This window comes from Belonocnema kinseyi, chromosome 7 (genome assembly GCF_010883055.1).
Source record: "Belonocnema kinseyi isolate 2016_QV_RU_SX_M_011 chromosome 7, B_treatae_v1, whole genome shotgun sequence".
In the NCBI taxonomy this organism is placed as follows: Eukaryota; Metazoa; Arthropoda; class Insecta; order Hymenoptera; family Cynipidae; genus Belonocnema; species Belonocnema kinseyi.
In genome coordinates this window covers 91,646,777-91,714,046 of record NC_046663.1, presented here as the reverse complement: position 1 = coordinate 91,714,046, position 67,270 = coordinate 91,646,777, and the positions used below count along the sequence as shown (strand labels likewise).

At 27.5% G+C, this 67,270-nt stretch overlaps 4 protein-coding genes across 8 annotated transcripts in view; 2 read left to right on the top strand and 2 right to left on the bottom strand.

Annotated features, from left to right (window-relative positions):
* Positions 1 to 6,726: 6,726 nt before the first annotated feature.
* LOC117177537 (epidermal growth factor receptor substrate 15-like 1) lies at positions 6,727 to 44,416 on the bottom strand. 5 transcript variants are annotated; one of them, XM_033368318.1, is made up of 14 exons: positions 44,126 to 44,416; positions 43,609 to 43,653; positions 40,031 to 40,264; positions 37,318 to 37,593; positions 35,027 to 35,224; positions 33,479 to 33,642; positions 31,143 to 31,302; positions 18,660 to 18,905; positions 18,327 to 18,389; positions 14,343 to 14,689; positions 14,082 to 14,262; positions 11,001 to 11,108; positions 10,546 to 10,866; positions 6,727 to 8,215 (listed from the first exon to the last, which is right to left on the bottom strand). In XM_033368318.1, exons 1-14 carry the CDS (start codon positions 44,150 to 44,152, stop codon positions 7,502 to 7,504), a joined length of 3,084 nt encoding a protein of 1,027 aa, XP_033224209.1. In that variant the 5' UTR covers positions 44,153 to 44,416; the 3' UTR covers positions 6,727 to 7,501. The 5 variants fall into 5 exon arrangements, with proteins under 5 accessions (XP_033224209.1, XP_033224210.1, XP_033224211.1 ...); XM_033368322.1 differs by having other exon boundaries at positions 8,111 to 8,253; XM_033368321.1 differs by lacking the exon at positions 6,727 to 8,215 and adding an exon at positions 9,574 to 10,109.
* On the top strand, positions 22,390 to 31,047 carry LOC117177538. Its single transcript, XM_033368323.1, has 8 exons — positions 22,390 to 22,557; positions 22,632 to 22,815; positions 23,177 to 23,342; positions 25,664 to 26,003; positions 28,084 to 28,274; positions 28,384 to 28,565; positions 28,635 to 28,790; positions 30,790 to 31,047. The coding sequence occupies exons 1-8, from the start codon at positions 22,416 to 22,418 to the stop codon at positions 30,959 to 30,961; spliced, it is 1,533 nt and encodes a 510-aa protein (XP_033224214.1). The 5' UTR covers positions 22,390 to 22,415; the 3' UTR covers positions 30,962 to 31,047.
* A 3,922-nt stretch (positions 44,417 to 48,338) lies between the features above and the next one.
* On the bottom strand, positions 48,339 to 63,561 carry LOC117176884 (PCI domain-containing protein 2). Its single transcript, XM_033367243.1, has 5 exons — positions 63,141 to 63,561; positions 62,788 to 62,829; positions 60,435 to 60,556; positions 54,541 to 55,022; positions 48,339 to 49,148 (listed from the first exon to the last, which is right to left on the bottom strand). Exons 1-5 carry the CDS (start codon positions 63,159 to 63,161, stop codon positions 48,634 to 48,636), a joined length of 1,182 nt encoding a protein of 393 aa, XP_033223134.1. The 5' UTR covers positions 63,162 to 63,561; the 3' UTR covers positions 48,339 to 48,633.
* Positions 63,375 to 67,270, top strand: part of LOC117176883 (transmembrane and coiled-coil domain-containing protein 4-like) — a 16,627-nt gene continuing 12,731 nt past the window's right edge. The window contains exons 1-2 of the mRNA XM_033367242.1: positions 63,375 to 63,695; positions 66,145 to 66,444. Coding sequence (XP_033223133.1) covers positions 63,671 to 63,695; positions 66,145 to 66,444 — 325 coding nt within the window. The 5' untranslated portion in view covers positions 63,375 to 63,670. The remainder of the gene's footprint in view (positions 63,696 to 66,144; positions 66,445 to 67,270) is intronic.

Sequence of the window (67,270 nt, the reverse complement as noted above, 5' to 3'; positions counted from 1 at the left end):
ATATATAAATAATTTAATTTACCCGAATTCAATTCATTTCGTTTCATTTATAACATTGAATAGTAAAAACAAAGTGAAGTACAATATAAAATTAGAGCTTATAGCAAAACTTTAGCAGGGTGGCCACTATTTATTAAATTGATGTCTCCCGATTCTCCCGATAGACATTCGTGATTTTTTCCAGCTTAGACAAAAATTAACTTAGGTTTTAAATATTTTTCAAATAATAATTAATAGTTTAGAATTGAAAGCCTCTGAAATTAAAATATATATACTGAAGCGAATATATACTGGAAGTCGAAGCGCCAAAAATTAAACCATTTTTTGTTTAATTGAAAAATCACGAAATCGAATGACTTCAGATTTTCAGATTGAAATTTCGAAAGTATTTAATGTTCAAAATGTTAAAAATTGAATATTTTAAGATTCGAATTTTGGAAATTGGGTCATTTAGAATTCAGAGGAATTGAAGTTGTATAATTTCTAATTAAAAGCGTTCAAAATTACGTAATTAAAAATTGAAAGCTTTTGCATATAAGTAATTTTTAATTCTAAGTGATTAAAATTTTTAAATTTAATATTCCATTTCATAATGGAATTATTTTTTAAAAAACTTCATTAAAACTGAAAAAAATTTATTCGTCAAAAGTTGTGACATTAAAACTTTTTTATACTCATACTAAGATTGCTAATTATACTTCCAAAATTCAACCAATTCTATTTTAATTACAAATTGAAAACATGAAAGGGGAAAATTAAAAATTTAGCGGTCAACACGAACATGAAGAACACTAAAATTGTAACTACTTAAAATAACAGAAATTATTAATTTTCTGATATATCAATTTCGGGAAGTTTAATTTTTATCTTATTTCACTTTAAACTCAATTTTTCAATTTCAAACTTTTCCATTAGAATTATTCATTCTTGAAATTTTCTAATAAATATTTTTCAAGTTGAAATTATTGATTTATTTAAATCTTCAACTAACAATCTGACAATTGTAAGATACATTGAAAATTAAAATAAAGAATACAAAATAATATTGCTGTAATATGATTCCATTTTTTTTAAATTTTACAATTTTAAGCTTGTCAATTAGAAATTGCTTTATATTTGCAACTAAAATGATTAAATGCAAAATTTCATATCAAGGCTTCTAATATAAAATTGTGGAATCTAACAGAGCAATGGTCAGCATATTGTAAATTTTAGTTGAAGCGGATAAAAATATTTTGTTCCAAATCCATATATAGATTTGGAAATTTTAAAAAAATCCTACGAGCCAAAAATGTGTCTTGAATTTTTTTTAGACACCGTTTTTGGTCTTGAATGTTAGTATCAAATTTTATCAGATTTTTATTGTTAAAGAACAAGTTTCTACGGGCTTAATTAATGTTTAATTTAGAAAGCGTTCACAAATTATGTTACAGGATATTCTTGAATATACTATTTATTCTAATAATTAACAAAAAACTTTATTTTAACTTAATATAAGTAAGCTTCAGTGGATATTTAATATTTTAATGTTTTGAATGAAAACACTTTTCCAGGTTAGTCGATACCCTAAAAACAGGGAAAATATGGAGACTTTTCATCAAAGTAAGGAAATGAAAACATATTCTTCTAAGTAAACTGAATGTTGAAATGCATTTTAAAACACTTGAAATTCCTGACTTCACGTAAGAGTATTGAATTTTCAACCAAAAAGATTTACTTTATACTAAAAAAAAGACGAATTTAAACAAATATACCTGAATTATGACATGATTTTTCAACCAAACTAAAATAGTTCAATTTTTAATTGAAATAAAATTAATTTTTTTCCAAAATACGAAATTTTCAACCAAAAATGGATTACATAAATTTTCAATTTGAAAAATTAATTTTTAGCAACAAAAAAAATAATTTTTAAACAACATAGTTAAATGTTCAGTCAAAATAATAAATTTTTTACTGAAATAGTTGCATTTTTGAACAAAAAAAAAGAATTGCCAAATAGGATTATGAATTTTTAACCGAGAAGATTCATTTTCTACCAGAAAAGACGAATTTTCAAACAACTAGTTGAATATTCAACCAAAAAATAAATTTTAAAAGATTAATTTTATATTAAAATTGTGAATCTTTAATTTCAATAGTTGGATTTGCAACCAAAAATTGAATAATTAAGTTTTCAGTTTAAAAAAATTCATTTATTTAAAAAAACGAATTTTCAACAAATTAGTTAAGGTTTGAACTGGACTAGTTCAATTTTCCGTTGAAAAATTAATTTTTACCTCAAAAAGAACGAGTCTTCAACAAAATAGTTACATTTTCAATCAAAGAGATGAATTTGGAACAACAATTTTTACATACGAATTTAATTTTTAACCAAGTAGTTTTCCATCCTAAATAGTTGACTTCTGATAAAAAAATGCAGTAGTTGATATTTGATACAAGAATATTTAACAACAATTCCCCACAAGAGTTGTATTTTCAAAAAAATAGTTCAATCCCTTAATATAAAACTACTTTTAAAAAATAAAAAACATTGTTACTTAATTTGATATTATAATTGAAAAAAAATTAAGCGGGTTTTCGAAAAAAATGCCCTAAATTTATCTTAAAAATTCCTGAATTTAAATAAAAATTGCCTGACTTTATAAAAAAAAATCCTGACTGTAAATAAGAATTCTCTGTCATTTCCATGTTTTTCCAGATAAGTACACACCTTGTTCAAGACATTGGTGCTTAAACTACTTTAAAATCGAGTAAAAACAATATATGCTGATAAATTGTATTTTTTTATTGATTGGCGAATACATACATCTATTAATCGCAACTTGAAACCCATTGATTATCGACTCGACTGAAACAATAATAATTTAGAGAATATTCAACATTTTTCACTTAACATGATACTGCCTATTCTTACATCATCTCGTTGCTCCTAAAAAGTACAGCTTTTTGCTTTCAAGGCCAGTGAGAAGTTACCAAAACAGTTAAAAACAAGTTAATAATGTATAATGACTTCAAAACTCTCAACAAGTGGAAGATAGAATATGATGAGAAATTATTCACTATCTCTACATCATGATTCAGGAGTGAAAAATTCTCTATCATACTGAACAGATATTTATATTTATACTTATATACAAAGTGAATCATCTCTTAAAATCTTTTAGACAAAAATTCAATACCTCATTATGCATTATTTATACTATGAGAAGAATCTGCAACATCCGTACAATTTCTACTAATGTTGTCTTTATACCTCGAAAAAATAAACAACTAAGTTTGATTTATCCTGAAAAATTCTCTGCAGAAATGCTCTAGTGGAAAAGCCTTCAATGTGACAATTTCACAATCAAAAGCCATCCAAAATTGTTAGTTTTCGACTACAAAATTATCGCAAATCCAAATGTCTTGAAGTTCAAAATCGAAATTTCAAAGAATTTCCAAAGAAAAACTTTCTAGATGAAAGCTTCGCTTGGAAATCCCTTTAAATTCAAAAATCTTCCAACCACACTCTTGGAGAATTTTTCCTTAAACAAGAATATAAATGATTTTTGGAGTGTAGCATTGATTTAACGGATATCGACTATTTGCTATCGTAACGAATAATAATGAGCGCAACCAAGAAAGCATTGTCCTTTGGTAATTTCACAATAGTTAAACATACTGTACGGCACATATTACGTTGATTATAAAATCTATAGGTCGCGTATGCGTGCTTCTAACTACGCATGCAACATTTAAAATTCGGGTGTTTGATATACATCGATATAGTCCCTAGTTTATTTGTCTTTTTAGGCAATCTTGAAGGCTTCTGGTTATCAAATCTCGAGCTTCCTCCGTTACGAAAAAAACTGCATTGCACGAATGTCTAAGACTCCGATGAGGAATGATCTAATCAATAACGAACAATTTTACACTTTTACATTGGTAACAACACACTTCTGCTCTACTCTCTGCCTTTTCCCTCTATCTACGTACATATATTTTATCTTCTCTAAAAAGAAATCATACAGTCTTCCAAGTACTTGCGATTCGAAAACAAAAATCTATCGGTCATTCTTGATTGTTCGCTAATAACAGGGAAACTTTGTCGAACTTAATCGAGGAAACTTTAAATTATTAAATTAAATATAAAATATAAAGACGAAAATAAAAGACACGAGCACTTTCATTTAAAACAAAACGTTAACCACTTCACAGACATGCAAACTGCAGGTAAACGACAAAACAAGAAGAGAAGGCTCAAAAGATAATTAAATACATAAAATAGAAATGACAGCTCTTTTTCTAGTTTGTCTGAGTATTTTTTCCCCCCGAAAACCAGTGTAGTTTTACTAAACAATAAAGAACGTAATGATTTTTTTTTCGTGGGCCAAATTTCGTTCATTCTAACTGAATTTTGTTTAACTCAAAACGGCCTAAGTCCTTAATATGTACAAGTCTCTTACAATACACAGTGGACTGTACTACGGAAACACATAGATTATGAAAATTTACAATGCTTCTTTAACACTTAACGATACAGGTAGCATTTGTTTTTGTCGTGTAGTTCTACACGATTTGTGATATCGTTTCAATAATAGTTGTTAATGTCTAATAACAATCATAATATTTTTTTTAATAATATATACATCCGAAGTTATATGTGGTCTAGGGTGCCCATTAGGAATCAAATTTTTTTTTATTTTTGAAACGCCAGCCCTCAATTTTCTTCCATTACAAAGCTTACGATAAAAAATTCTTTCATTTCTCGAATCTACTTTAGTTGAAGAAAATACCAGAAATTCGACAAAAGAAAAATCCTTTTGAGGCCTTTATTGTATACGTTTTTCAAATGTTCTAATTGGGATTATTATTATTTATATTAACACGAAAAAAAGGTTTAGGGGTCATTTCATTCATTGTAATGAAACTACACACTTTTTTGTTTCAAGTTCACTAAAGACCTCAAAATTATTGTTTTTTTTATTTTTATAATGTTTGTCTTGAAATGAAAGAATTTTTATTTTTAAATTCGTATATTATAAAAATCAAAAGCCCAACGGGAACTCAGAATATTAAAAAAAAATAATCTAGTAAAAAGTACGAAATCATTTTTTCAACTAAAAGAAAGAAAATTGAGGGGCGTTTAAAAAAATTAAAAAAATGTCAGTTCCTAATGGGCACTCTTATGTTGCCATTTCTAAATAAACACGTTTCACGCAAATTGTAATAATAAAGGCTTTCCAAGTTCTAGCCGTCCGCCGAATTCGCCAAAAGCCACTCAAAATTAGGTTAAGTCTCAACACTAATCTTTGGAACGTAATTCAGGAATCTAAACGAAAAATAAACAAAATAAAAATAGGAAGTACTAGCGAACACAACTAATCTGCCGCAAAAACTCCAGTTCATTAGGATTGTGAAAAAGTCTCTGAAGAGCAAACAGTATGTCTTTTAGACTTTTATCATTCTAAGACTGAGAGAAAATTTATATTCACTGCCAGATAAAATTTCAGCATGTCGACATTTGGGATTCCTTATTTATAAGACGAGACCAGGCAATTGTAAATTTTAGCCTCGGTTCATAATTTTTGTAATGAAAGCATTAATATGATAATACATGCTAATATGATAACTTAGACTGTAGTGCCTAGGCTTCATGCCCGAAAGGTTGCGCGCTCCATTCTCGCTGCCTGCATTTTTTTTATTTAAAAAATTTTTACAAACGTAATATCCGTATTTTGTCGCCAGAATTTTTACTCCTTTCAATACGTTAATTGAAAAGAACTACCATTTAGGTCAAGACGGTATTCATATTTTGTGCCTAACAAAGCACCAAATTTCTAGAAAATAAATTTGTTTACGAAAAACAAGATAAACTTGGAAAATTAAGCTTTTCAATGAAAAAGGGTATTATAAAAATTATTATCACAATAATTTTTAAAGATTACTGGAGGAAATTATGTTTATAAACATTCAAATAAATAAAAAATAAACTAAAAAAAGTATAAGCAGCAAGAATCGAACACACAACCTTTCGGAGATGAAGCTGCCTTGTCGCGGATATTTCAAACTTGATTTTCTCAAAAGTGGCGAAAAATGGCATATTACTGCTTTAGCAAATTGAAACTCAAGTAACGATATTTTATAACAAAAATTATGAATCGAAACTAAAGTTGATAAATGCCGGTCTCCCCTCATTAATAAACAAAATGCTATCTTTAATCAAATCGAAGTTCCTCAATTTCGATTTGAATTTTCAAATGTTTAGTCAAAAGATATGTTTCACACAAAATGTTCCTGTTTCAAAAAATAAGAAATCGATGCATCATCAGAGAGTCCTTCACAAAAACTTGTGCGATATGAGCCAGACAGGATATCCACTGCCTGGATATGATCTTCAAGTTAATGACTCGCTATTTTTCTATTAATACACTTTTTATAATATAATAATATTTATATGTATATATTTATAACTTTTAGCGTTAGAAAGGCAAAAATGATAATTAGGTGGCTCCAGGGCGCGTCGAGATAAATACTGGTGTTGGCAAACAGGAACTTGCCATGCCAAAATATTAGACAACAGACACACGGTGATCCAAGTTCAACAGTTGCGACGTTATCAAGAACAAGCTGATCCGTCGATCACGTACGATTAATCGCTATACAATATGTATAGGTGGTCTTAATAATTACTTTAACTTTATCAATTTATATTTATCATCAATCTTACACATCTAACCATTATTTTAATCAATCATTTTTCACTTCTCAATGATACTGGGATTCGTCAGGTTGGCTCGCCCAACATTATTGTCCATCCACTGAACAACTGCCACCAAAACTTTCCGTTAATCTTTATAGACTCGCGAGTCGCTATGTCTTCTAGAAACACGAACTTTGTAATACTTTATCGTTCGTGGAAACCTTACTTTTTAAGTTGCGCTCGGTCTTTTAAAAACAAAAACAAACAAAAAAAAAAGAGAGAAAAGAAAACACTTGGATACTGTTCCATAAACTTGAGTGATTCCTTAAGAACTTGTGGAATTTCGAAGCTAAAATTTTCTGAAATTAAACTTAAAGCGTTGAAATATAAAAATTTTCTCCAATCTCGAAAGCGTCCCTTGTCAACGAATCTTCAAGCCTCCAAACTCCAAATTCCAGACACACACACATATCCCAATGATTAGCTTCATTCATCAAAACTTCAGATAAAGAATAGAAAACGAAAAAAGAAATACAAAATCTGTCAATTTGTTGCTTTAGTCCTAAACTAGAATCGTTGATCGATCATACTTTTACATGGCATGTGCACTCTATTGTGTAGAGTCGTATTGAGTATATTTCGTTACTCTTAAAACTAGATCAACTGAGCTTGCACTTTTCAACTCTTTAAAGCGACGAAATTAATAAGTGCAGTTCCCAAAACTTGCGTCCGTGTAAAAATACCTCTTGTATTTTCTCTTTGTTTTTGGGTGATAATGTACATAGAGTCTGCCGTTAAAGTTCAACTTCTCTGGACTTAACTTTTCTTCGATTTTACAGCTTCAATTTTGCTCCTCTCCAAAGCCATTTGCAGCTCAGCATCTTCCCGCGCTTTCATTCTGCGTCTCTCCTCTTCGGCAATAATGCTCTGCTGTTCAGCCCAGGCGATTTGCTCTTCTTCCGTCGGATTTAGAGCTCTACTGTTCCCATTCCAAGATTTATTATTAGCATTTTTATTCTTCTTCTCACTAGCGCCAAGGACTAATTTATCTCTGAATGAAAGATTCGACTTTTTCGCCGATTTTGTCTCGTTTTTGGTTGCGAATGTTTCATCAATGTTGCTCAGTTTCGTTGGTTTCGATCGTCCTGTCGTGAATGTAAAATCGTTCCGATTTGAGTCAGAAAAGGCCTTTCCAAAATCAGCCTCGAATTTCGATGTGTTTCTGTCGCTCTTCGTTTTTGGCGAGGGCAACGTTTTCGAGAAATCCGAATCAAAGGCCCTGACAAATGTGTCCTTGGAGGAGAATGAATTTTCATCGAAACCGAATGCATCGAGTTTACTGGTGTTGCTGATGGTGGTTTTGTTTGCATTTGAGTCGCTGGTGTCGTCGGCGAAGGGATCTATGTTGAAAGGATCTTCATAGCGGTAGTCCTTGAACGGGTCTTCCGTAAAATCTGGCAGTTTGGGAGTCGATGATGTCCGTGTCCTGCTCAGTCTCTGTGGCCCCAATCGGCTGGGAACTGGTTCCGGCTGAAGCAGTTTTTGTCACGAGTCAGTTTTTTGGTTTACTGAAAAGTTAAGAAAAACACGGCAAAGACCGCTCGTTATCATCTGGCCCTCAGGACTGCCTCTGAAATATGCTGCAATGCATACACACCTAATATTACTGCCAGGGTTGTTCCTCAGTTTTATTTTATTTTTTTTATTTTTTTTTATACAAGGTGTCTTTTCAAATCTTGGGAAAAAATTATCTGACAATTTCAGGTTTTTCCAGATAATCTCAGATTTTTCCAGGTATAGTTAACCGGAATAGTTAAATTTTCAGTAATAAAAATTGTCGGCAAAAAAAACGAATTTTCAACCAGAAAGATGAATTTTGAATTCAAATGATGAATCTTCAAACAAAAAATTAATTTTTAATGAAAGAATTTAACTTTCAACCAAGTAATCAAATTTGTATTCCAAAAAAGATGAATCCTCAACGGCAAATAGACATAAAAAATTGCGAACAAACTGTTGAATTTTTAAGCAAAAAGATGATTTTTCAAACAAGAAGATTAATTTTATACCATTAAAGAACGAATTTTGAACCAGAAACTTAAATATAATAATATACAGCTACTTTTACGAATGAAGAATCATTGTTATTCAAATTTAGATTGCAACTTAAACAAATTAAGTAAGTTTTCGAAAAAATTCCCCGACTTAAAAAAAATCCCTGATATTTCCCGGTTTTTCCAGACATATGAAAATTCCCTGACAATTCTAGGTTTTCTAGGTAGGGTAGACTCCCCGTTTTAGAGAATTTGTAATAAATGACGAAAGGAAATTCCTCGGTTTTTATACTGTTTTTTGTTTCTAGACATTTAACGAGTGTTTGTTTCCTAAAATAAAGACACGAGGCTTTAAAAACTATGAGATTCTAACAAATATCAATATGAAATTTTAACAAATTTATAATTTTAGAAACTTCTAATTCTAAGACTTCCAATTAAACAAATTTTGATAGCGTGCGATTTTTATAACGGAACGGTTTTATTATATTCTGAAAATTTAGAAACAATTTCAATTTTAAAGTATGCAAATTGTTATCTTTATATTTAAAAATACCGATATTTTAAAGCCGTTAAATTCAAAAGCAGCCAATTTACAACGTTTGAATTCACAAATAATAGAATTTTGAAAAGTCCCGACTTTAAATGCTTTCAATTTAAAAAAATCAAAATTGAAACTAGAAATTTTAGTTTTTCGAGTTTAACGTCTCTATTTTCTTTCTTTTTTTTTAATTGAAACTTTGGTAGTTGAAATCAATAAAAAAAAGTCTTCGAGTTTAAGTTGGCTAGTTCCAAGTTTTAGAATTTGAATGTAATAAAATTTAAAAGCCTCCGAATGTATAAGCTCGCCTTGAAACTTTTATTTTTTATTCTTATATCTTGTGAAATCCAGAAGCTTCTTATTTTCCAAGCATCTGACTTGAAGCTTTTGAAATTAAACGAGACTGCACTTTTGAAGCCTTTAAAATCTAAAAATTAAAATTGCTATTAAGTTAAGGATATGAATTTCAAAGCCTTCAAATTTGATAAAAAAATTAAAGGTCATGCCATTCAAAGCCAATAGATTTTAAAGCCTTTGAATTCAAAATCTTAGAACTAATTATGTTTATTTTACTGATTCTTCAATAAAATTAACACTTTGACTTGTATCTTTGGAACAACCCTTAACAATTCCCAGAATGCCATTAGACAATGAAGGTCCTTTTATAATTTTATCACTCTATTAAATCACAGCATTTTAGGAAATCACAACAGTGAACAACAACAAAAAACTGCACAAATATACCAAGTACACTAAAGAAATTAATCGTGTTGGCTGCATGCTCCAGGAGTCAAATCAGTGGAAAAACTGAAAATCGAACGGCTTCTACCTAAATGTAAAATAAAGGATGAGTAAGTTATCTAGAACAAAATATAATCTATAATCCCTCGAAACGTTGGAAAACTAATTTAAAAAAAAAAATAAATACAGGCGCCTGAACGCTCGAATAAAATGCAGTATATTTACATGCAGTGCACAAAATAAAATCAAAATAGTTTCCAACGTTTCAACAGAACGATGATGTAATAACAAATAATATAATAAATAAACACAAGGAAAATAATATTCTCAAGCATCATTAAATAAAAATTATTAGCTATTCATTTTGATGATTTTGGAATAAAGAATTTGGTTGTGAGAGGAAAAAGGACACGATTGGTGGGATTAATAGACACTTGACCAAATATACAAATAAAACATCTTGTGAATCACAAAATCATAAATTGTATGCGACATAGATTGTAAACTTATGTTAGTATCCTTACCTTGGGATCAAAGTTGGCGAAATCAGCGAATCCAGTTCCAAAGCTGTTTCCATTGTTATTATCCATTACTGGTTGTTGAGCAGCAAAGGGATCAGAGACTGGGTTTGCAAATAAATCGGGCGTTGGTGACGGAACTGGAGGAGCAGGAGCTGCTCGCAGAGGTCCGGTAGGTCCTGCAGGCCCTGAAGAAGGACGTGGAGGCGCTGGCCTTGGAGGCGGTTGCTTCGCTTTTTTAGGCGGAAGAGCTGGACTAGGGCTTTCAGGCCGCGTGGGCGCATGAAGATTTGCAAAGGGATCATCTCCAAAGGGATCCTTAGATATCTGAAAATCGAGACACTTATTGTTAAATATAAAATTGGAATGGCAATTAATCACTGCACCAACAACTATTTTGCCAGTCTAAAAAAGACTTGATTTTATAATTAAGATATAAATGCATTTTTAACACGACTTACGCCCACTGGTTTTCTGGCAGCTCCTTTGTCACCAAACGGATCGAAAGGATCTTGTTTTGTAGCACCGGGATGATCAAATGACGCGAAGGAATCATTTCCGAAACCACTCTGAGAAGAATACATGAACATAAATAAGTAAATAAAAGTAGAAAAAACACGTCAAAATCAGGGTTGCTACAAAATCAGGGTGGCCGTTTTAATCAAAGAAAAAAATTCCCGGGTTTTCCCGGTTTACAAACAATGTTCACGGTCAATATAATTGAAATGAGAATAAAAATGAAATTCTAAAGCCAACATTTTTTTCTATAAGAAGTATACAAAAACTGACCTGAAATTAAAAGGTTTCAAATTGAAACTCTTGAATTTTAAACTTTAAAATTTTCTTTACATTTTTTATTACAATTTTTTTATTCAAATGCTCAATAATTTACACGAATAAAATGGAAGCTACTAACTCCTTTCAACTCAAAATTTTAAAATTAAATACAGTTAAACTGTGAAATAAAAAGTTTTAAAATTTTATAAATAACAGAATTCAAAGATTCAGATTCAGTTCCAAAAATATAAATCCACGTTATGATTTTCACTACTCTAAATTAAAATATCAATCAATGAATTTTAAAATTGTCAAAATTATATCATCTTAAGAAATTTTAAGCTCGAAACATTAAAAATTGAACGATTACATTTTTTCTAAACTAAACACTTCGTACATTAAGGCTGAAGTAGGTGTAAAACTTCTCTGTAGCAACCAAGACTCAATAAATCTTAATCTAATCACTTCGTAAATTAAAAGTTAAATTATTTTTATTTTAAACAGTTTAGAAATCCTTCAAATGCTGCGAAATTTTATTTTAAAATATTAAAACATTAAATAGTTTTTTTTACATTTTTTCCAATTTAAAATTTTTTATTTTTTCAGGACTTCTAAACATTTTTTAAATATTTCAAATTTTTCCCAATACATATTTTTTTAAATCCTGCCAAATAAAATATTCGCTTAAAATTAATTTTTTAAAAATAAAAAATCAATCCCAATTTTCCTAGGAAGTGCTGTTTATTCTTCTGAATAATTCCAAATTCTTAAAAAACTTCTAAATTTTTTGTTTGAAATCTGGCAAAATCTAATCTAAATATCTCTTCAACTTACTAGAATTTTTGCTCAGAACAATCGATGTTCAATTGTTATTTATACACGAAAATTCAACAATTTGACTTACAAATTAAAATGTTCAAAATAGAACCATTTAAATTTGTAACGTTTAAACTTTAGTTCTTTTGTTTAGTTTTGAATATTTGATTTATAATCACTGATCTTAAATGAACAGTCACATATTTATAAAAATTAATAAAATTGTTCTTATTCTTAATTAAAAATTTTCAACTTGAATTGTTTAAAAATGAATTCTTATAGACTAAAATAATTTTTTTAATTTAATAAAAGCCTCTAATTATTATATATATATATATATATATATATATATTCACCTTTTAAATCTTAAAGTACAATTCAGTTTCAAAAAGCATTAATTAATTTATATACACAGTTGATCAATTAAGCATGTTTTTCAACAAAAATCTTTAATTTTCAAAGCTTCTATTTTTAATTTTATGTCTTTAAAACTGCATTTAAAAACTCTTTGAATTAAAATGTACGCTTAAAAATTTTAAATCTAAAGTGAAAATGGTGAAAGTAAAAGATTTTCGGATTATGCATTCCAAGCGTAACAATTACAATAATTATTTAAAAAATGGTTAAAATTAAAGTTGGAAAGATTTTTGTCTATAAAATTGTAAGATTCCCTTAACTTAAGGAATACACACGTATAATACGTACATTTTGAGTTTTCAAAATAAAAATAAATATTTTGAACAACAAAGAAATAATGATATTTTCAGATAAAAGATTTAGTTTTCAACTAAGAGTTGATATTTCCACCCAAAAATATTTTAATCTTCAATCAATAGCAGTTCAATTAAACTGAAAAAAAATTTCAACAAAAATAGACGAATTAAAAAAAATACGAATTTTCAACCAAGAAAGATTTTTAGTCAATGAAGAAAAAAATCTTATCTCAAATGTTCAATTTTTAAGCCAAAGAGATGAATTTTTTGAAAAATTTGAGTTTTTAACCCGAAAATATGAATGTTTAACACGAAAGTTGAATTTTAAACTCAAAAAATATAAAATGTCTACCAAAACAATTGACTTTTCAATTAAAGAAGATCTATTTCAAACTTTCCAGAAAATTGTTAAATTTTTAACCCAAAAGATGAAATTTCTAGTAAAAAAAGACAAATTTTAGACAAAATAGATGAATTTTCAATTAAAAATTATCAATATACCAGCAAAATTAGAATAGTTAAAATATTAGACAAATGATTTATCAATAAAAAAAACCCGATTTTTCAACAAAATAGTTACATTTATAATAAAAGAAATGAATTTTCAACAAAATAGTTGAATTTTCACCTAAACGAGATAAATGTTTAAATGGAAATAGAATGGGTAAATATTTAGTAAAAAAAATGGATTTTCAACAAAATAAAATAAATTTTTAACCAAATAGATTAAATTTAAATTAAAAAGATACATTTTTGACAAAAATGGAATATTTAAAATTTCAACAAAAAGTAATAATTTTGAACCAAACCAAATGCAATTTTTACCGAAACAGATATATTTTCTACTGAAGAAGCTACATTTGCGATCAAACATGGAATAGTTAAATTAAATTCAGTTAAATCCAGATTAATTAATTTCCAATAAAAAAATATACATTTCCAAAAAATAGTTAAATTAATAAAAAAAAAATTGTTTTTAACTGAATTCTCAAACGAAACGAATGCAATTTCTACTAAAATAGATGAATTTTCAACTGAAGAAGATAGGTTTGTAATCAAACATGAAAAATGTAACAGTTGATATTTCAATAAAAAAGCTTTAATTTTAAACCAAAAACAGTTGAATTCAACACATAAAAAATGACTTTTTCTGACTAGTTATAAATTCCCTGACCTGTAACAACCCTGTTCTATTGATGTGAATCACTGAAAAAAAAAAGTTAAAAACATTCTTACATTCGCTCCATCAGATGGAAAAGCACTTCCGGTGAATGGATCTGCAAATTCAAAGGAATCTTTAGCCTTGTTAGACGCGAAAGGATCTGCGCCAAAAGCTTCCGCATTGCCATTTGTATTTGAGAACGCATCCTCTTCATTATTTACGCCATTTATTTGTGCAGACTTTCGTCTTTCTTCTCTGTAGAGAAATTAAATAAAAATATTAGAAAGAGAGAATAAAGAAAGTAAAAAATTGCCATTAATAATAGAAATACTGACTCTATCAAGTCCTCAATTTCAGGTTTATAATGTAGACTAGTATCCGAAACTATATTCACATCCCCAGCTGCAAGGGCGGAATCATAAAGGGCGATTGCATCGCTCATTTGCCTTTGCTGTTCCTCCAGATGAGTAATTTTTAATTTAGCTTGGCTAATTTGGATTTGCTTCTCCTGCAATTTTTTTGTTAATTCATTTAAGTGGTCCCTGCTTTTCGTTTGCTGCGATTCCAATTGCTGCTCTTCCTGTTTTAAGCCCTCCAGTTCCTGTCGTTTTAGGTTTAATTCTTCTTCTTGAGAACGCAAGACAGTTTCCTGCTCTTCTGCCTGTTGTCGCAATTTATCCACCTATTTAATTATTAATTTATCTTTAAAAAAACACTTAACAAACCATTCGTGACTTGGATTATATTTATTTAAAATTAAGTACGCTGCTAAGTTATTTTTAGAAAAGAAAAATTAATTACACTGTTGATGAATAAAGTCTGCAATATTGAAATTCAAATGGTTAATTTTATTGTATTATTTGTCGTATTGTTTATTGTATTGCACTGTATAACTGTAACTCATTCATTGTGACGTTTCGGAAGGAAAGGGTCCAATTTATCGCAAGAGTTGCATTTAGGTTAAAAAAAGAGTCGCCGTAGCACTTTTAAAATTGGTACTTCGAAAACCTGGTTTTAGAAAAAAATATAAAACGCTACAGTTTTTAAGCTCAACAGGTGAATGTTATAGATAAAAGTTTACTTTTAACCCCGAAAAGATTAATTAATTAATTAATTAATTAATTAATAAAGGGTCCAATTTATCGCAAGAGTTGCATTTAGGTTAAGAAAGAGTCGCCGTAGAACTTTTAAAATTGGTACTTCGAAAACCTGGTTTTAGAAAAAAATATAAAACGCTACAGTTTTTAAACTCAACTGATGAATGTTATAGAAAAAAGTTTACTTTTAAACCCGAAAAAAATAATTTTCAACTAAGAAAGATGAAGTTTTAACCAAGAAAGATAATTATCAAATCAAGTAGTTTATTTTTTAACAAACAAACAAATTAATTAATTAATTAATTAGAGACCAAACATTTAGCTATACAAACGAATAGTTAAACTTTCGAGCAAAAGAAGCGTATTTTTGAAGCAAATACTTGAATCACGAAGGAATAATAAGGAGACCCAACTGCCAGTGGGAAGCCATCTGAAACTGGCAAATAGAAACATTACCGTAAGTGATTCGCACATTACAGGAAGATCTTAGATTTGAGTGCGCAGGTGCGCAGTTGTCATCTTCCTATACATGGAAAAGTGTGCGAGTGAGAAAGTTTGTCAAATTGACGTAAGTTAGAGAAAAATAAGATAAAAAAATAAAGGTTAATTTTCTAAATCATTTCTATTAAAATTAAATGACAGGTAAAACAATAAAATATATTAGAGGTTTATTGTACTTACAGTGAAGACTTTAAAAAAACGAAGTGTATTTGCCTTCTTCGGCGTGTAACTTCGTCCACAACCCGGAACTTGACACCTCATGGCTCAGAACACATTTTTCTGACACTTGTATCAAAACAAACAAACAGAACCTCTCAACTTACGTCAATTTGACAAACTTTCTCACTCGCAAACTTTTCCATGTTTAGGAAGAGGACAACTGCGCACCTGCGCACTCAAATCTAAGATCTTCCTGTAATGTGCGTATCACTTACGGTAATGTTTCTATTGCCAAGTGGGGGAACGGAGTTAGGTCTCCTTATTATTCCTTCGTGACTTGAATATTCAACCTTCAAAGACGAATTTGCAACCAGATAATCGAAGTTTTGAACAAAAAGAATTAATTTCAATCACAGACAACTCCATTTGAACCAAATAGTCGAATCTTCAAGCCAATAAAGATGATTCTTCAACTAATAAAATTAATTTTTTAACAAAGTAGTTCAAAGCTCAGCGAACTAGTTGAATTATCAATAAAAAAACATGAATTTTCAATAAGAAATTTAGAAATTGAATTGTAAAGGCGATCAATTTTTAATCAAAAGTAGAATAATTATACTTTCATAAAAAAAAAAGATATTCATTTTAAAAAAAAGAACAAAAACGAATTTTCAATTAAATAATTCAATCTTCAAAATTAATTTTCAGATAAAAAAAAAAATAAATAGAAATTCCAACATAATAGTTTAAACATCAACTAAATAGTGGAATTTTTAAGTAAAAGTGGTGAATTCCGAACGAAAAATAGTGGACTCTTCAATTAAAAAGAATTAACTTTGATCGAAAGATAGTTGGATTTTCTTATTGGGTTTTATTGATTCAACTCGCATTTAAGTGGAAAAACGAAAAAAGGGGTATTTTATTGAAAGCAGGGGAAAAAGAGGAATTATAAAAAAAAAACGAAAAAGATAAAAATAGAGGAAAGAGTGTAAAGTCTGTGCCTAAAATTTAGATGCTTGTAAAATAATATCACTGATTAAATTTTTTCAAGAATTTCAAGAAATTCTTATTCTCATTTATATTTTCCAGGTGTGACGTCATATCGAAAAAGTGGGCGGTTTCCATTGCGAAACGTCAACAAAATTCTGTATCTTGAAAAATCAGGGTGTCCAGCGATTCTTAAGAACGAAATTCAAGGTCTTTCAAGGTTTTCCAAGCCAAGAAGTATAAATAAACAAATTCTTAATTTTTTGCGAACATAAGTCATATTTTAAATCTCTGAAATCTTTGTGAAATCCTTGTGAATTCTTGAAATATTTTAGAATCTTTTTACTTTTGGCAAAATATCTGAAATCTTTAAAATTCTTGAAATCTGAAATCTGTGAAATTTTAAGAAATTTGGATATCTGTGAAATATTTGCGAAATGTTTCTTTAATATTTGTTCTTTAATTTTTGCTCATTTAAAATATTTTGAAATCTTCTCAAATTTGTTGAAAACTTTTAAAATAGTTTATTATTTTTGAAATATTTGTGAAATCTTTTGTATTCGTTTGATGTAATGTAACCTTTTTAAAATCTTTATGAAATTTTTATGAAATCTTGTAAATATTTGTGAAATATTTTGTATAATTTGCGACATTTAAAATATTTTTAATCTGCATACAATCTTTTGAAATCTTAGGAATCTTTAAAATCTTTGTAAGTGTTCAAAATCTTTGTCGAATCTTTGAAATCTGGTGCACATGTCTCTTTTAAATCCTTGAAATCCTTGCAATCTTTATGCAATACTCGAAATATTTGGGAGTTTTGTGAAATCTTTTGAAATATTTGTGCAATTTTTCTTCAATCTTTTTAATTTTTTAAATCACAAAATTATTTGGAATCTTTTCAATACTTCGAAATATTATAAAATCTTTAAAACAATTTTTCAAATCTTTGAAATCTTTGTGAAATGTTAAAAATCCTTTGAAATATTTTTAAATCTTTGAAATATTTTGAAAAATCCGTTATATGGCCATGGCTCATTCTAATTATGAAATTGAATTAACATCGACATTTTTTAATAATAATTTTTATAATTTGTATGTTAATATCACGAAAAAATGTTTACTTTAACATTCTAAATTAGCGGAGATAAAACTAAGTACTCATAGCATTATTCACAATATTAAAGTCATTTAATTTTAATTTATAAAATAATTGGCAATGTCTACAAAAATGCCTAGAAATCTCTTTATTTATTGTGTAATGATGAAAAGAAAAACAATATCTTGAAATAAGAAATTTAATTCAAGGTCCTCCTGAAAAATTCAAGGATATTTTTCCAGGATTTCAAGGTTAAACAAGAATTCAAGAAGAATTCCAGATTTTCAAGGTTTTCAAGATCGCCGGACATCCTGAAAATTCAAATCTAAAACGATGCCACATTCTGCATTCATGATTTATTTAATCTCTCATGCGCATGAAGCGGTAATTGCATTAGCATAGCCACTCCTAGAGTACGAATAACAGAGGAGAGAAACTTGTATTCAATTATTCAATAATCGTGAATTTTCATGTACCTTTTGTTGTTCCTCCCGTATCTCGATCTCGATATCACTCAACTCTCTATCTACCTCAGCCCTCTACAAACCAAACATAACAAACAAAACGAAGATAACAAAAAGAAGTAATAAAAAGAAAATGGGATAAAATAAAAATTGAACTAAATCAGGTTTAAATAAAAGAAAACCTGTAATCAAGGATAATCAACTAAAACAACCTTAAAATGGGCTATCCTTCTTGCAATCATGCAGAACATTGATAGCACATTATTTTATGTATCTGCTTTGCAAAAGCCTCGCTGCACGTGTGGCAAGCAAGCTGAAAAAATCAGTTAAATCTGTATACTTTACCTGAACCTTTAAATCGTTTAATCTTTTTTGCGCCTCGCCCTTTTGGTTTTCTAGTTGCCTTAAAGTGGCAGCTAATGTGTCAAGTTCACTTTGGAGACTTTTTATTTCTCCATTCTTTATCTTGATGTCCGCTTCTTTTTGTGCAATGTCTTGCTCCATTGTGTGTCTTTCACGCGCTAATTCAGCAATGTCTTTACTGATCATGTCCAATTCGGGATTTGAGTAACCGGAAATATTGTTGTTCTCCTGAAAAAAAATCAATAAAGTTAAGGTTTTCAATAATTTCATAAATCTAATATTTATATCATAAATAATTCTTTTGAAAATTGTCTCCTAATAGATTTCGCAATCACAATGCCATCGATCTTATTCTTTTCTCAACACTCATCTGCTTCAAGTTGCTCAATTTTTTTGCATTTTCTATCTCAGCCAAGTTCTTCTTCCGCAGTTTATCTGTGATTGAAATCAAATCTGATATTTAGATTATATTTATTCTCTCAAATTTACAGATTTCAGCCCCCACAGCCCCTATGGCAGGGGTCTCCAAAGATAGATCCTGTATCTACTAGCGATCCTAGACCAATAGGTCGGATCTACTCAGTTTTGACCCAGAACTGTCGAAACCCTTTACCTTACTTTTTGCCGCTGGGAACCCTTAAACTTGAGACCCTCATTTCTATTCAAAACTTCACGCTAAAATTGAGAATTATAAAATAAAATAATGAATGTTTAGTTTTTGCAACTTTAATATTGTTAAATAAAATATTCAATGCAATTGTAATTTTTTACTCACAATTTAAATTCCCTAAAAATTGCTTTGTTTATAAATAATGTGAAATTTAATTTTCAAATTAAATTAAAAAGTAGTAATAAATTCCCGTCTCCTTGAGTTTCTACTACCTGATATTAAAAACATAATTTTAAAATCCATGATCACAAATTTTTAACTATTAAAAGTTTACAAATTGTTAAATGGACTTAAATAATTGATGATATTATTACAATTAATAGATAACAAAAAATTTACAATTTTTTCTTTCTGTTAATACCAATGAAAAGAATTTTTTCCTTTCGGTTGCGATAGCGTTTTTCAAAACTTTTCTATTAAAAATTAAAAATTACTTTTTATTTAAAAATTGTTTTCGAAAAATTAAAATTTAAAGGTTTATAATTAAAAAAATTTTGTTCTGAAATAATTTTATTTATAGATTCTCGATTTGAAAAAAAACTTAAATTTTGAACGACTTGAATTTATTGTTGGCCACTTATTTTTATTATTATTAGTATTTTTTAAATTATTTAGTATTGTTAATCTCGGAAACATTTATTTGTGAACATTTATCGGCCGTTCTTAGTTTAAATACTTTAAATAAAATACTGTGTATTTCAAGCTCTGTCAAGTTATACCAGAAAAAGGGTTCTCCGAGCCCTTCCACCTGGGATTTTTATTCAAAAGGGTCATAAATATCCTCTTAGTTTCTCGTTGAAAAAAATTGGTAGATCTTGAAAAAGCCCGAGCGATCCTGGATCACGATACACCTGTGGATTGTGGAGACCCCTGCCCTATGTGATAAAATAAAGGGACCAAAGGGTACTTTTGGCATGCTCATAGGATATAAAACAATTCGAGTTATATTAAAGTGAACTGGAAAAAAATTTAATAAAAAAAATGCCGTTGATTTCCGTAAAATGGGAATGAATTTAAAGGAATTTAAGGTAAACGAGAAGAATTCGATGAATTTCATGAAAATTCAAGGTGAATTTAATCAAAATTCAAACAAATTAAAAAAAATTTAATGGAATTCAAAAGAATTTGATGAAATGTCTAAGAGTTCAAGGTGAGGTTAAAAAACTACCGTTTCAATTAAGTAAAAACTATTAAAACTTTTTTTTTAAACCACTGAATTGAGTAGAATTGAGTAAATTTAAAAGAATTCAAGGGAATTAAAAACATTCAAGAGAATTCCAAAGAATTTAACAAATTTAGGGTAAATTAATAAGAATTAGGGTGAATTATAAAAAAATAATTTCTTATACAAAAAAAAACGACTGATGACTAAAAAACAATTTAAGTTAAATTCAGATGAATTCGAAAAAATTGTTTAAATGAAAAAATCCATTTATTTCAGTGAAATTTGAGTGAATGTAGAGGAATTATAGAGAAAAGAGAAGAATTCTATCAAATTCTGAAGATATCAAATTATTTGGAAAACGATCAAGTTTATTAAAAAAAAACTGTTTAAAAATCCACTGCATTGATAGGAATGAGTGAATTTAAAAGAATTCAAAAGGATTTCAAAGAATTCATGATAAATTAATAAGAATTATAATCGGAATCTATCAAAATATTATAAAATTCCGAGAAATTACATGAAATCTGATGATCCTTCTTGGAATCCTGGTAAATGTATTAAAATGCCTGGAGTGCTTTTAAAATCCGTTAAAAACATCGAAATCTATGGAAATTCTAGGAAATTCTTCACAACCACATGCAAATTTGTCAAATTCCTTTAAATTATGAAAACTCTGAGAAATCCCTTGAAACTTTTTAAATCTCTTGAAAATGCCTTAGAATCTTTTAAAATATCCTAAAATATTTCCGGCTTATAAAATATTAAAAATTCTTTGACATCTTTTGATATTCTTTGAAATTTTTTAAAGGTCTTGAAAATGCCAAGGAATTTGAAAAAAATACTTTAAAATATTTCAAATACTTCGATCATTTCATCAATTGGCTCAAATCTCGTGAATATTATCTATCCTAAATCTTTATCCTAAATATTTCAAACGCTTGAAAATCACTTCAAATAAATAAAATTAATAAAAAATTCCTTGGAATCTTTTGAAATTCCCTAAAATATTCCAAATTAAAAGCTCTTGAAAACAGTAACTTTGCGGCAGCCCTGATCATTTTTTGCATTTACTTACAATAAATTCTCTGATTTGCTACTTTTTTCCAAATTCCTGACTCTTGGCCGCTTTGATCATTTCATAAATTTTTTAAAAGATCTATTAAGCGGAAAATAGGATACTATAGGTACCAAATCTTAAAAATAGGGAATTTAAGGGACCTTCAATGAATATAGGGTCAATAGGGGATATAAAGAGCGGTCTGTGAGGCCTGGGACTTAAATTTCAGGTCTAATTTGGCATTACCTAAATTCTTAGAACGAAAATTTGAAAAATCCTGAAAGCTGCATGGGCAATTTCGTCTTTGCGAATCGCAGTTTTTATTTACACTTTTTATCGAGGGCAAAGACAATTGTTTAGAAGGTTGAGAATTATTTTCATCTATGATGATAAAATTACTGTCATTGAGTTTGCGCTCTCTGAACTCTTCTTTATATTGTTCAATACTTTTCCGATACATTCTTCCACTGGAATCAATTTCGTATAAAGCAAACAATCTAGCTTTTTTTGCCTCTTCTTGCAGGCTTCTGATAAAATTACGAGTTCTCATTTTTTCTTTTTCTAGGGTCTCTGCTTTTGACTCCCGGATCAAAACTATCGGCTTTGAACTAATGTAATTATGTTTATTCATTATGAAACTATAAAAAATAGTTTCTTTTTTTATTATAAGACAATTTTTTATCGCCTTAAAAACACTTCAAAATACTTAAAACAGCATAATTCATGAAGTTGCTAAGAGATGAACTTAATAAACAAATGAATGAAATTATGTCCTAGAGTCACTAGAATTTTCTAATAAATTTATTGCACTTTCTTGGAAAGGGATTGTAAATAAAAAATTACAATATGAAGAATATAATAAAAAGGACATTGTTGATATTTTTAATGATCCTTCAATTGGGAATGGGCTTTGGTATTCAAAATAAGGTGAAGAATAGATTTGATCTTTTAAAGAAGAAAATCAACAAGGCACTGAAAGGAAGAGAAGGTATCAAATGTATTATTCAGGTTAATTGGAGAATAATTTCATCAAATTGAAAAATGGAAACTTTTTTTGAGAAGGATATGAACTCTTTTTTGATGTAAACGAGTTTGAATTTCCGGAAGCAAATTCTACTATAAGACAGATACATAGAGAACAATGGGAGGATTATTATAAGTGTTTAAAAGATCGATACGCAGAAACTGGACCAGAGAAAACTACGTTTCCGATTTCTCTGATGGCTCTGGAAGGAACATCAGTAATGTAAAACTTGACACTGGTTTAAGAATCGTTTTCAAATCCAGAAACAAAAATATCTTTCATTTCTATTTGGTTTTTAAAAATTAATTTTTCAACTATAAATATTTTCAAATAAATATATTAAGTTTTGAATGGAATTGGATTTGAAATTAAGAAAAAAGATTTTAAAACTTTGCTTTCTGATTTGAAGGTTTATAAACAAGACAATTTTTTTCTTTTGCGAAAAATAAGTATACTTTATAATATGGATAAATATAGTGAAAATATTTTAATTACTTTTGGAAAACCTAAAAGATCTGAACGATATTTTTTCTAAGTAATTTCTAGAACTATAATAAGATCGAAAAATATTTTTGATCTTCAGATTAAAATGTCAGATTTGCATATCTCCGTCTGAAATGCATAAGATAGAAGCGATTGAGTGGTTTTTCAATAGTAGCGTTCATCCTAAATCTATAAACGAGCAAGTATATTACACAGAACATTTATTAATTTCGCCAGATGCACATTTGCGTATGTACAACATTCAGGTATGTAATATGAAACTTTTGATTGCAAATGAAGAAGTTTTAAAATCGACAGAAAAAATAAAAACAGATACAACTTTGGAACGCGTTAAATCAATAATAAATAAAATAAAATAGTGTAAATCAGTAATTCAAACAAAATTATGAACAAACAAAAATGGACAATTTTTATTCAAACGATTGCCAAACTTCAAATTTTTACACGTATATTAGTAGAAAAATTTGTCTATTAATGAAATGTTATCCTTCTCAACAACTTTTTGTTAGATTTGGCTAAATGTCTCATATTTTGTAGATCATACTCATCGAAACAAAAGAGTTGATAGAAACCGACATTTCCAAAGAAAAAAAAGCATGGGAGCTTTTTTGGATTAAACTAACGGAATGAGAAATAACTTAAAAATAAGTGCAAGAAGCGTCCCTTACTCGGAAAAGTGTTCCTAAAAAGCAACAACGGCAGATTTTTTGATCAAATTATTGTGATCGGAAATCAATTCACAATAAACGTGGGGAAAATATCCTAGAAGGCACAGTAATTGAAATTATTTTAAGGGTTGTTTTAACATTCCCAAGTAATTTAATCAATAAATCTCTCGTGATTTTTGTTTTTTGGACATGGCGATTTCCCTGCTTGAATGCTTAAGGGATGTACAGCAACTTTTAAAATCAATTAAACGGCTTTGCCTTCTAGAGGATGTTCCCTAAACAAGGTATCTTGAAACAAACGTTCAATAAATTCTAACACTTTTTCTAGTAGGGAACGCTTCCTACACTTATTGTTAAGCAATTTCTTATTCCAATAGTTTAATAAACAAAATCTTCCGTGGCTTTCGTTTTTTTGGAAACGCTAGTTTCCTTGTTTGTATCTTTCAAAGATTTTAATACAATACAAGACAATTAACAAACAGTTTTAGAGAAGGATAACATTTCAATTATAAACGAATTTTTCTATTAAATTACAATTTATAAATAAAAAAAGACATTAGGAACTCTCCAATTTTCTGATAATTTTCTTTCGAATTATAATAATTTGCTGGTTTGAAATTATAAAAAAAAAAATAATTAGACACTATAACAAAAAGCCATTTTCTGTACATTTGGTTTGGGTTCTTTGAAAATAGGGTAAACAAGGGTATTGCCGACACTCTTCTAGTGAACGACACTGTACAATAAAAATGCTTTTATTAGAATTTCAGAGATACAAAATAGATATTTGTAAATTAATAAATATTCTATAATCTATGTAATTTATATTTCAATATTTATTCAGTACAAAATTACTGAATTTATGTTCATTAAATAACATTTTTGTTGCCACCTACAGGAGGACATGTTGACACTATAAAAATTAGTCAAGTCGTTAATTTGAAAGTCCCCTGAAAGTTAAAAGAAAAGGTATTTCTTATTTTGTAATACTTTCAGAGGTTAGATGATTACGTTTTGCAATATAATTCAATAAATATTAGTCTCAAATTTGAGTAGATTTGATATATTTGAAATATTCTTATCATACCTCCAAAACCAGTGAACGACATATATATCTCTCAGTGAACGACACCCAACAGAAGGAAGTTTTTAAGGTATAATACTCATTTTTTTATTGATGTCCGTGTTGCTATGATTGCTATTTGCTTTCCTTATTTCTATGCTATCGCTTTTCAAGAGTCTTTAATGTTCAATATATTTTTAATTGATTTTGGATTTCCGAACCTCAAAAGTTAATCAACGACACCCCCGAATGAATTTGACAAATTCGTGAACTTATGAAATAAATATAACCACACAATATCGAAGGTATTCCTTTTCGCCAAAAACTTACGTCTTTTCTTTTAAAAAATCCCATAATTATACAAAATTATGTTCCTTATTATCTGAAGAAACTAAATTGCATAATATTTTTTACAAATAACTTTCTAATTTCTTTTGAATTCAAAATCAATAGCGGTATCGTTCACTGCAAATATGGTGTTTTTCACTAGAAATATGGCGTCGTTCACTGAATTTGAATAAATTATTTTGAAATAAGTATAACAATAATTTGGCAAAGAATAATTATATTACTGGATACTGTCTGAAAACGGAAAAAATCTGCCCTTTTAGATGAATTCATCTTCGTAACCAAAAAATAAGCATATAAATTAATATTCTTCTTTCTTTAAATTTTTTTTAAGGTGTCGGTAATACACATGTTTACCCTACAAACAAATAAAATTCCAGTTTTCAGTCCCAAGGGCATAAATATTTTCAAGCCGATTCTGATGATTGTGTACTATCGATTGAGATTTGAATTCGAAGGCTGAGCTTTAATTAGAAATGCCTCATAGCTAGATGAAGCTGGTGAATATTGGTGTCAATTGGGAGATACAATTGCAGCTCCTTATTATCTTTATGTCGATAATGGATCCGAACCAATTGTCATCGTGCGTTCAGACGAGGCGCCAAAAGCAATTCACAGCGAAACACCCACAATTATATCAGAGTATAATTTAAAAGCATACTCATCATGGACTGATTGGTCAGAATGCTCGACATGTGATGCAGTTGGAGAAAAAATTAGATACGGTTACTGTACAATTTCCTTATTGGAAGAATCGGAATTTCATACTGTTTTTAAAAAGAGTTATTCAAGAAAAAATCTATATCGATACTTGTTTAAGAGAAAAGGTAATATTGTAGAACTGTAGTAGTAAACGAATGCGCGAGAAACTCACGTTCGCATCCCCTAATTTTTATTATCTATAATTGAAAATATAAACGATTTAAAAACCTATTATTTAACCATTTTTCAATATTAGGAGTTTTTCAATATTTTGAAACAATAATTAATAATTTCAAATTGAAAGCGCTTGAACCTGTAATATTTCTAAATAAAAACGTTTTAAATTGCATAATTTGAAATCGAAAGTGTTTGAAACTGAAAAGTTTTGATCAGAAACTCTCAAAATTGAAGTTTCAGACCAAAATGTTTAAAATTTGACAATTTGATTAGAAAGGAGTTACAATTGTATAATTTATAACACAAAGTGTTCAAAATTGAACAATTTTATATTAGTTTAAACAATTTCGAAATTTAACGATTTCAGATTAGAATTTAGAAAATAAGACTATTTAAAAAGGTTCAAAATTCAATAGTTTCGGATTAGAGTTTTGAAAACTGGGTAATTCAAAATTAAAATGAAGTGAAGTTGTATAATTTTTAATTAAAGGCATTCGAAATTGAATAATTTATAACAGTCAGTAATTCTTAATGTCATTTTCACTTTCGTATACGCAAACCCATTAAAATGTTAATTATTTAAGTAAATTCAAATCATTTAATGATCACAAATTTTCAAATTTTTACTTATACTTTTCAAAATTCAACCATTTCAACCTTCATCGTACAATTAAAACTTATGAAAGAAAAAACTTCAAAAATCAGCATTCACCATGAAAATATAAGACTCTAAAATAGTAACCATTCAAAATAGAAAAAATTATTCAATTAATAATATGTCAATATCAGATACTTCCACTTTTGTCTATTTTGATTTTAAACAAAACAATTTTTAACGATTTAATTTTAAATCGCTTAATGTTTAACACTTAATTTAGAAATATTATTCATTCTCAAAATCTTCCAATCAAACCTTTTACAATTTTAAATAATGAATTTTCTAAAATTTTCAATTAAAAATCGGACAAGTTTAAGATACTAATTTGAAAATTAAAAAAAAAGGATACAAAACAAGATCGCTATAATTTCAATTTGTGAAATTGCATAATTTTAAATCTTTCAATTCAAAGGTTTTTTTTAAGTTCAGATTAAAATGACCCAAGGCTTTGAAACATTTTGAAATAAAAAATATTAATTATTAATTAATTAAATAAAATAAATAATTCAATAATTATTATTTTTTTAATTTTTCATTGTTTTGAAATTATTTTGGAAACATTAAATGCAAAATTGTTCAATTCCGAAGAATCTAAAAAACCTCACAATTTTATAAGTTTAATTTTGAAACCAAATCATTTAAAATATTAAAATCTAAAATTATTAAATTTTTAACAGACTAAAATTGAAACCAAAAAATTTTTAATATTTAAACCCAAAATTATTAACGAAGTATCTCGTGGCCCCAAAATTCGGGATAGCTAGTCAAATATCTTTTTAAATTTGCCTCGTCTTCCAGAAAATATTATCGATTCCGGAAGCTGTAACTTTAAAGCTGTTGAATCATGAGGACAATAAATTTAAAAATATTGTACAATATTAGCACTCAAATTTTCAATATAAATTAAAAATATTTCGGGGTAAATTCTAAAAAAAATGTGTGGTAATTTCCCGATTATTAAACATTTTACCAGATTATTATTATAATCACTTTAAAAACTTTGATAATTATATCATATACTTTCCAATTGAAAACTTTCAAAATGAATTAATTAAAACTTTAAGCGTTACAAATTGAACGACGCCAAACTTCTCTTACAAACTGAAGCATTTTTCAAGTAGGATCTTGAAAGTCGTTAAAAATAATTAATTTTCAAATTGTGCATCATGATTTTTAAATTTCAATCATTTTAATCTAAATTGGAAATTTAATAACATAGAAGAAATAGGACATAGAAACCATAGAAGCTTCAATGTGGACAGAATAAATGAATTGTAGATTATTATGTTGTATGATAATAAAATAATTATTGCAATTATTATATTTTCAATTTTAAGTTTTATTTTTTCTGAATAACATACAAATTTTAGTTGCTAACGAAGACAACCAGGCAAAAGGAAACCGGGAAAAATATGATAGTGACCTAGGAAAGTTAATCAATTATATTTTGCCAATATTTAGAAATAAAATGCCTTGCAGGTCAAAATACACTCCTTTGGAAATTCAAAATATAATTGGTATCAAAAAAAGAAAAAGTGAAATTATGCATCGTTATTGCAAGGTGATAAGCAGAAAGAAATTTTGGTTCAGTTTGAGAAACGAAAAATTTGATTATGATTTTCATTTCATTATTATAAAAATCTCTTATTAATTGACAATAAAAATTACAGGTCCCTTGTCCAAGAAACGAAATATTTGAAGTTCGCGACAAACATGGAAATGTTCTCGAAAGCGCGAACAACAGTGCTGGGATTTATTCTATCGCTCAAGGTCCACCGGAACTCATACCGATGGTAGCTCGAGTAACTCTTTATCGCCAGCACAACAAAAAATGTGAACTTAAATGTCCAGGGTAACTAGATACTGTCACCAATAATCTTTAAAAAAATTGTAAACTAATATCACTCTAAAAAAATTACAGCAACCTGAACACGGATGCTCCTATAGTCTGGAAAGTTAGAAACAAAATTCTCACCCCTTCGATTATCAAAAATCAGTCGTCCGGTAGAATAGAAATCACTTCAAAGCAGAGTATAATATTTAAAAAACTACGGTTTACCGACAAGAATATTTACAGGTAAAACAGCCGAGTTTTATCTGCTTAAAAAAACATACATCAGGATGCCAACTCAAATCCTGAAAAAATCCTTAGCAATTCCAGGCTTTTTCCAAGTGTAATTTTTCATAGTACGGAGCGATTCAAATATTTCGTATTTTTTAAAACAATCGACTCACAATATGTGTATAGTTTCACGAGTTTATTACAAATAATACTTTTTTTTAAGTTTTTTTTGGATTTAATTCATATGTTTAATTCGGAAATCTTTGACAAACAACATTACAAAATATTCGTAAAAACATCATTTATACTGAAAATTCTGTGCATATTTATAAGAAAAATGAATGTGGGTATTATTTAACATTCAATTCAAACCGCTTCAAATTCATAACTTTACAAGTAAAAATATTGCATTTTCAACATAATAGAGATGCTTTTACCCAAATAGTTGCATTTTCAACCAAAAATTAGATTTTTCAATCAAATATATATGCATTGTTAACCAAATAGTTGTATTTTCATCTAAAAAAGATCACTTTTCAATCAAGTGGTTGAATTTTTAACTAAAAAAAATCAACAAAACCAAGTTATTTCGAATTTAAGCAAAAAGATTAATTTTAAAAAAAGAAGATTAATTTTCTACAAAAAAAAATGTTTTTCAACAAAATACATAATTTTTTAACAAAGTAGTTGAATTTTGAACTGCGCAAGATCAATTATCAAACAAGAGTGGCAAAATTAAAATTTTAGTTTGAAAAAATAAAGTTTGCAGCAACTAAAATGCAATAAAATGATGGATCTTTAATTGGAGTAGTTGAACTTTTAACAAAAAAGTTTAACTATGAAGATTAATTTTTTAACCAGATTGATTAATTTCTATCAAAAATGATGATGAACCAAAGAGATGAATTTATTTTCAACTGAAGAAATGAATTTTCCATTAAAATGTCGAATCTTTAACCAAAAAATGAATTTTCAATTACAATGACGAATTTCACAAAAAAAAAACATTATTTTTAACAAACTTTCAACCAAGCAATTAAATTTTCATTCAGAAAAATTAATTCTGAAGGGAAAATGTAGTAGTTGATATTTGAACCACATAAGAAAAACATTATAATAAAAAACTATTGAATTTAACCAAAAATGAAGACTTTTTAAAATGACTTTAATTATCAAATAAAAGAACGATTTTTCAGTCAATAGGGAGAAAAAATTGCAAACAAACTGCCGAACTTTTAAGGAAAAACATGGTTTTCTCAACAAGAAGATTAATTTTCCACAAAATATATGAATTTTCAACTTAAAACGATTTGAATCTTTTCAAAACTACGAAATATCTCTTGATATTACTCAAATTTTGTTTACAAATAATAAGCAGTGCAATTTTTAATGACTAAGAAAACTAATAAAAATAATATATTTATTCATTTAATTTAATACAAAAAATAATATACAGGACAACCCAAAACTTTTAATTAAAAATATTATATTGATGAATCATTACAGTTGTTATTTAAAAATTAAAATGTGGGATAAATAATATTATATTAATCTCAATTCCTATTACTTTCAAATTCAAACAGTTACAATCTGGAAATTCTCAAATTTTGAACGCATTTAGAATCGTTTTGTTAAATCAATTATTCTTCAGTTTTTTATACTTTAATTATTTACAAAACTGTTGAAATCAAACTTGGGCACATTTTTCTTCTTAAAATTCGTAAAATTCCCGGTCAAGAAATAAATTCACTGTCATTTCCCGGTTTTTCCCGGTCTCAGAAAATACCCGGTTTCCCGGTCCAGCAGCCACCCTGATAAAGCTACGTCTACAAACTAATAATCACTCTTATTCAATTACATATTTTAATTTAAAAACAAACTAAGCAAGCTCTCGAAAAAATCTCTAATTTAAAAAAAATCCTTTTAAATTTCCAGGTTTTTCCAGATATATCAAAATTCCCTTTCCCAGATAAGATAGACACCCAGTAGAAATTATATAACTGCATTGTTTCAGCTGCTGGCAAAATAACGAACTCGCTGGAACGATTAGACTAGAAGTTTCACACGACGTCGAAATAAAATTCGATCATCATGTCATCATGATCGGTGGCATTGTGATTATTATAGTTTTTTTGAAAGTATTCTGGAGAGCTTTCCAGGGCCGTAAACGATACACTATGCATTGATATTGCAATTTAAAAATTGAGAATTTGATTATTAATTACAAAAAAAAATGTAAACTAGAGAAAAAGTCTCTTTGAAATGTATTTACACGTAGAAATGTCATTTACTGAGTCCCATAATAAAAAATTTATTGTACGCATGAAGAAATTGTCTTGTTATTAAAATTATTATTTCAAAACTTACCACAACACTTTCCGAGGGTTTCCTCAAAGATGGAGGTACCATTTCAGGAGTGAGGCTATTTGGAGGGTCGACTCCCCTCAATTTTTGCTTGATAATATACATCGCGAGAGCAAATTGTTCTTTATTTAATTTTCCACTCTGACAAATGTCGCACAGAGACCTGCAAGCAAATGATTATTTAGAAATATCTCATTAAAAACATTCTTGAACAATGTCCTATAAAAAAAATTACAGGAGTAAGGTAAACCGACCATTACTGAGACAATTACGAAAAGCTAACCTTTATAAACACAATTTTAAAATGGTGAATTAGAATTTTTTGTACAAAAACCGTTATCCTTAAGTGGGACACAAAAGAAGCCAATACTGGGACAAGGAACATCCAATGGGGTTTATCAAAATAAAATGGTACAAATATCTTACAATTATAGAATACATTAAAAAGCAAGAATGGATTGTTATAGATCATAAGGAATTTATTTTCCTAACAAGATATTAATAAAATAAATAAATAACAAGATATTATTAAATTAATTAATATAAAAAATATCGCTTGTATGCTCAACGTTTTCCGTTCAGTTGATCATTTATTCTAAGGAAGTTGTTCAAAGTAGTTTATTGAAACCTCCAATTTTAACCTCAAATTTTGCCAACTCCTTAGATAAGTAATTTAATAGTAACTCATAAATTAAATTTTTAATCAAATTAGTAAGTATTCATTAACATTTGATATTGTTGATTAATATTAAATATGATAAGTATTATTAATATTGATATTATATCGATTTACTTACAAATTAAACTGTTTGGTTGTGCATTTTTTATATAGAATTCATCTTAATTAAAATTAGTACATAAATTGAAAAAAGTATTCAAACAACAATTTCGATTATTTTTTGGTTAAAAATTTTATTATTTAGTTGAAACCTTCATTGACTGAAAAATCTTGTTGATTAACATCTCAACTATTTTGTTAAAAATTCATCTTTTTGGTTCGAAAATTTATATTTTTAATTATAAATTTCATCATTTTTATCAAGAATGCAACTGTTTGGTAAAAAAATATATTATTTTTTTTAATGAAAAATCTTATTTGGTTGACAAACCATCTATTTTAGTACAAATTTTATCAGTTTTGTTTACAAGTCGAACTACTTGGGTGAAACATTTGGGCGAATTAAATTTTTTGAAATGAATTTAATTTTTTAATTAGAATTAATCTTTTTTGTAGAAAATTAGTCTATTTTATTTTAAAATGCGGCAAATGGTCAGAAAATTGAATTATTAGGTTAACCAAAAAAGGTGAATTCTTGTCAAAAAATATAATAGTTGATATTTCAACCACAAAATATTTTAATTACAAATTGAAAGTAGTTAAATTAATTAAAAAAAAAAAAAAACGAATTTTCAATAGAACTGTTAAAGCCTTAACCGAAACAGATTAATTTTCAATCCGAGTTGCATTTTTTCTCACAGAAGATGAAATTCATGATTAAAAAGATAAATTTTAGAACTAAAAAGACGAATTTTCAACAAAATATTTTAAATATTAATAAAAAAAATGCAGTCAAGAAAAGAAAAAAATGCAACCAAACCATTGAATTTTCAATTAAAAAATACGAGTGTTCTTTAAAACGGGTATATTTTTAATTCGAAAATATAAGTTTTCAACAGAAAAGTTAATTTACTTAATTTATTTTAAAACTTAAATAGATAATATTAATATCATTCATATTCATTATATTTAATATTAAATTTTAATGCATATTTACTAATTTTTATTAAAAAATTTAATTTATGAGATACAATTAAATTATTTACCGAAGCAGTTGGCAAAATTTAAGGTTAGAATTGGAGGTTTTAATGATCTAGTGTGAACAACTTTTTTAGAATAAATAAGCAATTGAACGGCAATTGTTGATCTTATAAAAAATATCTTTAATAGGTCCCTATAAATCGTTTAAAAAGTTATTAATTTTATTCTTAAACATATTAAAAATATGGGGAAAGTTTTCAAATCCAAACAAAATGGCGAATTTGGCAGCAGTTAATTCACAGATTTTGAGGAGTATTTTGTATTATTTTTTACTAAATGTATAGCTTTTCAGAACAAAAATAAATAGTGGTAATAAATTTAAAGGAGCTTTAAAAATACTAGAAAATTTTTACTTTTATGATTTATGTTGGAATATGAAAGATACTTAACGATATTTGTTATTGTCCCGGTATTAGACATACTTTTTACGTTGTCCCAGTAATGGTCAGTTTACCTTATCAATTTTAATCTGTAAATTTAAATAATCAGAGTAGGAGTAGAAAAAAAGTTGCAAATTTACCAAATATGTGCGAGGTTTTGGGGTGGAAGTCCACTTTGAAGGAAGACATCTTTTATCTCAGCACCGGAAACAAAACCATCCATGTCCATATCAGCCTGCAGGAACAATTTGTCGGCTGCTGCCTGGTCTTCGAGAGAGACGACCCATTTTTGCACAACAGGCGGCTGGAAATCGAAATCGAAATTAAGAATATAAATCAAATTTTGAGTATTTTTTGTCATTATCAGGGTGCCATTTTTTTAATTCATCTCAAACTAGTATTTTCATCGTCTTGAAAATTAATAATGAAAATGAAATGCACAATATTCAGGATATCAAATTATTATTTTTTTAATTTAGGAAGCTTGGAGTTTAAAACTAATTCAATTTTAATATTTATTTTTTGGTGTTCTAGAATCATTAATTTATAAAATGTCAAATTCAATGTTCATCAGTAGTTTTTAAGTTGTTATTTTTAATGCATTTTAATTTTACTATTTCGGAAGACTTGAATTTAAAATAATTGTATAATTCTAAATTCTTAACTTTGATACTGTACACTACGAACTTCAAATTTCTTCCATATTTAACGCTTGAGTTTGAAATTAGTTAATTTTCCAATTATAACATAAAAGGTTTAGGCTTAAATGCTTAATACTAAAATTATTTAAATGTAGAGACTTTAAAATTGTACTGTTATGAACAACTTAAATTTTATATAACGTTTTGCAAGTTGTACAATTTTGAAAGATTTAAAATCAAAACGAAACCGTTTTGAATATTAAAATCTAACATTATTTTCAATTTTGAACGCTGTCGATTTAAAACTTTTTAATTTCAAACAAATTTGATTTAAAATGCTTCAATTTTGAATGCTTTAAAAAAGGTTTATTTTTCTTCAATGTGAAATTTTAGAATTTTAAAATACTTGAAAATAGGATTTTCCTTACGTTTTTAAAAATTTTCATTTTAAGCTATTCATTGTTGTAAAATTTTTAATTTAAAATGACTTAACTATCAGGGTTTTCAATTTATATAATTGTACAATCTAGAAGTATTGACGTAGAGAGAATTCTAAATTCAGAATGTTTTAGGAGAGCTAAAAAACATTTTTGATCTCAAAAAGTTAGCTAAGTCAGAGTAAATTGTCCAAGAATTTGAGGGGGCAATTTTATAGATTTTAAAAATCGGCAATACAATCGGCAGTACAATTTTAAATGATTTATTTTGAAATACTGTTTATCAAATTTTGAATCACTTATTTTCAAAGGTTTGAATATTAAAGTACCAATGAACGGGAAAAATATAAACTGAGAAAAACGAGAAATGAATGGAAATCTTTTTCCGAGATTTGAATCGACCTTCATTAAAATGATTTATCCAGAATAGAAAAACAGAAGCATTTAAACCCAATACAAACGCCAAAACTTCAATGGATAAAAGAAATCTACCGTATCTTATACATTTCAGGAACTTTTTTTATTTAGCTAGGTGAATAAAATCCCCATTTATCATCCGTTTGTCGATCGACACCCTGATTACTGAATTGTTAATGTAGATGAAAAATACCTTTGTATCCAGACCTGCGAGACTATTTACAGCGGATACGTTAGGAAGCGGAGGTATTGGTGGCGGGCCAACTATCGGTGGAACCGGAGACTTGGACTCTGGCATTATATCTTTTCTTTTGCCAGGAGGCATCAATTCCGGTGGCAAGGCGTTGGGAATTGCGTATTTTTCCAGTGCCTTGTACACCAAGTGCATCGCCTGCACAGTTTTTAGTAATGCGTGTTATAGATGATGGAAAGTTAACGATTAATTCGGACTGGCGATTTCTCTACTAAGCACATTTTTATTATCAATTCAATACAAAAATATATAACAGAAAAAAAAACGCCCCCATATAAATGTCTACACAGAACAGCAGAATATTTTTTCAAACTTGAAAAAGAATTTTTAATCTAATCCTTGACTTTTTATTAATTTAAAAATATATACATTTTTTGCTTTTAACAATTATTCCGAGTCGATTTTTTACTTTTTCAATTTCTCAATTCTTTTTAACTCAAGTTATTTTTACACCTATCTCAATAACAAGGCTGCTACAAAATCCCAATTTCGAAATTCCCTGAATTTTCCATGGCCAACATTTATTTTCTCTCAAGGTTTGGAATTTTCAGCTTAATTAATTAATTTTACTCCAAAAACACGACTTTTTAACAAAATATATGAATGTTCAACAAAAAATGGGAGTTATATTTTTAATTAAAAAATTCATTTTTAACCAAATAGATTTTAAAAAAGATGGATTTTTAAATTTTATAAAAAAAAAAAATAATTTTCAGCCACAACATGAACTTTCAACCAAAAAGATAAATTTGCAAACAAGAAGATTAATTTTCTACCAAAAAAGATGAATTTTTAACAAAATACAAAATTTTTCAATGAAAATGATGAATCTTTAACTAAACAATGATTTTCTAACAGAATAGTGAAATTTTCGAACACAAATATGCATTTTTAATAAACAAAAAGATTAACTTTCCGCAAAATAAGATGCATTTTCAACAAAATACATCAATTTTCAATTTAAAAAGTTAAATTTTAACCAAAAATGAAGTAGTTTTAAAACAGTTTTATCTCCAGTGAAGCAAATTAATTTCTAACCGAAAAAAATAACTTCTCACGAAGAAGATTAATATTCTACCTCAAAAGACGAATTTTTAATGAAATGCCAAATAGCTGAATTTTCGACAAATAAATATGAATTTTCAATCATAAAGATTAATTTTATAGCAAAAAATATTAAATTTCAACAAGATACCTACATTTTTAACCGAAAATGGAGTGATGATAATTACGGCCTAAAAACTTAATTTGTAACCATAAATGATGAATTTTCGACAAAATAGTTCAATTCTGAACAAGAAAGATTCATTTTTCAATTTGTAATAAAACAGTTGAATTTAAATTAAAACGATGAAGCAGCAATTAAAAAAATGAATGTTTAAGAGCTCAATTCGACTTTCCTTCAGGTAGATATCTTTTCATACAGAAGAGATGTATTTTCAACAACAAAAAAGTAATATGTGATATTTCAACCAAAAAAGATTTTAATTTTTAAACCAAAAAGAATTTAATTCAACCAAAGAAGACGAATTTTTAATCAAATAGTTAATCCTCATCAAAAACAGATTAATTTTTAACAAAGCTATTAAATCCAAAATGAGCTAGATTTTCTCACGAAAAGGACGAATATTCAACAAAAAACTTAAACTTCAACGTAACAGTTGAATTTTCAACGAAAAAACGACGAATTTTCAACAAAACAGTTCATTTTTCAAGCTGAAAGAATAAGTTTTTTGTTTTTGACAAAATTATTGAATTTTAAACAAAAATAATAAAATTTTATGTTAATTTCCTAATTTTACAAAAGCTTAGTGAACATTTTTTAGGGGTGGGGGCTAAGAATAAATATTATGGTATCTAACATGGGAGGACCTGTAGCAACCCTGAATAATTGCTATCTGTAAAACAAACTATTTCGAAGACCAGTAATAAAAATTCTCCATTATCAATTTCCAAATTTCATCCATTACTCTAGCAGATTATAATTATTTGCATCATAGTGAAGCAACTGATAATAATTTCCAACATCTAAATATCGAAGGCCATGTTTAATTATCTTCGGGACATTGCACGCAAATATATACGAAAAATTAAAACCTCGGATTCCAATCAGTATTAGTTACATTTTCGAATAGAGGATAAAGCGCCTTTAGATCGTACCACTTTTTAAAGGAATTATTTCTGAAACTTTTTTTTTCTGTTCTCTATTTTATTCTTAATAAATTACTCACCACCACAAATTCGTGCCTATCAAGCATGCCATCCTTATCCATGTCAGCGAGGTCCCATATTTTTCCGAGGGTATCGAGAGGCAATTTACTATCCATTAATACGCCCTTGACCTTAGTGCCAGGGATGTAACCATTCGAAGGTTGAAGACTATCGAAAAGTTGATCGTATTTCGCACGTTCTGTAGGTTTAATGGACCAATCGCCATTGTTGATGGCGGATATCAATGGTTGGGTTGTTACAACAGGTTTTTGGGGTAGAATCTTTGGGAGTTCGCCCTGCAATTGTTGAAATTAAATAAATGTAACTACTCAATTTAGTAAAAGACCGCACTTAAATTACCTAACGGATTATAGACCCTCGTTAAGCCCCCTCCCCCTGTAAAGAACCGTAATTAAATATTTCTACAGCCCCCCCCCCTCGCCCTAACTTTACGTCAGGGAACTTCATTTTCAAAATTCCATGTCTTTACCTTGACTAATTTTTCATTCTCCTTGTTCATTAATATTCAAATACCAGCATTCTAATCTTGTAATACTTTTAAAATATAGAATCTTTCATAAACGGAATAGAATAGAATTTCAGATTTATCAATTTATTTTAAACAAAAAAATGTCTTTTCTATTATAAAAGATGGCTTTTTAACAAAATACTTGAATTCTCAATAAAATAATTACATTTTTAACATAATAGTTTAATTTTCAACCTAAAAAGATAAATTCCCAACAAAACAGTACCATAGTTTATATTTCAATCAAAAAAGATAAAATTCATAAAAAAAAATAATTTTAAAACCAAAAAGTCGAATTTTCAACAAATAAAGATTTTCCACTCTAGAAATAAATAAAAGTTAATCTAGTATGTTAAACTTTCAAGCTAAAAGACGACTTTCTCCACGTAAATTTGAATTTTCAAACTAAAATATGACTTTTCAGCGAAAAATTAATTTTCCACGAAACTGATGCATTTTTACCCCACAAAAAAGAAAAAATTTCACACAAAGAAGTTTTTTTTTACTAAAACAGGAGAATTTTAAACTGAAAAAAAGCTTTTCGGCTAAAACGTTAAATTTTCAACCAGTGATAAGTCTTTAATCAAAACAATAAATTTTTAACAATGTAGTTCAACTTTTACCCAAGTAGTTGAATTTTTAATTAAAAAAGATTAATTTTCAATAAAACAGTTAAACTTTCAATCAAAGATATGAATTTCAAACAAAATAGTCGCTTACTCAAGCAAAGAAGAATTTTTAACCAAAAAAAGATTCCAGTTGACTTTTCAAGATCAAATTATGATATTTTTTACATACAATAAGTTTCTACGATAACAATGGAATTTTAAATTCCAAAAGACGAATTTTTTCAACCAAAAAGGATGAATTTTTAACAAAAAAGTTGAATTATTTGCCAAATAGTTGCATTTTTATCTAAGAAAGGTGACATTTGTATTAAAATCAATATATAAATTTCATATAAAAGTCAAATTACAGCAAGACAGTATGATTTTTTAACGAGAGTTAACATTCAACCAAATAGTTGCATTTTTGTTTCAGAAAGATGAGATTCTCTTAAAAAAGATTAATTTTCAAATGGGAAAAAAATTTCAGAAAAAAAAATTTCCAGAAAAGATTTCAGTTCTCTTTTTGACACCAAAATATAAATTTTAAACAGAAAGTAAATGTTCTACGAAATAGTTGAATTTTCAACAAACAGTATAATTTGAAACTAAAAAGTATGACTTTTTAACAAAATACCAAGTTTAATGATCAATCAAACAGTTGCATTTTTGTCAACAAAAAGTTAACTTTTTGCTAAATAGTCGAACTTTTAACCAAAAAGTATGACTTTTTAACAAGTTTGTTAAATTTTCTACCTAGCAGTTGCATTTTTGTGCAAGAAAAATGAAAATTTTACTAAAACAGGTGCATTTTTAAATAAAAAAGACAAATTTTCAACACAAATATACCAATTTTAAACAAAAAGTATATTTTCTAGGAATTAATTGAATTTTCAACAATAAAGTTGCATTTTTATCCAAAAACATGTAATATTTATTTTTTACTAAAAAAGATGATCTTTTAAATCAAAAAGACAAATTTGCAGATAAACTAGGTTTTATCCAAAAAGGATTTCAGTTGACTAGTCAGCAACAATTAAATTTTGAACCCAAGAACACGAATTTGTAATAAAACAGTTGAATTTGCGACTAAAAAGGATGTCTTTTTCAGAAAATTGTTAAATTTTCAACCAAATAATACAATTTATCATTAAAAAGGTATCTTCAGGAGAAAGTTTTTGCGAATTTATAAGAATTTCGTGCACGAGTGAAGGACCCCCTTCCGTAAGATATCGTAACAAAATTTCTCCCCCTCCCCCTTGAGCTGTTAGGTTATTTAAGTACAGTCCCTAAATGAAAAAAGGTTTTGGTAAAGTTAACCCTCTCAGTCTAGACTTCAATATTTCTGGTTCAGATTAACGAATCGGGATTTTTTATTTGTTAAACTATAGCTAAAAGTCTCACAAAAATGAATATTATAAAATAAATCATATGAATTCAACATATTACTATAAATATTTTCACAAAACTGAAACAAATATATAGGGAGCCGAAAATATCGTCCGGGTATAATACACCCTGTTTAGGCTGAGAGGGTTAACGAAACAAGGTAAACGAATTAAGAAAATTTAGAATTGAGTTAATGGACATTAGAATTACCATTTTTGGAGGATTTATATCCAAATTCATATGGGCCATGTTTAGGTCGCATCCTTGTTGTGCCAAGGCGCAGAGCTTAAGGGCTACGAAAAACCCTGGTCTATCGAGAAATCCTCGAGACTGCGGGTCTGCCATATCCCAGATTTTGCTGAGAATAATGTCGCTGAGCTGGGATTTCTTGAGAAATCGCGCAGCATCCATAGCCTCGATTCTTCCAAGTCCATTGGGATCAACCTTAGAATGATGATTAGCAAATTAATCATTAATTTATCAAATTAAGCTATGCAATTGAAAGTCAAAGTTATACAAAAACTAATCATTTGAAAAAATGCCATTAAAATTGCAATGTCAGTTCCAATATCATCTAACTAAATATACGCAATTAGAAATGTGACAAACAGAAAAATAAAAATAGTTATTTTGTAACATTTTTATAAGCTTTTAAAACAGCATGTCCCAGCTCCTTACAAGGCTCAATTTTATAGCATTGATTTAGATATTTTTAAACACTCAAGTTGTTAAGTTGATGATTCCGAAAAATTGAAGCGTTGTAAAGTTTTTTTTTGGTGAAATTTAAGATAAAAAAATGACTAGCTTAAAAATGTATAGCTTATAGGTTTAAAAATACTTCAAATTTGAACAATTCAAAATTTTAATGTTTTCTCAACATTATTCATAGTTAACTCTAATAGGTTCCAATTTTGAAGCTTTTCAATTAAAATTTTTGAAAAACTTGAAATTTTTAGACAAATTTAACTAAACATCTCTTAAAAATCTGCAAACGAAAAACATTCAAAATTATACATTTACAAAGCAGAAGCTATCTAAATTGACAGATTCAAATTTTTAAAAAATGATTAATTTCCGAATTTCAAACGCTAGTCAATTTGAAATTCTCTAATTTATGACTGTTTAATTATGGACAATTTATGTAAAGAATTGTGAGTTTTGTAAATTGTGAATTTTGAGTGTTCTAAATTTATAATCGGCCAAATATTAAAACGCTTTCTTATTAAAATTATACAATTGTGAGGTATTTCAATGAGAACCAAATAATTTTCAATTTCATTACGATGACATTCCAATTTTAACCTTTTAAAGATTAAAATTATTAAGCTATAAAGAATTCGAATTTAAAATTTTACAATTTAACTTTGAAATTATAAAATGTTGAACGTAAGCCATAAATCAAATTTTTTTAACTGAATATATTTACACGATAAATGGCTTAACTCTAATATTAGTTTCAAATTTTTACGTGTTTAAATTTGGGTTTTCCAAAAACTTGGATTTTTTTGCAAAATATAACTAAAACACGTTAAAAATTTGTTTATAATTTAAAGCGTCTAAATTTCTCAAAGTAAAATATTCAAATTTATACAATTGCAAAACAGAACCCGAACAAATTTAAGGCTTTATTTCGAGGCCGTCAAACAAAATGTCACTACTACAAATTAGAAATTAAAAATATACAAGCTTGAGCGAGTCAAATTAAAAAAAATAATAATTCCTGAATTTTAAATGCAGCCTTAATTGGAAATTCGCTAATTTATAAAGTTTCATTGAAATTATTCTTTAAATGTTTTCAATTTCAATGGCTTGTCAATCATTACTCTGAATTCATAGTCGTACAAGTATTAAAACGCTTCTTTTTTTGAATCATACTACTTTGAATTATTTAAATGAAAACAAATAATGTTGAATTTTGTTTTGAAAATATTATTCTAACCTCAACCTTCTCGATTTCGAAATTAATTAGCTTCGGTGATAAAAATAAAAATAACTATCAATTCCAGAATTTTAAACGCAGTGTTACTTGAAAAATGTTTTCAATTAAAAAATTGTTACCAATTAAGGCTTTTAATCGAAAATAGTTATATTTTGATCAATTTGTGTAAAAAAAGATAGTCTGCTATGTTTAAATATTAAACTTCGATTTCGAATGTCCTTAATTTATAGTCGGTCAAGTACTAAAACGCTTTGTTTTTTAAAATGATAAAATATTTGATTTACTTAAATTTGAAAAAAATAATTAAAAATTTTTTAACATGACATCATTCCAATTTTAACATTTTATATTTCATTTGAACAATTAAAGTTTTTAAGACAAATGTTGAACGTTTAAATTCTAAATCTAGTTCAACAGTACATTTAATTTCAGTCAGCATGCAAATAATTTTGATAATTTAAATATTAATTTTGCCAACTTAAAGCAACTAAATTTTCAAACAAAAAACATTCAAAATTATACAGTTAAAAATCAGAAGCCACTCAAGTTGAATCAGTAATTTCGAGGTCCTTAAAATACATTTTTAATACTGAAAATGAAAAACTAGGAACATACAATTTAGAAAATTTTATTGAAATTATTTAAAAGTTTTCCACTAAAGGCTTTTAATTTGAAATTGTTTAATTCTGAACATTTCATGTGAAGTAAAGTATCTCTAATGTTTAAATCTTGAATTGCGATTTTAAGTGTTCTGAATTTATAGTCGGTCAAGTACTAAAACCCTTTCTTTTTTAAAATTACACAAATTTTATTTACAATTACTGATTGTACATGGACATTAAAATATTTCTAAATATTAGGCAATTGATTTTAAATATAATAAAAGCCTTAAAATATGAATATATTATTTTAATGTTATTTTGAAGTTAAAACTCGTTTATAAAGTTTAAATCGAGTGTTGACGTTTTTTTAATAACTGAGATTTTCCAATTGAAGCAGTTCAAATTTTAACTTTAAAATCACAAAATTCTTAAATTTTGAACTGATTCCGAATAGTCTTGCAAATAAATTATTATTTACTTGTTGAATCTCAATGTATAGTAAAATGGTGAAAATCATTATAATTTATATTTGTTTAATTAACTAAAAAGGTTTTTTATCTAAAATTGTCGATGGCAGACGCTACTAATTTTTAATTTTTAAAATTTTAAAGCTGCACTTTAAAATTCTTTAAATGAAAAATGTACGCTTAAAACTTAAAATCCAAAATTTGTAAGTGAAAGATTTTCTAATTACGCATTATAGACTGATTGATACCGTAATTGAAAAAGATAAAAATTCAAATGATTATTGTGAAAAACTGTTTAAATAAAACTAATACACTTTTTTCCCTAAAAATTTGTAAAATTCCCTGTCAAAAAATAAATTTACTGTCAATTCCTGGTCCAGCAACCACCCTCAATTTTGAATTATTTAAACTAAAACAAAATAATTTTGAATTTTGTAATCATGAAATTATTCCAATTTTAACATGTTCTACTTTGCAACTATTTAGTTATCAGAGATTTTGATTTAAAATTGAATAATTGTGAACAATTTAAATTTGAACTTTGCGTAGATTTTGTTTTGAGAGATCAGTTTACCTCAGACAAAAAATTAAAATGCGCATCCAGTTCAATAAGTATGAATTTATGAAAGAAATAAGTGCTATATGCAGTTGGCTAGCTTCTAGAAGGATCAATAATCGGTCCATTTACCTAATGCATCAAGAATGACTCAAAACTAATCGCACATGACACCTATCAAATTCAATGATAAGCAAAAGCGACGAAAGCAACATTGAACATACCTGTCTGTAGTAGGCCTCGTATATGGCGGCATGGCTTCCAGCCACCTGCAAATGCATCAATGTTAACACTTTTATTCACATATATTTTTAACTATTTTAATTCCACACATTTTCCAACAACAAAAATGACCTCGACACAAATCTTGATCATAAACAAGATCGCCCAGTGGAGGACTACGTAAAACGCCCACCGTCCCCTTCCCGAAATTTTTCCCAACCCGGAATTAACCAAAGGGATGAAATCCAGGTCGAGCGGAACTTTGAAGCCTTTTCCAGGAACAACCACAATCCAATCCCGACCCGGATAACCTTTCGGGGAACTCGGAAAACGTTTATCTGACAGTAAGAGAGTCAAACAGTCACGGAGAGGACGAGCCCGAACCTTTTGTGGATTTCACTACGATTCAAGGAAATAGCTTGGAAAAGTGCTGAGGTCTACTCTCTGGACATAACCTATTTTGAATATTGACCTAGGGCTTTATCATTTTGCGATATTAGTGTAAAAATTGTAATATACCTGCGTGGGTGACGGCAGGGCAGCCATACTTGCATCGGTTTCTTGTTTAACCAATCACGCACTCAATCGATATCACGACATTTTAACGATTTCCAACTGCTTTTCTATCAGGGATTTTTATCGCCGGATGCACGGATCCACGTCATTTAGCGAACTTCCTTTTTTGATGACTGACGACTGGCTCGACAGGGATAAAAAATTCCAACTATCAAATACACGAGCTTCAGGTCTCAACTCGTCTCGAGCTCTAACCGACTTTCGTCATACGTCTCCTCCGTCTGTCTCACGACTCACGCCAAAGCTCACGCTCACGAGTATCATTTTGCTCAAAATCCATAAATGCTCGCGCGGTAAAACAGAGCTGATTCCTTGGAGATATACAGCAGTGACAATTAGTCGACGTTATCGAGAAATTCGTGCTTTTTGAATATATCCAAACAAGGGTTAAAGATATCATACAATTTTTTGACTTCAAAGCTCAACCTTTTTTCTTAAAATTGATGTATTTTTTTGGAAAATTTAACTATTTGGTAAAAAAATGATTTTTTTCGATGAAAATTAATCTATTTGGTTATATTTTTTAATTAGATTTGGCTTTATTTCTTATCGAACAATGAAACACAAAAATATCCTGTAAAAACTAGATTTTTAAGATAATCTATATTATAAAAATTGAAGAAGTTTCAATTTTACTTGAAAAGTGGCAATATAAAACTAGATAACCAAAAAATATAAAATATTCTATTTTTATTTGGAAATGTATCATTTATAAGTTGAAAATTCAAATATTTGGTAGAAAATTCATGTATTTTGTTGAAAATTCTTCTTTTTAGTTAGAAAAATATTATTTTGTGTTGAAAATGAATATTTCGAACTTAAAATTTGACGAATCCATTTTTGAATTTAAAAAATATCTTTTTTAGTTTGAAGTTCAACTATTCGATTCAAAATCCAACTATCTTGATTGAAAATCAATCTATTTGTTTTTGAGGATCCAACCATGGATTCACCTATTTTGTTAAAATTTAATTTTTTTTCGTTTAATTTATCTGGTTCAAATTTTTAATTTTTGAAAATTTATTTTTCAAACATAAAATTTGACCATTACATTCCTGGTTAGAAAAATATATTTTTTTTTTAGTTGAAACTTCAACTATTTGGTTTAAAATTCACCTTTCTTGATTGTAAATCCATCTATTTGGTTGAGGATTCAACTGTTTTGTTTGCAATTTATTTTTTGTTCGTTTAATTCAACTCGCTGAAAATTCTTTTCTTTTTTTAAATTAATTTTTAAAACTTAAAAATTGACGAATTCATTTTTGGATATAAAAAATATCTTTTATAGTTGAAAATTCAGCTTTCTAAGAATTATTCGTCTTTTTGCGTTGAAAATTCAACTACATATTTTGTAAAAAAAGCAATATATTTTGACTTCAAACCTTAGAAATTAAAAAATGGAAAAATTGTAGACTACAATTTTGAAAATTGTATAATTTGATTGGAAAGGAGTTTAAGTTGTATTATTTCCAATTTAAAGCTTTTAGAAATTAACAATTTTATTTCGAATAGAAGAATCTCAAAATTGAATGATTTCATATTAAAATGTTAAAAATAGGAAAATTTCCAATTGTTAAAAGTTGAAGATTTTCAGATTTAAATTTTGAAAATGAGATCACTTAAAATTCAAAGGAATTAAGACTGTATTCTTTTTATTTAAATGCGTTAAAAATTGAAAGCTTGATTTGGAATAATTTTTAATTTGAAGGAATTAAAATTTCACAATTTGATATTGAAAACTAAATTGAATGTTTTAAAGTCAAAGATTCTGAAATTCTAGAATTTTAAATTGTTAAAAACCTTTAAAATTGAATTATTTTTTTAAAAAGTCCGAAATAAGAAGTAATCTTAATTAGGTAACATTAAAAATTAAAAAATCTCTACTAAGGACTGTTGAAACTTAACGAATCCGAACTTCAATTAAAAACTGAAAAAAATTGTAGTCACCAAAAATAGTGTTATTACATTTTTTTTAATACTCAAAACCATTAACACTTTAAATTATTTCAATTAAATTTAAATTTCTTAAAAATTAAACATTTTAAAATTATTGATTGTAATTTTTCAAATTCAACAATTTCATTTTTAATTGCAGATAGTTTAATCTATATCTATTTTGATTTGTAACAAAACAATTTTTAACATTACAGTTTTAAATTGTTTAATTTTTATCATATCCTTTAGAATTATTTATTCTTAAAATTTTCAATTAAAATATTGTTTTTGCTTAAAATTGATTTGAAATATTTAATGAAATAATTTTCTAATAAACTTAATAAACTTAAATATTATATGCCACGATTTTAAGAATTTAAAAAATCAGATAATTTTTTACGTTTGAAATTGAAACCAAAACTTTAAAATATTCAAATGTAAAATTATAAAATTTTAAATTTTGTTAAATTCAAACCAAAAAATTTTGAATATTTAAATCTAAAATTATTAAATTAGAAACTATCAACGTTTTTATATGAAATTAAAAAAAAGTTAGTATTAAAGTTGTCCTGTCATTTTTAATATTTTAATTAGAAACTAAATCATTTTGAAATTCAAATTTAAAAAACCCTCAAAAATTAAAAAAAAATTAATACCAAATATTTCCCAATTAAAGCTTTTAAAACACAAAAACCCTTCAGTTTTAAGGCCACGAAGATTAAATTATTTTAGAATTGCGTATTTGAAATTAAAATTACAGAAATTTAAATGATTATAAATATTAAGAAAAGATAAGTATTAGGTGTGGTATCAAGTTACATTCAAAGTGATTGGATATATTTTTTTTAGCAAAAAATGGGATTTCTGACATTAAAAATCACTTTCATTTTCACCGTTGGAAATTCCCTAGATATTTTTTTGTCTAATATGAAAAACATAAAAAATTTAAAAATCCATAATATTACATTTTTAAATATTATGTGTTCTAAAAATTTTTTAAATGAGGGCAAATTTATTTTGAATAAAAAAGGTTTGTTTAAATTTCTAGGTGATTAAGGTGCGTTTATAACAATTTTAATATGCATAGAATTATAAAATTTTAAATTAGGATTGTGAAATTAAATCCTTGAAAATAATATTTTCAATTTTGTAGAATATATTACCCTCACTCCTATATCCAATCAATTGGAAATTAGTTAAAATTGCGAGTAAAATTTAAAATCATAAACTCTAAATGTTTCATTCTCAGAATCATTTAGCTCTTTTTCTATAAAATTATTTATATTTAAAGACCTAAATTAGCAATTTATAACTTAGAAATTGTTCAATTTTAAAGGTTTAAATACACTTCCTCATACAAAAGAAAACTATCTACAGAAATCATTTAAAAAATCAAATTCTTTCAAAAATTCAGAAAATTTTAGAGAAGGGTTATAAAACGAGTTTGTTTTTCATTATTAAAAAAAAAAATTTAATTTTAGTATTTTCTACACTATTTGAGCTACCTTTAAATGATTCTAAAGTCTAAATTTAAATTGAAGAATCTTCAATATGGACATTTAGCGAAAAAATATTATTTTAGTTTTAAAGTTTTATTTAAGTCCTAAATCGTTTAGTTTCAAATTAGTCAAATTTCAAAAAGTTAAATATATTATAGTGTATAATTCTGCAAATTGAAAAAAAAAACTTTCACTGCTCGCGGTCTGATATTCCAGTTTTGAATAAAATAATTTTTTAGGTGCAAAGCAAACGATTGCATTTTAAAATATCGTATACTTAAAGATAAAAGGGGACGTTTTTTGGGAATAGGGCAAATGGGGAATTTAAAAAGGGGTCGAAAAAATGGAAATTAATTAATATTCCAATCTTCGCTTTAAAAAAGGCTTCTTAAATTAAAATCTTGAAACTAAGTCGTTAAAAATAATTAATTTCCTAACGGTGTTTAAAAATTCAATCATTTTAATGTAAAGTGATTATGCAAGGGGAACATGGGAGCTTCAACGTGAATAGAATGAATGAATTAGTAAATAGTAGATTATTATTTAAAATTGGGAATTCATATATTTTTAAGAACAGAATTTTCAAACAATTTCTAAAAAACCTCTATAAAAATCGATTCTCAAAAATCTTAAATACCAAATGTTTTTCATAATTATAATCATAAAAATAACTACCTTTAGAACTAAATTACAAAATATCCTTTTTATTACTCTCTCTCTCTCTCTCTCTCTCTCTCTCTCTCTCTCTCTCTCTCTCTCTCTCTTATGAATCAATGCTTTTGTTTAACAGAGAAAAGAAATGCACTTTTCAAAACTAAATCCAGAGGCTTAGAAACAAACCTAAATTGAAGTTGAAATACATATTTTCCTAATCGACAGAATTGATCGTTTTCTCGTCGATCATAAAATCAAAGACCTTATCTTTAGATAAACGCATTGACTCTAAATCAAGATACGAATCTTCCACATTCCAGACAAAAAGCAAATCTTTTCCTCTACATGGATTATTTCTCCAGATTAGGAAATGGAAGATAACTGTGGGAAAGGAAGTTGTTTCGAAATAACAAGCTTCTTGTGCTGATGAGAGATGTAGCCTTTGATTTTTTTCTCGTTAATTAAATTCGCTACGAGACACTCAGTTTCGTCCATATCGATATCTTCAACTCCATGCATTTCGAGAGCAGTGAGAAGACTCGCGATTGGTATTTGATGAGTCTTCAATACCAGATAAACTTTTTTAAAGAGATTTCTATAAGCGATGGTCTTCAGCTTCTCTACTATTAAATAAATGCCAGCTCCGATGAAAAACGTCTCGTGTTTGTTCATAACGTCCTCCAAACTACGCAAATCTCCCTTTTTTACTGCCTCCATCAGTTCCCAGAATTGCATTAAATTATACTTTTCGAGGGCATACTTTTTTGGCATGTGGCCAAGCAACATTTTTACTGGTACGAGATAAGTTAGGATCAATCTTTTGTTCTTAATTGACTGCTTGTGACAGTGTTCAAAGGCAAAGGTTAAATGTTCGTCAGCTGAAAAGTAAATTTAATATTTACCTTTTCATCGCTTGAATATTTTATAAAATTATTTGCAGGCCTCGGACTCACTTCAAAGATAAAAAAACGGTAAATAGTCATAAAATTTAAAAAATAGTGTCAAAATAGTGTCATAACATTTGTCAAGCAATAATCTCATATGCATTAGTGGAAATAACAGGGTATCTACTCAAATCCTCGAAAAAAATTCCCTGACAAATCCAGGGTTTTTCCAAGTATCTCCATTTTTTTCCAGGAATAATTTTTCGCGAATTCATGATAAATAATTTTTTTTATTTTCTAGAAATTTAATTAATATTACAGGATATCCTTAAATATTTTGGCATGATAGATTAATGAAATAATTGAATAATACTGAAAACATAATAAATAATTTCTTGGATATGTCTCTAAGGTCCATGAATTCGAATAATAATTCTAATAAATTTTTATTTCATCCACTTATACTTAAATTTTACTGCACATTTAAGTAAAATAATGCGAGTATTAGATTGAATCGATTTATACCGCTTTAAATCCTAACAGAGATAATAATATTTAACCAAATAGTCGAATTTTCAACCGAATAGATTAATTCTCTATCAAAAAGAAGATTTTAAAAAAACATCACTTCTCAATCAAACAGTCGAATTTTCAATAGAAAAAGATTGATTTTCAAACAAATAGATGAATTTTGAATTAAAAAAGAAGTATTCAATCAAAAATAGAATAGTCCAATTTCCAGTTAAACCAATTATTTTCTCACAACAACAAAAAACAGATTTATTTTCAACCAAAAAGATTAATTAATGACTAAAATCATCGACATTTAACTGCAATACCTAAATTTTTAAGCAGGAAAATGAATTTTCGAACAAGACGATTAATTTTCAATCAGGTAGATGAAATTTGTACCAAAAAAGACGATTTAAAAAAATATATATGAATTTTTAACAATAAAGTCAAGCAGATGAAGTTTGTACCAAAAAAGACGATTTAAAAAAATATATATGAATTTTTAACAATAAAGTGAAATTTTTAACCAAGAAAGACGAATTTTCAAACAAAAAGTTGAATTTTTAACTAATCTAATTAATTTTCAAATAAAATTATGCATCTTTATCTGAAATAAATCAATTTTAAACAAAAAGATGAATTTTTGAGAAAAGAGTTAAATTGTGAACTAAGTAGTTTTATTTTCAACCAAAAAGATCAATTTTAAACTCAAATGATAAATATTTGACTGGAATACTTGAATTTTCAACCAAAAACATGACTTCTTATAGAAATATATTATTTCTCAAATACAAAAAAAAACAAATTTTCAACCAAACAGTTGAATTTTAAACTAAAAAATATCAAGTTTCAACCAAAAATGGAATAGTGAAGTTTGAAAAAAAAGATGAATTTTTAAATGAAATGATTAATCTTTAACTGGTATAGTTGATTTTTAAACCAAAAAGATTAATTTCCAATCAAAAAGATTCATTTTCACCAAAGAAGACGAATTTTATATAGCGCATTTGTCAACGAAGGAGATGAATTTTCAATTAAAATGATGAATCTTTAACAAACAAATAAAATTAATTTTAAAAAAATAGTAACTCTCAACCAAGTATTAAAATATTAATTCAAAAGAGATGAACTCGAAGCAAACAATTGATGAGTTGACATTTCAAACAAAAAAGATTGACATTTTTAATCAAAGATAATTAAATGCAACCAAAAAGAACAAATTTGCAATATAATACGTATTTTTCAACCAGATACTTGAATTTTCAACTTAATGCAATTGAAGAAAAAGTTAGGCACGCTCCGAAAAAATTCCCTAACTTGAAAAACAATTCCCTGACATTTCCAGGTTTTTCCAAAGTTCGGTATACTTTTTGATGAGTTCCGAATTAAAGAAAAAACAACGGAAAATTAACTTGATTTTTTTAAAGCAAAATTTCCAGTTTTCTAACCTAATACTTTAATAATATTATAACTGAACTTAAATGTTTATTTAAAATGTTATGCTTTAGCCTATAAATGATCAAAATTCCAGTCTTCAACTGTTTTATAGAAAATTCGTATTTTCGTCTAGAAAATTCAACAATTTGGTTGAAAATTTGTCTGTTTTAGTTAAGGAATCAAGAATTGGGTTAAAAATTTGTTTTTGCTGGATTAATGCAACTGTTTTATATTTTAAATTGATAGCTTTTTTTGTCGTTGAAATATTAAACTTTACATTTTTAGTAGAAAATTCATATTTTTGTGTTAAAAATTCAACTCCATGGTTGAAAGTTGACCTTTCTTCTTAAAAGTTCATTTTTTTATCATTTAACATTCATAATTTTAGTTAAAAAGTCGAGTCCTTTTTTGGTTGAAAATTCATTTTCTTACTGAAAACGAAACTAATTTGTTGTGAGCTCAAGTGAATAGTTGGAAATTAACTCTTTTGTTCAAAAATCAAATTCTCGAGTTGAAAATTCAACTATTTGTAGAAAATTGGTATTTTCGACTCGAAAATTCAACAATTTAGGAGAAAAATGAACTGCTAAAAGTTAAAATTTTTTGTAATTTGTTGAAAATTAATCTGTTTTAGTTCAGAATTCAAGTATTTCGTTGAAAATTGTTCTTTTATGGTTTACTCTATTTTTATTTCGAAATTAAAATCTTTTTTGTTGAGATATCAACGGTTACGTTTTATATATACATTTTTAGGTTCAAGAAACATTGCAATCTTTTCTTTAAACATTTTTTTTAACGGCGTACGTTTGATAACAACAAAAAATTTCAAAACAAAAAATTTCTTTCATTTATTACATACAAACTTTCCTTTAAACAAATTATTTGTTTTAAAACGTTTTCTAATTTTTATTTTTAAATTAAAAATGTACTGAGTTTTCTGCAAATGAAAAAAAAACTAAGCACGCTCTCGAAAAAATTCCCTGACTTCAAAAACAATTCCCTCACATTACCAGGTTTTTCCAATATTCGGTATACTTCTTGAGATTCAAATTTAAAGAAAAAAAAAAACGGATTTTTAGGTTGAAAATTCCGCTCCTTAGTTGGAAGGTAAACTACTTTCTTAAAAGTTCATATTGTTGATTAAAGGTTCATAATTTTAGGTGAAAATTGGCGTTCCTTCTTTGGTTAAAAATAATCTTGTTTAACTGAAAATTTATCTATTTTATTTCAAATTCAACTAATTAGACTAAAAGTAACTTTTTGCAGAAAGTTCATATTCTCCGACTGAAAATTCAACTCCTTTGTAAAAAAGGGGCTTTTTAGATTTAAAATCTAAAAATTTCGTAGACAATGTCACTAATTGGTAGATAATTAAACTATTTCGTAGGAAATTATTTGTTTTTTTTTCAATTGAAAATTAATTCTTTTAAATGAAAATTTAACCACGTCATTTTTTATTCAAAATTAGTATTTTTGCTCTGTCAACTCAACTATTTAATTTAAAAAAATTTTAAACGGAAACAATATAAAGTAAAAATAATTCAAATAATATTTGGAATAACATCCCATCCATTGTACAAACATTTTAGTTGAAAATCTATGTAATTTTTTGGGAATTCATCTTTTTGGTAAAAAATGAATCTTCTTGCTTGAAAATTCAACTATTTTGTTAAAAATTAAACTGTTTTATAGAAAGCTCGTTCATTTTTATTTGTTCATTTAATTTTTTTTCATTTTTTGCAACGGTTCCGTTGAAAATGGATCAAGGGTTCAACTATTTTTTGTTCAATTCAATTGCCTTTGATAAAAAATGAAAATCTTACTTTGGTTAAAATATAAACTATTACATTTTTAATTAAAAATTCATGATTTGAGGTTGAAAATGCAACAGCTTGTTTGAAAGTTGAACTACTTTCTTAAAAATAAATTTTGTTATTATTATCAAATATTCATTATTTTAGTTGAAAAATCGAGTCTTTTTTTCATTAAAAATTCTTTTTTTTTAATTGAAAATTTTACTATTTTTTGCAAACTCAAATGATTAGTTGAAAATTAGTTTTTCGTTTAAAAATCACATTCTAGGGTAGAAAATTGAACCATTCTTTTAAAAATGTATGTAATTCGTTGAAAATTTGGTTGAAAATTAGTTAATATTAATAATAAATATTTTGTTGATAAATATTCTTTTTTTTTGGTTTAATCTGCCTTTTAATTCAGAATTAAAATAGTTTTTGTTGAAATGTGAACAATCACATTTTGCGTTGAAAATTCATCTTTTTAAGTTGAAAATTCCGCTCCTTAATTTAAAGATGAACTACTTTCTTAAATGTTCATATTGTTGATTGAAGATTCATAATTTTAGTTAAAAATTAGCGTACTTTTTTGGTTAAAAAATAATGTTCTTTAACTGAAAAGTTACCTATTTTGTTAAAAATTCAACCGATTAGTTTAAAATTAACTTTTTAGCTGAAAATTCACATTTTCAGGTGAAAAATTCAACTGCTTTTTAAAAAATGAGTCTTTTTGGACTGGAAATTCAACAATTCAATACAAAATTCAACTATTTGGTACAAAGTTCAACTGTTTTATAGAACATTCCTTTTTTTTTAAATTGAAAATTATTTCTCTTAAATGAAATATTACGCCATTTTTCATTAAAAGAAACTGGTCTTTTGCATTAAAAGCTCAAATATTTACCTTACAAAATTTTTAAACGAAAAAAAAACTAAAAAAAATTCAAATAAAATTTAAAATAAGATCACATCCACTGTTCAAACTATTTAGTTAAAAATTTATTTAATTTATTTGAAATTCGTCTTTTTGGTAGAACAGGAATCTTCTGGGTTCAAAATTTAAATATTCAGCATACAAAATGTATTTTGTTGAACATTATTTTTTCTGGTTCAAGATTTAACGTTAAATCAAGTATACTTGGTTGAAAATTAAACTGTTTTGTAGAAAGTGCATAATTTTGGCTCGAAAATTCTATACTGGATAAAATTGTTTTTCTTTTTGAACTGGGAAATCTTTCTTGATTGAAAATTCGTTTTTGCTTTATTTGAAAATTCATCTCTGTTGGTAGAAAGTCCATTTTTTTTATTCAAAATGCAACGATGTCGCTGAAAATGAATCTATCTTTGTTAAAAATTAACTATTTTGTTAAAAATTCTTATTTTTTGGTTCAACTGAACTGTCTTTGATTTGAATTGAAAATATTTCTTTGTTTAGAATATCAACTATTACATTTTTAGTAGAAAATTCATCTAATTGGTTAAAAATTCAACTACTTTGTTAATATTTTCAAGGAAAAGTAGAGAAATGGTAGCATTACAAGTAAATTGCGTTTTAAATAGTGGAAAAAAAATTGTCTTAAAAAAAATTTGTCAAATAGTGTCCTGAGTACGAGGCCTGTATTTGATAGTAAATAAGTACCTACCAGTTTTGTAATCGCTGTCAAACATCGCAGTTCGGCCAATGAAAAATTTGTAAGTGACTTGCTGGGCCAAGGCGAAATGATCCTTGTAAGCTGAAGATTCTATCGCCCTAATTAAAGGCCTACACAGGTGTAATTTGTTGATTCTAAAATAAACTTTTAGGAGTTGGTTCACAAGTGCCAACATTCCCCATCGTTTCGTATCATCCTCTGAACTTCGATTGTCCGCAGCACAAACTCGGAAACAGCCCATTAAACATTCTGCACATTTTTCGAGAACTTCCCCAGGTTTCAGGGATTTATTGCTCTTGGCATTTTCGGCTCTAACTGCGAGTAATCTTAATTCTAGACACATTACATTCATAACAGGCAGCATCCAATTTTCTTCCTTTTGTAATTGAAGAATCTTTGTCAGGGATTGTACTGCGGAACTTTGATAATTGTAGGTCGTCAGTGGATCGTCTTTAGTTGCAGAAGACAATGCTCTGAAATTAGGAGGATAAATAATTAGTACATTTAAAACTTGTTGAATTTCTGAAAAAAGGAGATGACATATTCATAAAAATATCAAATTATCAAAATTAAATGCATGTTTACTGAAAATAGGTGCAATCGAAAAAAAAATGGATTAAAAATTTGAACTTTTCGAATGTTATCGTTTTAAATCAGGAGTGTTGAAAATCGTACAATTTCAAATTTGTATTCTTTGAAGCGAAATAATTTTAAAATATAAAAGGTTAAAATTGGAATAATATCCTGTTAACAAATTTGAAAATAATTTGGCGTAAATAAAACATTAAAAGTTGTATGACTTTGGATTTAGACCTTAAACGCTCACCATTTTTTTGTTTCAAGTTTAATTTGTTCAAAATTGTACAATTTTGCATTAAAATCCTTTATACCTGAATAATTGCAAAATAGGAAAGGTTAAAATCGGCATAATTTCATGATAAAGAATTCAAAGTGATTTGGTTTTTATTTGAATAATTCAAATGGGTTTACTTTTTAAAAAACTTTTAATACTTGTCCGACTATAAATTCAGAATACTTTACATAAATTGTTCAGAATGATACAATTTCCAATTTGAAAACCTTAATCATTAAAGCAATGTTGAATTGAAAACGTTTAAAGAATAATTTCAATGTAACTTTATAAATGAGAGAATTTGAAATTATTGAAGCGTTTAAGATTCAGGAATTAATAATTATTTAAATTTAGAATTGATCAAGCTTTTACAATATTAGTTCTGAATTTATAGTAGTAAAAGTGTTTTTTGAGAGCCTAAAAATAAATTCTTTCTTTTGGATGGTTTCTGCTTTCTCATTGTACAATTTTAATTTTTTTTCATTTGCAAATTTAGACGCTTCAAGTTATAAAAGAAATTTTAACGAAGATGTTTATTTTATTTTGACTAAAATTGCATGCTTTTGAAGAAGCCAAATTAGACGTTTAAACATTGTTCGTCACGTTTCATAAAAAGTAAATTTTTTTTAACAGGTATGTTAATTCCCAGGTAGTTAAAGGCGAATTCTCAACGAAAAATGAAATAGTTGATACTTTAGCCAAAAAAGACGAATTTTCAAGTGTAAAGAATGTTTTTCTAACAAAATTCTTTAATTTTCATCCAAGATTAAGTTTCTACCAAAAAGAAGAATTTTCAACAAACCATATGAGTTTTTAATCCAATTTTCAATCTAAGAGATGAATTTTCAGTAATAGTTTATAATTTAACCAAAAAAATATTGTAATTTTTAATAAAAAACAGTTGACTTCAACCAAGAGATGCGAATTTTAAACAAAATAGATGAATTTTCAACAAAAACAGAATAATTTCTACGACACATTTGAATTTATAATTGAAAAACAAATTAAATTTCTGCACAAAAAGAGATGAATTCTTAATAAAAATGTGGAATTTTAATGCAAGAAAAATTGTTCACTCAACAAAGAAAAAACTTGTTGCAGTCTTCACAAAACAGTCGACGTGTAAACCCAAAAATATGAATTCACGTAAATTTGCAATAAAGAAGTTGAATTTTCCACTAAAAAATATACATTTACATCCAAAAATGAAATATTTTAATTTTAAGTTTAAAAAATTAAATTTTCAACTAGAGAAAAAACAAAATTTCTACCAAATAATTAAATTTTTAATTGAAAAAATATATTTTCAACCAAAAATGAAATTGATAATAGATTTTATGCTTTCACGATGATTCCTTTTGATAAAAAGAGATATTTCGGGTTTCACTAGTGTAAGAAACTACTAATTATTTGCCGAAGTTTCGTGAACATTGCAGTTCACATCTTCAGGGCTGACCTGAAACTGAGGTATCAGGTCACGATGTTCTTAGGTATACTTTCTACGATGCCTGTGATTGGCCAGAGTGCCCCACCGTGGGGACTGGTCCAACTTGATTGGCCAATCAAGTCTTTTTTTAAAAATCCGGGAGAACGGAAAGCCAAATCGGATTGGTATTATATCCATTGTCCCTATTGATGTTATTAGGGTGTTTTAAGGTTTCGATAGCTACTCTATGTTTTCTTGGAAATTTGTTGTGTGTTTTTGCAATGACTGCTGTTTCATCAAATAAAATGTTATGTCCTGTTTCGATATGATGTCCAGCTAGTGCTGATTGCGTGAAATGTTTTAGTTGATGACCGATTGTTTTTGAGATGGGTGATGGTGGGAGGAGGCATGTAACTATCTGTATGCGTGGGTTTTCTGTAAACTTCATGTCCTAATGTGTTATCAAATTTTTTGCAAACTAATACGTCCAAGAAAGGAAATTTTTCGTATTTCTTCTATTTCCATGGTGAACTGGATATTAGGGTGTAATTGATTGATAAAATCGAAAAACCTATTTAGTTCATCTCGTCCATGTCGCCAGATGACAAATGTGTCATCAACGTAACGGAACCAGATTTCTGGCTTAAGTTTGGCTTGGTTAAAGATTTTAGTTTCTAGATGTTCCATAAAGACATTGGCTATTACAGGTGAGATTGGGGATCCCATTGCTGCCCCTGAGGTTTGTTCGTAGAATTGGTTATTGAACGAGAAGTAAGTATTATTGAGACATTGTTCTATCAAAGGTGTGAAAACCCGAAATATCTCTTTTTATCAAAATGAATCATCGTGAAAGCATAAAATCTATTATCAAGGAACTCTACGGGGAGAGTATTCTTACTAAAACGAACACCTTTAGTAAGCTCAGGACTTCTCAATGTAAGCTACTAACATCCTTAGCTTTTTTGAAACGGTGCAGAGACAACAAAATAGTCCCAAAATTCTTATAACTGAAAAATAATTTGAGAACATCTAAATCCAAATCGATTCTGCATTACAAGTTTGCTTCTCGTTAAAGAAAGAATACAGCATACCAAATTTCTATTGCACACTACCTCTAAAAAACTATTAAAACTTCATCTTTTCCTATCAAATACCCTCAGATTTGACATTTGATCCACATTGGACTGCATATCGTTTGACTAATCCCAACGGATTAAAGAGCTTTCCACCCAAAAACAAAAAACAACATTTGACAAATTACTTCCGGTAAAGCAAACTAAACTAACCAATACAGTGAAAAACATCTTTGACCACCCTCTCAACAATTAAATGATTTCAGCCTTATCTAAAGGACATAATTTTGCTGTAACTCCATCGAAAATCCCAAGAGAAGAAATAATCAGCAATTTAGAATCCACAATATATACCCTTTCACCCGAAAAAGCAAATGACATACGACGCAGGACAGCCAACATTTTACGCCAAGCTCAAGTTCCATCCTCAAACTTAACAAAACAGGAAAAAACCGCAATTAAGGAACTCAATCAAAATAAAGATATTATAATATTACCCGCAGACAAAGGCAACACAACAGTAATAATGAATAAAGAAGACCATAACAACAAAATCATGGGCCTTCTAACTGACGATACATACAAAAAACTTAAAAAGGACCCCACAAAAACAATAGTCAGTAGAACAAAGACTCTTCTCAAAAACTCTAAACTTGACAGCCAAACAATATCTAACTTAATACCTACTAATCCCATCTCTCCAAAACTTTACGGGCTCCCAAAAATCCACAAAGAAAACATTCCACTCAGACCGATCGTCAGCGCAATAAACTCACCAACTTACAACCTAGCACGTTTCCTCGCTGCAAAACTAAATCCTTTTACAGGAAACTCCATCACTCACGTCCAAAATTCATTTGACTTTATTAAAAAGATACAACAGATTCACATTCAACCCCAAGCCATCATAGTGAGTTTCGACATACTATCTCTTTTTACGAAAATACCAATCTCGGATACAATTAATATTTTTAAATCTTTCACAAACTTTCCTTCCGAGCTTGTACCTTTGATAGAACAATGTCTCAATAATACTTACTTCTCGTTCAATAACCAATTATACGAACAAACCTCAGGGGCAGCAATGGGATCCCCAATCTCACCTGTAATAGCCAATGTCTTTATGGAACATCTAGAAACTAAAATCTTTAACCAAGCCAAACTTAAGCCAGAATTCTGGTTCCGTTACGTTGATGACACATTTGTCATCTGGCGACATGGACGAGATGAACTAAATAGGTTTTTCGATTTTATCAATCAATTACATCCTATTATCCAGTTCACCATGGAAATAGAACAAAACGGAAAATGGCCTTTCTTGGACGTATTAGTTTACAAAAAATCTGATAACACATTAGGACATGAAGTTTACAGAAAACCCACGCATACAAACAGATACTTACATGCCTCCTCCCACCATTACCCATCTCAAAAACAATCGGTCATCAACTCCCTTGTATACAGAGCTGCCTCCATAACAGACAAAGATAACTTACAAAAGGAATCACAAAACGTTAAACAAATCCTATTGCAGAACGATTACACAAACAAACAAATTGATAAAGCAATAAGAAAACACACTCAAAAAAGCAAGTCAACACAACCTACGAAAGAAGGAGAGAGAAAAATGACCACCACCCTACCCTACATCCAAGGTGTCACAGAACAAATAGGAAGAATTCTCAACAAACACAACATCCAAACCATATTTAAACCACCTGCGAAAATAGGACAACTACTAAATAACCCTAAAGATAAAAAGGCACCCTTCAGTGATCCAGGAGTATATAAAATGCCTTGTTCTTGTGACAAAGTCTATATTGGAGAAACCGGGAGAGCGGTGAGCCAACGTATGAAGGAACATGAAAGTAAAATCAGGCTAAAACATTTCACGCAATCATCACTAGCTGAACATCATATCGAAGCAGGACATAACATTTTATTTGATGAAACAGCAGTCATTGCAAAAACACACAACAAATTTCCAAGAAAACATAGAGTAGCAATCGAAATCTTAAAATACCCTAATAACATCAATAGGGACAATGGATATAATACCAATCTGATTTGGCTTTCCGTTCTCCCGGATTTTTTAAAAAAGACTTGATTGGCCAATCAATTTCGACCAGTCCCCACGGTGGGGCACTCTGGCCAATCACAGGCATCGTAGAAAGTATACCTAAGAACATCGTGACCTGATACCTGAGTTTCAGGTCAGCCCAAAAATGAAATTGTTTAATTTTAAGTTTAAAAAGAAACTTTCAACCATTGAAGAAACGAATTTTCTACCAAAAAGAAGAATTTGCAACAAAACACATTTTTTTCAAATTATTTTTTAAGAATAAACTATACCACTTCACTTAATTTTCTAAAAACTTAAAAAGAAACTTTAAAATACAATCAAAACCAAAAAACAATTTTCCCAGCACTGCCACCATTATAATTCTCGAATTTTTCCACTTCGCGTAGATATAATTTTACGAAATCGCTTCACGTTAGCGTAAATTTAGTCACTGAATATAAAATATATTACTTGAGGTGATAGAGGACCAAATCGTCGAATGGTGATGACAAGTGTTCCATTGCTCTCGTCATTGCTGCTTCGGAAGTGAGTTGGGGAATACTAATGTGACTGTGTCGCAAAGACAACAAATCCTATAATAAAAAAATGGTAAAAGACAAAAGTTAATTATCATAAAATAAATTACAAATAAGTATCGTTGGAGTATTGTATTGCACATCTATAATAAATTTCGTAGCAATTGTTGATGTACGTTGCTGGCTTTATGTTCAGGTGAATTGAAAAAAATCTATCTGTAAAAATGACATAACGATTTAATAATAATAAATAAATATATTTAATCATCTATTATTTTTACTAAAATCTAATTTTGGAAGCAAAACAAATTGCTTTTACTTTAACAGAAATAATTTTTAATGATAACAGAAAATCCATTACATATTTTCATGAATTATTTAACTACAATGCTTAAATCTAAAATCATAATGAAATAATTATGCAGCTACAATGTTTTAACAAAAATTGTATTTTTTAATAGTGTGATTTTTGAAATAACTTTACTTTCACGAAAATAATTTTCCATGAAAACAGAAAACTCAGTACATTTTGATTTTAAAAATCAAAATTAGAAAAAGTTTTAAAATAAGTAATTTGTTTAAAGGAAAGTTTGTATACAAGAAATGAAAGACATTTTTTGTTATCAAACGTAAGCCGTCAAAAAATGTTTAAAGAAAAGATTGCAATTTTTCTTGACAGTTTCTATTCTGAATACTGTGTATAATTGTTTGCATAACATTTTCATCGATGAGGGAAATATATTTTTAAAGAATATTTGAATAATTATTGAACTACATGCTTTTTTATCATTACTTATTTTTACTACAGTGCGATTTTGAATGGCAAATTTTACTTTCACAGATATAATTCCTCATGACAGAAAATTCATTACTTAAAATTATTTCTCTCATATACAAAAAGATTATTTTTAAGGGTATTTGTCATACAAAAATATTGTCAAAAAAATTAAATTAAATATGGAACTGGAAAATCTGAACATATAAAATTCCCGGCTTTTATAAATTTCCCAAATTAGAAAATTCATGAATAACAAAATTAAAGACTAGTAAAATTTCCAAAAAATAAAACTCCCGAATTGGAAGATACCCAAACTAATAAAATTCCCGAACAGTTTATAATATTACCGAAATGGAAAATTCCCGACAGTTTATAATATAACTGAACTTCGAAATTCCCGACAGAAAATTGTCGAATTATAAAATATCGATCTAAAAACTTTCCCGAATTATAAAATTTCCCGACTTTAAATAATTACAAAAAATAGTTTTTAATGTTATTTTTCATACAAAAAGATGGTTAAAAAAATATTAAACAACACAATTTTTTCAACTAAATATGGGACCTATAAAAAATCTCAGAAAATAAAACTCCTGAGACATTAAAATTCGCAAATTGAAAAATTCCTGAACAGTTTACCATATTTCTGAATTAAAAAGTCCCCGAATAATGAAATTCTCGACATTTTATAATATTACTAAATTTGAAAATTCCCGACAAAAAATTGTCGGATTCGGCACAAAATATTTAAACTAAAAACATTACCGAATTATAAAACTTCCTGAATGTAGATAATTAAAATTTTTTATTTATAAAATTGATTAAATTATTACAATTAAAATTTTATTATGATTAGATTTTCTAGTTCGGATATTTTCTAATTCAGCAATTTTCTGTCGGGAATTGTATTATTTGGGAATTTTCAAATTCGGCAATATTATAAACTGTTCGGAATTATATTATTTAGGAATTTTCAAGTTCGGTAACATTATGAACTGTCGAGAATTTCCAATCTGGCAATATTATAAACTTTCGGGATTTTTCAGCCATCCCTTAAATATACGTCGCTAAAAAAAATTTCAAACGATTTCTTCGACAGCAATGTTTTTTAACAACTTTAAATCTGTTAAAAAATGATTGCTACATTGCAATTGTTTTTTATCAATTGTGCTTCGCTAACAAAAGATTTAAAAATACTGGAAGACTTAATAATAGTTGTTAATAAAATTAAATAAAATTCAAATTTAATATTAAAGAATTTATATAATTTCACAACTGAGATATTACCCAAAGAATAACACTTTCAATTGTAAAACTGCGAACCTATAAGACATTATGTAAATTGAAAATATTTAATAAAATTCACTGGTGAGGACCAGCTTTTTGTGCCGAAATGTTTGAAGCAACTTATTTTCAAAATACCTGACAAAGCCGACAATCGTTATACAACAATTTATACAAGAGAAATTATAAACATGAAATAATCTTTGTAATGAGAATAAATAATTACCGCTAGAAGATCACCGTCCTGATTAAGCCAGACTCGCCGAAGCTAAAATAAATAAATTTTTTTTAATTACACTTAATCCAAAAAGTTCACATTCTTCTCGTAAACAAAAATATTCGCTTTGTGTAAATGAGGTTATATTCGAACATCGAGAGTGCGGAGAATTAATATATTTGCCTTCTTTCTCTGTATTAAAAATCATTTTAATTAATTAGATGGGTAAACCATGTCCCGAAATATTCAATTTAAAACATATAAATTATAAAAATAAGAAAATTTACGCACAATTTTAATTTTTTGAAGTGACAGAATAACCTCAAAATATAAAACACTTCACGAATTGAGGATAAGTTTACCTGCATAATATATGAATCCATTTCTGAAATTAATGCTTTCGAGTCAAATTTCAAGGGTATTAAAGGGAAAGACTAATTAAAGTTATAATTAATAACTTATTGGCCATTTGCGATGCAAAATGCGGTGTTTGTTGTCAACCTTCTCAACGTTTGACTTTTTTTTAGTTTTGAACTCTTCCAAAAGAGTTCATGACGGTCGTATGACCCTGAACACATGTGACATGTCGTCTGCTACCCCCGTCCGATCCATATGACATTTGATCCATCCAAAATTCATGTAAAATGCTGATTTCGGCTGTAGACAATTAACAATTATAACTCCATCTTATCCACTAAATTGTCGATAAATGGATTATAACTGAATTATATTTTCTGCAATGTGAAATGACTGGTTTAAAGGAAGAAATCAAAGAGGAAGAAGTGCTGAAGTATACACACATAGTCACTGGTTATCAGCAATAATGCAATAATAACTCGCAATAAATGCGAAAAAAATCATTTGTCTGTTTTTGCAAGAATTAAACATCACAATGGAGAGAACGAAAACAAGTCGTGGTAAGTCTAATCTGAAATATGTAGGCATTTTATTATTATTTTTTATTCTACTACATTTTATTTATTATTTTTTGCATCAATTTTTTAAAGACTATTTTCCCCTTTTCTGTTTTTTCGCTTAAAGGAGAACTAAATTAATACAACCCAATAAGAATATTCGACTAATTTTCTCTGAAATTTAATTCTTTTTAATTGAAAAGTTATACTTTTGGTTAATAATTCATCTCTAAGAGAATTTTGGTTAAAAATTCTACTATTTTGTTGAGAATTCTTCTTTTAGAAGAAAATATTGGCTGGAAATTAATCGTTTTCAGTTCAAAAGTCAATTTTTTCATTAAAAAAAATGCATCTATTTTAGTTGAAAATTCAAATAATTGGTTGAAAAAACTAAAATATTGTGTTAAAAATTGATTTTATTGCTTTAATATTGAACTATTTTGAGGAATTTTTTTTTTTAACTGGCAATTAATCTAATACATTTTTGGCTGAAAATTGACCGTTTTTAATCGAAATAAAACAATTAAATTTTTCATTTAAAGTTCACCTTTTTCCGTTGAAAATTCATCTATTTGGTTAAAAGTTCAACTACATTGTTAAACATTTATTTTATGGTTTAATATTGAACTAAATTGTTGGAAATTAATTTTTTCTAACTGAAAATTTAACTAATACATTTGTGTCTGAAAATTTATCGTTTTTAATGGAAAATTCAACGATTTGGTTAAAAGTTGAACTAGTTTGTTGAAAATTGATTTGATTGGTTTAATATTGAACTATTTTGTTTAAAATTCGTTTTTTTAACTGAAAATTAATTTTCTTAGTTGAAATTTGAAATGATCCAATTTTGGCTGAATATTCATAATTATATTTTTAATTTGAAAAAAATTAAACTATCTTCTAAGATCTACAACAATTCGCCTGCTTTCTTTGTCTCAAAATGCAACTGTTTTTTGGTTAAGTTTAATCTTTTTTATTTAAGAATTCGACCATCTTGTCGAAAATTCAACTACTTAGTTAAAAGTCAATTATTTTCTTGCAAAAAGAACGATTTTGTTAAAAAGTCTTCTCTATTTTCGAAAATTCAACTGTTTTCTTGAAGTCATATTTTTTGATAGAAAAGCTTTAGTTTGAAAATTCATCTTTCTTGTTTAAAAATTCAACTATTTAGTTAAAAAATGCGTCTTTTTGCTTGAAAGGTCAACTATTTTTTTTCGAATGCAATTGGTCTATCTAAAAATAATATGAACTGAAAGTGTTAGTGTTGGTGAAAAATCGATCGTTCTTAAGTTCAAATTCAAATATTTGGTTAAAAAAGAACTTTTTTGTTGAAAAATCATCTTTCTAGCTTAAAAATTCAACTGTTTTGTTGAACAATTTTCTGTTTGGCTTCAAAATTTTATTATTTTAGTAGAAAACTAAACTATTTTGTTGAAAATTATATAGTTTGGTTGGAATTTTATTTTTCTATTGATTAAAAAATCTTTCTTGGTTGGCAATGAAACTCTTTTGTGAAAAATTCATTTTTTTGTGTAGAAATTTGATCTTTTTTGATTTAAAAAAGACGCATCTGTTCGGTTGAAAATTAATCGTTTTTGTTGAGAATTCAACCATTTTGTTAACATTCCGCCTTTTTGGTTAAATTCAACTGTTTTTTTATTTAAAACAAAATGTTTTTTGGTTTCTATAGCAACGATTACATTTTTTGTTGAGAATTCATCTTTTTTGGGTAAATTGAACTGATTTTAATTTCAAATTAAATTCTTTTATTGGTTGAAATATCAACACTTGTATTTTCTGGTAAGCATTACAATTTTTTTAATTAAAAATTTATTCAAATACTCGGTTAAAAGTTAAGTTTCTTTGTTAAAAAGGCCTTGTCAATTGTTGAAGATTCATTATTTTATTAAAAAATTCTACCGTTTTATTGAAAATTTAATTATTTCGTGAAAAAATGGTGTCTTATTTTGTTTGGAAGTTTAATTATTTAGTTGTAAATGCAGGTTGAACATTCAACTATTTGGTTAAAAATTTTACTATTTTTTAAAAAGTTGTATTATTTGTTGACGATGTAACAACTATTTTGTTAAAAATGGAACTGTTGGTGGTTTAAGTTTAATCTTTTTTGTTTTGAAATTCGACCATTTGGTTGAAAATTCATCTCTGTAGGATGAAAATTTAACTATTTGATTGTAAAGAACACTTTTTGGTTTAAATTATTCCCCTATATTGGTATAAAATTACCTAATTTCTCCTGCTTTAAGGCAATTTTTGGAAATGAAGTCGCTTAAAATATTATGTTTGTATTTTTTGTGTTTTATTTTTGGCTTTTATCAAATAAAATCGAACAAAAAAATGTTGAGTTAAAAGGGGCTGCAGTCTTTTATTAATTAATTAGTTAAATTAATTCTTGTAGTTTTCGAACATCCCCTTATTGATTAGTTTTTTGCAGTTGTCCACAGACTTGAACTTTCGGAAACTGGAATTTATGCTTACGCAGCAATTTACTCGATAACTTTAGCAGAACTGTTTCCGAATGAATGGAATAAGGATTTTAATCGACGTTATTTGGAATTATTATGTCATAGCATAGGAGTAAATAAAAAGATGAAGCCTGTAATGTTTGCACTAGCAGAGGGACACAGTAATCAAACACAGGAAAATTATGTTGAACTTTTAATACAGGATCCGTTAGTGAAGGGGAAACTGATTATTATTGTTCAAAATTTGGTTATGATTGGTGTGCAAGAAGGTAAATAAAATATTTTATCTTATATTTGATATAATTCTCTTTCTTGTTAATGTATTTTTAAATTGATATATGTATTTAAATTTTTATTTGCGTTTCACTCTTGCCAGGAATTGCGACAGGTTTGTAACCTTCCTCTCAAATAATCTAAAAATTCTAGTTTATTATTGCAATGTATTATCTGGGTGAAAAACAAAAAGTTGAAAATACCATGTTCTTGGAATCTATTAAATCCGCTTTTTCAACACTTTCTATTTTTTACAAGCTTTTTATTTGTACACTTTATATTATACGCTTCTGTTGAGTGGAAAATTTCAAGAAAGTTCAAATTTGACAAAATGGTAGCAGTTTCTCAGAAAATAATCAAAGAAAATTTACTCAAAAAACCCAGCGTTTTTTTTCTATTGCCTATTATTCAGGCAAAGAAATTCGCTCTTCTCTCGAAGGCGCGGGCACAGATCAAAATATCAATTTAATTTTTAAATTGGTAATATTTCCAAAAATATATGTAAAAAATGAAATGATATTAAGTAAATTATTTTTATAAATAATGATTAGTATTAATAAATTAATTAATAACTTTTTATATATGAAAATATTATTAAAACTCTTTACAATTTTGATCAAAATCAAGAGAGAAAAAAATGCTCGGGTTTTTGAATAAACTTACTTTAAATATTTTCACAGAAACTGCTGCCATTTCACTCGTTTTGATCTTCATTTAAATATTCTAATCAATTTCAAAAGAAGACTAGGAATTTTATCAGAACCAAAACGAAAAGGGTATATAAACATATATTAATTTTTTTTTAAATCTTAGTTTTGACAA

Excerpts from the sequence above, each read along its gene's own strand:
- LOC117177538 (XM_033368323.1), top strand. The coding sequence starts at position 22,416 with ATGAAGAATATAATAAAAAGGACATTGTTGATATTTTTAATGATCCTT. Across the intron at positions 22,816-23,176 it reads CTGGAAGGAACATCAGTAAT|ATTAAAATGTCAGATTTGCA; the intron begins GTAAAACTTGAC and ends TTTGATCTTCAG. Across the intron at positions 23,343-25,663 it reads TGCGTATGTACAACATTCAG|CTAGATGAAGCTGGTGAATA; the intron begins GTATGTAATATG and ends AATGCCTCATAG.
- LOC117177537 (XM_033368318.1), bottom strand. The coding sequence starts at position 44,152 with ATGGCTGCCCTGCCGTCACCCACGCAG. Across the intron at positions 33,643-35,026 it reads TCGCAGGTCTGGATACAAAG|CCGCCTGTTGTGCAAAAATG; the intron begins GTATTTTTCATC and ends TTCGATTTCCAG. Across the intron at positions 18,390-18,659 it reads TAAACGATTTAAAGGTTCAG|AGGGCTGAGGTAGATAGAGA; the intron begins GTAAAGTATACA and ends TTTGGTTTGTAG.
- LOC117176884 (XM_033367243.1), bottom strand. The coding sequence starts at position 63,161 with ATGGATTCATATATTATGCAG. Across the intron at positions 62,830-63,140 it reads TGGATTCATATATTATGCAG|CTTCGGCGAGTCTGGCTTAA; the intron begins GTAAACTTATCC and ends TATTTATTTTAG. Across the intron at positions 55,023-60,434 it reads TTGGTCCTCTATCACCTCAA|AGCATTGTCTTCTGCAACTA; the intron begins GTAATATATTTT and ends TCCTAATTTCAG.